The sequence below is a fragment of the Thermobia domestica genome, chromosome 7 (assembly GCF_964235325.1).
Source record: "Thermobia domestica chromosome 7, izTheDome1.hap1.1, whole genome shotgun sequence".
NCBI lineage: Eukaryota > Metazoa > Arthropoda > Insecta > Zygentoma > Lepismatidae > Thermobia > Thermobia domestica.
Window position 1 is genome coordinate 110291578 of NC_137460.1, and position 72089 is coordinate 110363666.

The 72089-nt window shown below is 36.1% G+C and overlaps 1 protein-coding gene across 1 annotated transcript; it reads right to left on the reverse strand.

Annotated features, from left to right (window-relative positions):
* Window positions 1-11370: 11370 nt before the first annotated feature.
* Window positions 11371-37081, reverse strand: LOC145688920 (heat shock 70 kDa protein cognate 4-like). Its single transcript, XM_081763087.1, has 3 exons — window positions 36871-37081; window positions 29752-30110; window positions 11371-13236 (listed from the first exon to the last, which is right to left on the reverse strand). Exons 1-3 carry the CDS (start codon window positions 37076-37078, stop codon window positions 11908-11910), a joined length of 1896 nt encoding a protein of 631 aa, XP_081619213.1. The 5' UTR covers window positions 37079-37081; the 3' UTR covers window positions 11371-11907.
* Between the last annotated feature and the right edge of the window lie 35008 nt (window positions 37082-72089).

Consider the following 72089-nt stretch of genomic DNA (forward strand, 5'->3'; position numbering starts at 1 on the left):
TAGGTAAAACCAGCTTAGAATGGAATATTTTCAATAAGATTTTCAGACATTGCAAAAGCATTATAGTATAATCGCTTGGTATCGTGTCGCTGTTCGGTACCATTTATTTATATAACTGTTTTCCGGGGTCTGTTTCGTAGTCTTGCCAATGAGTATGTTCCGAATACGTGGACTTACCTGGGTAAGGCGTTGAAGAACATCTCCTAAAAGGGATTATGAAATTATTCTAAATTGCCTGCCGGTCTCAATAATGAGATGGGTATTAGGCACCGAGAGGTTCGGATGTCTCGTCTCGAAAACCTCACGGACGATCAGACGGTCACTCAGACCACAACGCACACAAATATTATTCATACACACAACAAAAAACACACTGGATTAAACGACACTATGCGTATTTATTAAAATACAATTGAAAGAAAAAATAGTGGATTAGAAAAATAATCACAACACTCAACACTGCATATGTATGATTATTGCCGTTAATAAAATCACACTTTTCTTTCTCACTATACTTTAGCCCTTTGTCACTTTATATATTAGGATTGAAGATTAAGATAATGATTCCACTAGATATACTTTTCTCACACCACTAATGCACTTGGGGGATAAGCACTGGGGAAATGTGGCCGGGATAATCGCACGAAGTAATACAGTTGCTGCTCCAAACAATTCTCAAATGTCGACGTTTATCCTCAGTAAAAATAGGTAGTCTCCAAAGTGGAATGATAATGTTGGAGGGCGCGTTTATAACTTTGACGCACAAGGTATGTGAATCTGGGACTTACTGATTGGGGCTATCCACGATTAAGTCATTGACTGGTGGCTAATAACGTATACCCCCTAGCACAACAATATATTTGATGCTCGACACGACGTGCGTGGTTGCTGCCTCGAAACGTAGAGTAACACTCCTCGAACTCAGAGGTTCGAGATACGAGCTGCATTGGTCCACTGATCAATGTTGGCAGTTCATTCTCAAAAGCACTCAAGTTAAATCACTTGTATGTACATGCAAATAGAACATAAAAAAGAGTTGACGTTAATATTAGTCCACTGGCCAGGACGTACAAGACATTGCGATAACTTGACTGTGGGAACATTTAGATAACGAACTGGTAAAGCGATGTGGCTGGCGTCGTCCTAATGCTCAAGACACCTGATGTGCTCTGAATCGCAGTATTTCCATAAATAATTGGAGAAGACACTTAATTCAGTTCCAAATAACCATAGAACATGGTTTTTGCATATTAGTATGTCAGGAAGAAACACTGAGAAGCTCCGTTGCTCACTGAAATGTTCTCACCACAAAGCAACATAGGCAATAAATACTTCTTTGTTCAAATGCGTGAGAAAGAAGCAATTCCCACCGAAAAAAGAACTTATTTGCGTCGCAGAATAAAGTATAAATCGAAAAATTATTACTGTCTTTACAAAATTATTACTGTCTTTACAAAATTATTACTGTCTTTACAAAATTATTACTGTCCTTACAAAATATACAGACCGTCCACAAAAAATACTTCTATAACCTGGTGACGGTTATAATAGCGGGTATTCGACTTCCTTTTCTCCACGTGTGCAAGTTTCAATAAATAACCAGAAGATGAGGTGGTTTAATGGTAGAGGGATCACTTCTGGTTCATGGTTTCCTTGGTTCCATAAGTTCTCGCTAAGAGGGCTTTGTGGTGAACAGATATCCTGTGCATGGATTCTTCCGTGTTGTCTCACTTTCTTCATTTCACATTTTCGTTCATTACCATCACTATCTTTTTTCTTAGTCTAGAGGTAGTGTTGCCATGAGACGAGACGAGACGAGAAATAAGGTTTCTCATATACTCTCAATTTTTGTAGAAGTCTCGTCTCCTCTTGAAGGGTTTCTTCGCGTCCCGATAAACATCTCGTCACTTTTCGAAAATTTCTCTTTTCGTCTCGTCCCCAGAATGTATATACAGCAGACTCCCGACTATGCAGTAGACTGCCTAATGTGGCGGAAAGGTATAGGTCGTACAACAAAAGCGCCAGGTAGGCCACATTCCTATAATTACTCACTACTTGCCCCACCTATTTGTTTCATTAAAACACCTTTTATATCAAATCCAGCTTTTATTAAAATTTTCTGACCCATAGCAGAGAGGAATACTTGGTAAATATTTGTTATATATTGCACTGTACGTTGTTTTTAAAACAAATAGCGTCTACAGGAAAAAAAAAGAGGCCCAAGAACAAAAATGATACAAAAATAATAAAAATACACTTTTTAAAAGTAAAGTAATAATGTCTAACCTAATTGCAGTAAACACGGAATAATATAAACCAGAGGTTCGCAATTTTCTCACTGGCGTACTACCATAACTCGTACGTCTCACCCAGCAGCGGCTCGCGTACCACAGGTTAAGGAAACGCAATACACAGTGTATATATATAAAACTATAAAATAAACAAAAGGTTAACTTGATACATGGTTACACAAACGTGGAGAAGTAGACCAAAAAGAGCTAGAATTTAAAAGTTGTTTGTTTTAGAAAATATCCTTGATAGTTGAGTGTTTTTCCTTCGCATAGTTGCTTCTCGCTTTTTTCTTAACTATACTGAATAATTTCGACTCGAAAAGCCAAGAGTATACTGTACTTGACTTTTGGAAATAGCAAATGAAATGAAATTTTTGAGTTTTACGTCCCACGGTTATGCCGGTTAGGCTAAAGGAGACGGTGATTATGAGAAAGGAATGAAATGGTGGAATGAAGGAAGTGGGAGGAAACGGGAGAACCCCGAGGAAACTCACGCACACGGTGTTTGTCCACCACAAAGTTCACTTGGCGGGAGCAGGGTTTGAACCCGGGACCCCATGCACCAGAGGTGAACGCTCTACCACTGAGCCACCGCGGCCCCGTTTTGGAAATAGAGCAAACAATAGTTTTCATATATTAATTTAGTAAAAGGGCCAGTGACATGACTCATGTAGCGGAAAATGAAGTGATTATTTTTCTGGAGGTTTCCAAAGACAAAAAATTCTGACGGAATTCAGAAAGTTCCTGTGTTCGTGTCCCTAAATCACAATTTAAGGACACTACTGTAATACGTTCCAATTTTTAAGTCCTCCACCGGGAATTGAACGCGGGACCACGTGCACGAAATACATCCCACGTGAGTTATCAGAATCTCTTACCATCAATTCAGTCAGCCTTACCATCAATTTTCTATGTAACCTCCGAAATAATTTATAAATCTAATGAGTAATAAATGCATATTTAGTTTATAAAAGTAACCAAGAAAGTTCTGTCGCTTTTTGTGGAGATCTGTGTTCAATTGGCTCTCACACCGTGAGTTGAATGCGAATGGAGATAAGGCGAAGGTCAGTTGTTGGTGTGGGTATATCCAACATACTACCTAGTTGTAGCAGTTCAGTTTCACCGTGAATTTGCGTAAGGGCAAAGTGAACATGAAACTCCCACGAAGCCTCATAAAGGCTTGTATGATGCACTAGTTCAAACTGGGGCCAAACGCCGCTTCAGTGGAGCGGAAGATATACCAAGTCCTTGGTAAGAGTGTCGTTACTACGTGGACAGTGCAGCGTTGGTTTAACAAGTTTAAAGACGGCGACGAAACACTAGAAGACGCACCACGTGCCGGAAGACCAACACACGTATAAAATGAAGATCTTGAGGCAGAAATTGAAGTGAACAGTGGCCAGACATGTGACGAACTGAGACTATAATTCAGTGTTAGTGGAGAAACCATTCGACAGAACATCCTCTACTTGGGAAGCACTTGTGGGATTGGGTCCCACATAATTTGATTCCGGGCCAGAAGGGAATGCAATATCAATGCAATATCAATGCAGAATAGCAATGCAACTGTGTACTGTCAGCAGTTGAGCTGTGTTCAAGAAAAACTCAAAACTCTGAAGGCAGGACATCTGAATCGCAAAGCGATCCTCTTGTTACAGAACAACGCTAAGTCCCATGTGGCTAGGATGACCCGGGACACCATTCTACCCCTTGGATAAGAAATACTATTGCATCCACCATAATCCCCGGACACTGCACCGTCCGATTATCAGCTTTCCATTCCTTGGAGAATTACCTTAGAGGACGCCAGTTCAAATCCCTAGTAGAAGTTCAAAATGCACTCGATCCTCCTTCGCTTCACGGCCCACCAAATTCTACCGCGAAGGAATCCATGGCCTTCCAGAACGTTGTCAGAAGATCGTCGATGCTGATGGGTACTATTTTTGATGTTCCAGGTACGTCTTAGGTGACATACCGATGTTCGAAGGTGGTGGGTGAAAAAGTGACCGAACTTTCTTGGTTAAATTTATAGAATTAAAATGTGTATGCATAAAGGCAGAAAGAAAGTAAATCCTAACTGTCGACACAAACGTTGAAAAGTTTTGAGGACATGTGCTTAGATTGGTGACTGATAGTATTGACTATGAATTGTGATTTGGACTTGAAACTTAAAATTTCATGATTGTGAAATATGGGTATTTTTTTCAGGAAGTGCTCCATATCAGCTAGTTCAATATGCCACTTAGTAAATTAATAAAATACATTAATTTTTACATAATACAGTGATTTTGATGTTTTAAATTTAGAATTAAATATATTAACATTATATTAAGTACAACACGTAACTACAGAATATAGTTTGTTATTAAGACTTCAAACTCCAGTAAATATATGATTCTTTAAGAACAAAAATATGTACGTACAATAGTTACGATGCTGAAATTAAACACATATATTACCAAACGTATTTACTTTTTTGGAAAAGCAAGTCTTATTCCTCTAATTAGTCCGTATGAGATTTCCAAACATTAGAGGTGCACACAAGACAAGTCATAATTTTCGTGACTTTATTGGAGAAGAGACAGAGCTCTTCCAATAGAAAGCGATGCATTCTTCGAGACGAGACATCACTTTCAAAATATATTTTTGAGACGAGTCAGCTTAAACTCTTGTCCCATGTGCATCTTAACCAAACATCATTATGTCCCATGCAAGAACAATAATTTTAATAAACATGGGTTATAAAACGTTTCTGTTTTTCATAGCTATAATAAGCTGCTAAACGACAGAAAGGTTGAGGTGTTACAGATCTAAAATTACAGACCTAACTTAAGAAGTTGGGGTGAATTTAAAAACAACTTACAGTAAGCACTACATTAACAACTGAATATCGTCTGATATAGCAAAGAATTTTCGAGATAAGGCTGTTCAATTTCTATCAGTTACCCAGCTTATTCTTGCAGGTACTGCATTATTTGCAATGATTAATATTTAGACGCAACTCTTTCTAGTTCATGAAATACTTAAACTACTCACTGTTTTCTTTCACTTACAAATGTAGATTGACTATAAGATCCGTGCTAAGTGCCAAAATAAAATATTGAGTAAAAAGCCCAGATTTTACTTCAGAACTGGTGGTACATACCCACGCTAATTTTTTGGGGCGATTATTTGAAGGAGATTCTCCACAGTGAATACTAGATAGCTTCTTGTTCACTGAGCGTTGTTAGGCACATAGGCCACATTTTGACATTAAACCGAACTTTTTTATTTTTGGCACTTAGCACGGATTTTATTTTCAGTCTACAAATATTAATAAACAAAACTATTTGTATCTTTCCGCCTTCCAAATACCTGACTGATTTGTGTTATTTCAAGAGCCAGGCTTGCTCAGGGAAAGGCAGAGATAAAATTTTTAAAAATCCAGGGCTTGTAAAATAATGATCTAGGGTTTTCTGAACAACTGATGATTGTCATGATCAATAAATACATTTAGCACAAGTGTTTTTCATTAGTACGCAAGGACATCCTCTGATTTCAGTTCCACCTTAGGAATTAGGAGTCAACCATCATTACAAGTTCAACGTAAAAAAAAATCTTGATAGTTGAACTGGCATTGCGTGATACTGTATCATCGCGCATGCTTATATGCCACACTTCTGTTGTTTCACTGAATGTTATTGATTACAGTATTATTTTGTGGTTTCTATCTTATCGTTGCCTCACATTATAGTGTCTTACTTTTATATTGTTGTTACCTAGTATATAGTAGAATTCTACTTCTAGTAAAGTGCACTTCGGTAACAGTATATACATCAAGCAGCAAAGATGTATGTATGCTTTGTATGTTCTATTTATGGTCACCTAGAAGATGCAATAGACAATAGATTGCATATAGTAGTTCATAAGATACAGCACATATTTTCCGCAGTTACAGCAGCTTACAAATCTTATTCATGTTTCTTGGAACTTTTCCCTGCATTTGGTGAAGAAATCACGAAGAGAAAATGATGGTATTGTACTTCCGAAAACTACATAGGATGTGCATGAAGAAATGCTATACTCGATGTGGTCAATGGATTCCCCAGCCCGGTGCTTTTGTACCCAAGCAAATCATCTTCGAATGATCACAATTCTGCTAACAACCCATAAATAACAAACGTGCGGTGCTTTGGCAACACGTTGCTGTCATCACTAGTGAACTTAAACAACTTTGTTGAAATAACCCACTTTTGTGTCAACAGTACATGGGTCATACACTATGTGATCAAAAGTATCCGGACACCCCCAAAAATACGTTTTTCATATTAGGTGCATTGTGCTGCCACCTACTGCCAGGTACTCATTATCATCGACCTTAGTAGTCATTAGACATTTGAGAAAGCAGAATGGGGCGCTCCGGGTAACTCACGGATTTCGAACGTGGTCAGGTGATTGGGTGTCACTTGTGTCAGAAGTATGTACGCGAGATTTCTACACTCCTAAATAAATATCCCTAGGTCCACTGTGTCTGATGTGATAGTGAAGTGGAAACGTGAAGGGACACGTACAGCACAAAAGCGTACAGGCCGACCTCATCTGTTGACTGACAGAGACCGCCGGCAGTTGAAGAAGGTCGTAAAGTTTAATAGGCAGTCATCTATCCAGACCATCACACAGGAATTAATTCCAAACTGCATTAGGATCCACTCCAAGTACTATGACAGGCGTGAGATGAGAAAACTTGAATTTCATGGTCGAGAGAGTATTAGTATATAATACTAATATTAATCTTTATATAAGTATTAGATTAGTCCTTTACTATTTGTTTTATTAAAATGCAATTGTATTAGTAGTATTATTACTACTACTACTAGTCTTGTACTTTGAATCGGATTTTTTCTAGAAATATGTTCTCTGAACAGACTAATTATTTGATGGCTAACAGATGGCCCTTAGTCTCAATTGCTTCATGAGAGTTTCCTAAACTGTCTACAAAAAAAATTTCGTGTACTAAAATACAAGAATTTGTTGTATTTTAAATGCTTACTCTTTGTTCATTGCAAAACAAACTTTCAGCTATTTTACGCAATATTTACAATCGGCAATACATTCTCAATATGTTTCAGGAAATCTTTCCTTTTTTTTTGTACTTTTTCCTTGGCAAGTATATGATGATGGATGATAGTCCTATCAACACTTTCTTATGCATGCCCTGCCTGGCAACATGCTTCTAACAGTCATCTTCACACACTTGAAAGTGTGCAAACGAGAGCCGGTCGTATCATCACTGGTCACGATAGATATACACGCAACAGCCAAATTCTGGAAGATTTAGAGCTGCCTCCTGTTAAGGAAGTTCTACGGCATCTCCACCATAAGTTCTGGCATACTTTACCAAGACACATAAATCCAGCTATAGCTACCATTGGAACCAAATGCGCTCTACGGAACGTTCATCACACGCCACGCCTTTAATATCTTTCCTTAGATCGTAATGACTTCAACATCAGCTACTCTGCGACAGTTGCAGATGTAGTCTCACGACATAACAAAACAATAGTAATACCCAACAAGCCACATGCACATCTGTATATATTCTTTCTGCCATCTTACTCATGGAGTCAGGGGCTTCGGCCCGATACTCTTCACAAAAATTCAACATTACCGTGATCGTGACCGTGAGTATATGCATCTCTCGACATAGACTGATTTAGATTGATATATTGTGTACGTGTTCTGCCGGCATCTGGTGGGTAAAACTGTTAACTTGCATCGTGGTGGTGAACATATGAAGTTCGGTTTTGTTATGCTGTAGGACTGAATCAAATTGAAGTGTAAGAGAATGGCTTATTTAGGTGAGAAGGAGATTCAAGCTATTCTTGATGAAAGTGACTGTGCTTTAGACAGTGGTGAAGAGAGTTATGTCTCAGATGATGCAGAAGATATTGAATACCATAATGACGAAAGTGTTGAACACTGTGATAGTAGTGTGACGTCTGAAAAAAACCTCAACACATGAAGATTCTGTTATTGTTCACAACCGGAAAGACTGGACAGACAAAACAGGAACTGCATGGAGTAATGTGTCACCCAATCCTTCACAAACAAGAACCCACAACATTTTGAGAAAAAAAGCCGGGTCCAACATCGCGTGCCAAAATCAACACACCACGGGAAGCTTTCGAATTACTTTTTACGCCAGAAATGGTCGAAGAAATGAGAATGTGTACCAATCTTGAGGGTCGCCGTGTTGCAAACGAAAAACAGCGACAATGGAAGGAAGTAACGAATGAAGAATTGCTTGCATTTTTTGGATGGTTACTTTTAGCAGGTAAAGAAAAGAGTTGGGATGTGGCTGTTCGAGAGCTGTTTCTGGATTCTAGGTCAAATCCTATGTATTGTGCTACAATGGGTGTCCAAAGATTTGAAGATATTCGAAGAATGTTGAGATTTGATGACAAACGAACACGAGCTGCGCGTGAGGAGAGTGACAGACTAGCTGCCGCTTTGTGTGGGGAAAGTTCATTGCAAACTGCCGACAACTTTTCAATCCTAGTGAGTGCGTTACGGTGGACGAACAATTAGTCTCTTTTCGTGGCCGTTGTAAGTTCTTACAATACATGCCAAACAAACCAGGAAAATATGGTATTAAGATATTTTGGGTTTGTGATTCCGCAATGTCTTACGCTATAGATGGGATTATCTATACAGGACGTAATCCTGGAGAACAAAGACAAACGAAAGTTGGAACATCAATAGTGAAGAGTTTGTGTAATCAGTTTGCCAATTCTGGAATAAACATAACAATGGACAACTTACTTACAGATATTAAATTAGCACAGGAATTGCTGAATAAAGGACTAACAGTCGTTAGAACAATGCGTCACAACAAACCAAATATACCACCAATTTTGAAACCGAACAAAGATCGAGAAGTGCGGTATCTGTTTTCGCATTCAACAATAACATTACACTCACCAGCTACGTACCTAAGAAGAACAAGTGCCATTGTACTAAGCACAATGCACCATGATTCTGAGATCGATTCTTCCAATGATAAGCGTAAACCCGAAATAATTCTCTCCTATAATAAGACGAAATCAGGGGTCGATATTATGGACAAAATGGTCAATACTTACACTGTGAAACGACAAACTCGTCGATGGCCAATGGTTATTTGGTTCAATATGTTAGATGTTGGAGCTCTGAACGCCTATATTCTATTTACTGCACTATATCCAAATTACTACAAGAACGTGGCGTATCAGAGAAGATTATTTCTTACAGACTTGTGTGACGAACTTATCAAACCATCCATCATGATCAGAAAGAATACACCTACACTTCAAAAACATGTTTCGGTTGCTATGTAAAGGGTTGGAGTCATCTGTGATGGCAAGAAAGGACCTCAACCAATAACGGCAAGTAAGAAGAGGAAGAGGTGCCAGAAATGTCCCACAAACAAAGACAGAAAGTCTTCCAAAGTCTGCATGAAGTGCGAAAAGTGTGTGTGTGTTGAGCATTCAGTTACATTTGTTGTTTGTGAAAACTGCAACGGCAAGTAAGAAGAGGAAAATGTGCCATAAATGTCACAGGAAGACAGAAAGCATGGAGTGTGAAAAGTGTATGTGTGTAGTGAAGATTCAGTTTCATTTGTTGCTTGTGAAGAATGGAATGATCAGTAAGAAAAGACAGAGGTACCAGAAATGACCCATAAACAAAGACAGAAAATTTTCCAAAGTTTCCATAAAGTGTGAAAAATATGTGTGTAGTGAACATACAGATGTATTAGTTATTTGTGAAGACAGCAAATATTGAAAAGAGGGACCTTCAATGTAAATACTTTAAATCTTTTTTTCAGAAAAGATATTTTACGTATTGTAAATTGATGGACACAAGAATTTTGTGCTGATAACTGAATTATTCAGCAATATTTGTTTCTTTCTCGGTAACTTTACGCAATACTTACTAGTGTATACTGAAAACAATATATTTTCATGTTGTATTGTATATTAGTAAAAAATAAATCAAAAACAAAATTTATTATAAATAAAGAATTCAATCAAAAGAAACACTGAATTAATGAGAAAATATGAATAAATTGTTTTAAGCATACCAAATACACATATAAAATTGAAATTGAGTATGGGTCAAAAAAGACCCATGTTATGGAAACTACGATGCAATTTATGTCATGCGTTTAAGGGTTAAACTACCAAGGTAGTATATTCGACTTGATGTACATTCCTGAATTACGTTAGTTCAAATATTCTAAAATGCGTTTTCAATTTTTAAAGGATCTCACAAATTATATACCTTATATGATTATTGCAAAATCAGGACTTAATAGGAAGAAAGCACTTAAGTGTCAGGACCATACACACTTTTTTCATCTACAACACACTCATGTTTTAAGACAATGGTGAATAAAAATCAAGTAATGTTTAAAACTTTGCAGCAAGCTATCAGCCACCAGCCCTTCAGTACTTAACCTTGCATTTCCACAATTTATCTTAAAATCACTTGTTCACTCTTAACCAAGTCTGCATGACAGTAATGTTAAAAAAATCGGCAAAATTTTCACAATGACTAACTTATATTTTTAAATTATCTCTTCTGTTAATGCCACTTCCTATAAATCTGATTAAGTACGATCGAAGTGCTTCTCGAGAGCTGTATTTCTCACATTATATATTTGCACTATTTCTAAGCAGAAATAAACTAAAACACATTTTTTCTTAATTCAATATAGAAATTCCGTATTATTACGTGTTTCTACCGTTTGTGTTAATCCAAATAAAATAAAGTGAGAATCGAAACACAGCCAACATGTATTGTTGTGTAAATAAATGCATCTTCTTTCAAATATGAAGAAAAATCACATTAGAATGATAGAACTGTTGAGATTACTTTCTTGATCGCAACCCACTAAACCCAGTTATTTTTTTATTTTTTTGTTGTTTAGCATTTGATGTGAATCCACGTAACAAACCACACTGTTTTTAATTCAGTGACTCATTACAATTATTAACACACACCACCAGAAGTGATTATGAGAAGATAAGGAAAAACATGTCTTCACATTTAAAGCCCCAACTATTAAACAAGTCCTTCCTGCTGCAATACGCCATACACTTGCAGGCATCATACATAAGATAGCATCTTCAGCGGCCCAGAAACACGACCAAATATGGGTTGAATAGTTCAATTTTGTCTCAGCTCAGTAAAAGAGCTGTTTAACATTGAGTACACAAAAGTCTTTCTTATGAGTTAAATTTAGGAAATATTTTAGCCTAAATTCTACTGGGAAATTACATTTTTTGTGTTTATTGCATCATCAGCGTAGGAAGTATTCCAAAGAGTTCTGTTTTATTCAAAGGGAACTGAACTAACGTCTTACTAGTACTGGTGTAGCTACTCAATATTGTGAAAACAGATTTCAGTTTTGATCAGTGCGCTTATTACTTGTACTTTAACTTTCTGCAATCATTACTCTTGTCCCATTTGCACATTACGTTAATTACAGTATGAGTAAATTTATCGTTTATAGTAGCTTTACAATTTCATTTTTATCTAGTTTTTCTTTTCTCTTGTCATCTTCATGATTATATTTTCCACTTAACTTGCGAAACAACTAGTCAATATCTTCGACTTCTCTATAGCCGTCAGACCTCATAGTACGATGTCCATACTCGTATACTCTCTTCATAATAGGATTGCAAATGTTCTTTAGCTCTTTCAATTTCTGATCATAATCGATCTTAGTAGCAAACTGATCAACATCAATCCAACGAAGAACGTCGGCACATTCATTCGTAATAGTTCTTCTATCTGTGGCCGAAATGTGATACCTGATTGATTCATCTTCAAGAGTAGTTTTCATGTTGTAACAGTAGGACTCCAGAGAATTTCTTGCTTCAACCTTCTCTCTACGTCTCGCATCCTCTACTCTGAACTTCTCTGCATCTTCGATCAAACGTAAAATTTCTTCATCGCTCAGACGACCCTTGTCATTCGTCAAAATAATATGACCTTCTTTGCCTGTTGACTTTTCAACTGCTCTTACATTCAGAATTCCGTTTATATCAATACTAAAAGTGACTTCTATTTTAGGCACTCGTCGTGGTGCTGGAGGGATATCAGAAAGTTCGAACGTGCCCAGTAAATTGTTGTCCTGTACCATAGAACGTTCACCTTCGTACACTTTAATCTCTACTGTAGACTGATTATCAGTAAACGTGCTGAGGTATTGGGTTTCCTTTGTGGGTATTGGAGTGTTACGCTTGATAAATACTGTCATGAGGCCACCAGAAGTTTCCATGCCTAGCGAGAGAGGTATAATATCAAGTAAAACCATATCCTTAATTTCGACTGATTTGTCACCACCGCAAATGGCTGCTTGTATAGCCGCTCCGTATGCAACGGCTTCATCGGGATTAATTGATTTATTAAGTTCTTTTCCATTAAAAAACTGCTTCAACGTTTCTTGAACTTTTACAATGCGAGTAGACCCACCCACAAGAATTATTTCATTAATTTCTGTTTTATCCATCTTAGCGTCGGCCAGAGCTTTCTTGACAGGTTCCAAAATTTTAGGGATAAAATCAGCTATAATATCTTCAAATCGAGCTACTGACAGCGAGCTGCTGAAATCTATGCCTTCAAACAAAGAATCAACATGAATATTGGCAAGTTTGCTGTTGGATAGGTTACGTTTAGCACTTTCACAAGCTAAACGAAGCCTCCACATCGACTTTTTGTTTTGACTGATATCTTTATTATGCTTTCTCTTGAACTCATCCACAAATATTTTGACCAATCTATTATCCACGTCCTCCCCGCCAAGATGTGTATTTCCAGCAGTTGCCTTTACTTGGAAAGCACCATCTTTTATTATGAGAATGGATACATCCAATGTTCCTCCCCCGAAGTCGAAAACGATAATTTTACTTTCATTTTTTAGCTGAAACGGAACGAAAATGCAAAGGGATCAGTTTTATCATATTGTATACATATATACACAAGGTGATGGTATATTTATATAGATGGTCTGTCTGAAAAATACCCGGACTTGATCTGTTATAGGGGTCCAGGTGGGGTGTTTAAATTACTTAATCATGTAATATGATGTCTTGCTTGTAATCTCATTTGTCTTCAACTATTTTTAACATACTTTTGTTTACGTCCTTGTACTTTCAGTCGTTCAACTGTGAGAACTGAGAAACATGGAGTAACGCATAACCCAAAATTACTGGCCCGGTTGATGAAAACTTCGTCAGAAGCACTTTGTAAGCTCGATAAAGTTGTTGGAGAGAACACTATGTAATGCATAATTGGTTTTGAGTGCCACAACAGTTTCAAAGAGAAGTAGAGGAAGATGACCTTAGGAGCGGTAGGTCTTCAGTAAGTAGATTGACGTTAACATGGAATGGGTAAGGCAGGTGTTGTATAGTGACCATCGGCTGACTGTTCGAATATGAAAGAACTATATTTCGAAGATTGTCACAAAAGATTTGGACATGCTGAAAATCTGCGCAAATATGGTGCAAAGGATGTTAAATGATCAGAAGAAGTGCCGAATACAGGTATGTCAGAACATCATCATATGTCTTCAGACAGAATATGACTTGCTTTGTCGAGTCATCACTGATGATAAGACATGAGTATCTTAGACGAATCAGAATCCAATAACAAGACATGTGAAAGTATCATCATCTAGGGCGAAGAAAGCAAAATTATACTGTCATGCTGATCACGTTCTTGGATATTGTGTCATTATTCACAATGAGTTCTTGCCACATGACTAGAGATCAATGTGGACGTCTTGTGGCGTTTGGTTCGCACAGTGACAAGAAGAGACCGGAAAAATTGCAAAACAAATCGTGTCTGCTTGATGACAACCAAGCACTTTCAGTATCCAGCATTTCTTGGCCAAGAAGAACATCACTGTCCTCAAGCAACTTCCTATTCACCAGATCTTTTTACCTGTAATTTTTTGGTTCCTCAAGCGGAAGAGATAATCAACACAACCAATTTTAAAGAAATGGAGGCTAACAAGAAGGCCGAAATGATGGGATTTCGGAACATATCAGTAGAATCCTCCCACAAATGCATAGTGGAGTGTCAAAGACAGATGTAAAAGTGCGTTAGAGTAGTGCTCCGCAACGTTTTGTACAGAATAAATTGTCCTTGACTCAACACAGCACATCATTTTCTAAAGAACATATACATGTAAAATCATGGTCTTGAATAATCAGTACTACGACAGAGAATGAAATATTATACAAGCATGTGAAACACAACAACTGGGATAAAATGAAAGATAAAATTCCACAATTAATTTCTCACAGTAGTGAATGTTCCCGTTACATCTTTCATCTTGCCTAGCATAGAAATTGAGGAACTCTGTGTTAGAGTACAGTGAGAATACTTTGAAAGAGACACCATTTATTTCCTAGTTTAATATAAAAACAGTATCACCAGTCCGGTTATTTTTCAGAAAGATTTCGTACACATTGTGATCAGTGATGTCGACATAGATAATAAATATGATAAATAAAAGAACAAATATGGACCTCTTATCTTAATATACATTTGTTTCAAAGGAATACATGAATTAGACAGAAGTATTACCCAAGATTAAAGGTAGTACTAATAAAAATACATGTAAAAATTCGCGGCATGTGATAAAAGTTAAACAAACATGGTCTTGAATGAAAACGAGAATATTCCAGAACGTTTCAGATAGACGAAATGGAAATTTTGATTTCGTGAAAACTATACATATGCGAAGTGATGAAAGGGCAGTGAAGTGTACACTACGGAACCCCTGATTGAAAAATTAGAAAACACAAGCTTCAGCTTCTGACTGTATTCCAGTCAAACAATTAAAAGTGGAGGAATAAATTAATTAGCGCAATTATCTTACTGATCTTTCTGATATAGAGGGAAAATGCTAGCGAATGGGAAGAACGAACACTAGCGTTCCTGTTTAACAAAAATTACTATAATACCGCTACTAGTTACTTACTGAAAGATCTAACATTTTTGTAGCGCTGCTAATCTCCCAAATATATTAATTAATTGGAGATGTTTTGAGTGTCTTCAAACGTAACAGATCTAAATTGGTTCAAATATTCTATATGATCCAAATAGGAAAAAAATGGTTACAAAATGTACTGTTCACGAAGCACGCATAGATTTTACAGAACACATATTATTCAGTTAAAATAAATAGGATTAATGACTATATTTTAGAAGAATTCGAAATTCTCAGGAGGATCGTAAGATTGACGAACGACTTTGTACATGTAATAATGTTTGTTACGAGAAGAAAGCTCTCAGATTTTCTTTTAAAAAAAGAGAGAGTATTTGTAAGCAAACCGATACCTTAGAAAACTGGATCTTTCTGATGATGTTTAAGAAACTTGCTATTTAAGTAAATGTATATAAACAACATGAAGTTTCGATAGCCGATGCACGTTACGGAGATGATGCAAAGAATATGAGTAAATATTTAGAAGACATGGTAAGAATTAAGAAAAAACTCAGCAAGCCAATATAAACAAGACTAACCGTCTGAAATGCTTCTTTCTGCAAAACTTATCTTCGTTTCAATATACAATAAATTAAAAATGAAGGCTCATAAAAGAAGAAAATAGAAGCTTCGTAAACAAAATATGCAGTAGAACTTAACCTGTACAAATTCATAAGCAAATGATCAAATTGAGAAAGTTGAAACGTATAAGTGGTGGCTCAGTATCACATGAAGATGTATAAACTCAGGAGAGCACGTAAGTTGCATGGATGTACAGATCACTTGGGGATCTTTTGTGGACAAGATTTTTCAGTAGACTAAGAAGAACGTCGGAGTGGAAGGTAAAGTTCCGGGAAGTATTGGGTTGGTGAGGTTGGCATGTCTGTCTGAGAAAAAAAAACTACTACAGTATAGCAGGTTATTCAAATTGGTATCCGGCCGTTAAAGCCACACATTTGCCAACGTTCAACCAGCGATTACATTCCATGAAGAAAGAAGTATGCAATTTGCGATGTCAAGAAATCTTGAACCGAATGTTGCGCCGGCTGATCGTCAGGGAAGTTCTTATCGGCCAAAAAGTGTTTTGTATGCCATCAGAGGAGGCAGTTGGTGGGAGAGATGTCTGGAGAACACGCATGCGAAAGGTTTTTATACTGCAACTCATGGACGGTCTGCACCGTCCTCTGAGCGATATGTGGACGTTTAGTGTCATTAACATGAGGACATCATGTTTGTTTACCATTACTGGATGGTTGAGAACAAGTTTTCAATGCATTTGAAGGTTTTCAGCACTATAATTATTCTTAGTTATTATTTCGCCTCGACGAAGAAAGACTTGATAAATCATTCACCTTAAACCCAGGGGTAAAAGTGTGGGGAAAAGCGGGGGCGTCCTCCAAAAAATATGTACGGCGTAACCCAATTCCTAAAAATATACAATGGGCAAAAATAGGCAGGGGGACGTCAGGCCACTACTTACCGTTCCCTCACCTTTTCAGACCCACTTTTACCTCTGCTTCACCATACAAGCAACAACTTTCTGCCGGTGGAGAAGTGGCTTTGGAAACCATCCTGTGTATTGATTACGATCCAACAATTGTCTGACCGATTATGATTGCAGTTGTGCATTCATTATTCAACATAAATGATCCAATGCAGGAAGTCTTTACGATTGTTTCTACTCTCAGAAAATTTGAAAACTCCAAAGATCTTTGCTGATCAATGTCAATTCATGCGGCAGTTCAACTTTTTCACCTTATCAATTGTGGGAAGAAGCCCAATGCCAAAGGTATGGTGTACAGTATACGCCATCACTGCAATTGTACGAACATATTTTTCGAGGGTTTACTTCAATCACATTCCTGGGGAGCTGATCAGAACATGTTGGTCGGTGGCCGAGGACTCATTTTTCAATGTTATATCAGTAACACCAAATTTCACAAACTAACGGCATATGTGTTCATTACTCCTAGCCCAAATGAAGTCTTGATATTTTGCACAGTTAGATACACAGAGTGTCCCACTTTGAACTCAGAGTAAGGAAAATAACTTAGAACTCTGCACTTTCACATAACAACAATACTACTTTCTTCCGACTAACTAAGCACCACATCCTGTTGTATTAATGTTAACGTAGTTTGTGACGTTATATGCATAGCCTCGGTCCATTTGTTGGTTGTGTTACTGAAGGTAGCTTCTCCAAGACGTAAAACCGTACATTAAATTACCCTAGTTTAATAATAACTAGATTGGCACAAGATAGGAACTAACAGCAAGCTTTTGCTTATCGACAGCAATGAATCTTTGATTTGAGCTATCTCTAGTGATGCTGAGATTAGTGTTCATTCATTAAAGCTTATATGTTGATTAATATGTTAAAATTCAGTTAGGATCAGTTTGATGGGCCGTTAGAGAAGTTCTTTAAATACGTAAATCCCGATCATGAAACTAGTGGACTTAATTAGACTTTAAAAGCCTTATGCAGAGTCGTTGTGAAGCGTGATTAGTGCCACACTCAAGAGATCGACTAACTTACATTTCCTGCAGAAGTCAGGCCTTTAGTATGACGCTAATCATACGTCAAAACGACTCTGCATAAAGCCCTAAAAGTTTATGTAAACATTTCATACATTAATTAAAAAAGCATATGAAAAAACAAAAAATATCACTTCACTTTGTTTAAACAGATTATCATATCCATATCACTACATTTGTCAAATCCTTATAATATAGAAAACTGAGAAATTACTTGGTGTGGTACATTGAATACAGGTTTACCTCAAAGTATGAGCTTATTTGTTACAATTTGTGTGAATGTAGGGAAATTTATTTTAAGAAACGGATAGATGATTAAAAGGAAATAGTACACTGAGAAAAAAAATTGTAGGTGGCATACTTAAAAAGATAGGTTACATGCGTAATTCCTGTAGTTTTTGGACTTAACGTACAGTAGACGTATAACTGAAAACGCATGTTTTATAATACTTTCTGTATAAGTGTTCCATCCATACGTACTTTTCGTATGAAACAATGTAGGCGGTCAGGATCTCACATACAAATGGACGTATATAACATATAGCTGACGAAGGTAACAAAAGTATATGCATGTGATATACGGAAAACTGTTAGATGTCAGACATCCTGCAACGGCATGATGTAACATCTAAGGGCAGTGCTTATGTAGCATATGGATAACGTATGATCCGTACTGATTTCTATAGTGAGCAAGAGGATACCGTAAATTTGTACAATATACCGCTGTCCGGAGAACGGATTTTTCTCTGTGTAATTTGTAATTTTAAAAGGAAGTTTAGATATGTAATGGTTTGAAAGTGAATAATAATTCACTGTGACGAAACATTTTGAACACACTTGAATAAAGGAATTATGTCATAGATGGTTGATAGAAATTGACTACGTGAATGAGAAATGAAATTTACAATTCAGTTTATGATAATTTACACAGTTTTTGTAACTGAAATAGTTTTATATTATGTAGTATTATTTGCGAAGATAGAAAACTGTGTTGCAATCTGTGACTGGTTTGACAAATTTGCCAATGTTAGTATGGAATAAAGTTCTTACTTGAGTTTCAGACATAGACCCAAATTTTGCGAGAACATTTATGGAACAGTGTAGACATAATTTGGAACGAGTAATATAGAAAATGTTGAGAAAAGGAGTGGGCTGCGATGACACATGCAGAATTTGTGTAAAGTTGATAGGGAATGAAGCCCTTGCTAACTCTATTAATTTTTGTACTATTGCTAAATCTAGTATGAAATGAAGTAATTGTAGTTACGTTGTCTCCTTGAGCGCAAAATTTGCAAACAGAGATATCGAGTGAAGACCTTAGTAGTTGTATTAACGGTTGCATAAATTTGCTAAGTCTACTATGAAATAAAGCCCTTGCTAGTTGCGGATTATAGATTGCAGAAAATTGGAAAGGCTAGTACAGAATGAAGCTTTTGGTAGTTGTGTTGCATTGCTGATCGCGAAATTTGCACAGACTTGTACGTACCTGACTAGGAATATATACAAATATGTGTATTGTTGTGTATGAAATTATTGGGGTCCGTTTGAAATTGTTCCAAAAGTATTTAGTAATTTTTTTTTTTTTAATTCAAAACTTGAATATCCAGGAATATTGTAGGTGATATACTACTAGATACTAGTGATGAGCAGATGCAAGACCAAGACCAAGACCCGGGTGGTCTTGGTCTTGGTCTTGGTCTTGCACATCCAGTCTTGGTCTTGGTCTTGCATTGGAACCTTTGGTCTTGGTTCTGGTCTTGGTCTTGCACACCCAGTCTTGGTCTTGCTGCAAGAGTCTTGCAAGTCTTGCTTTTAAGAAACCTTATGCTTTTCATACATAAACTTTACTCTGGATAAATTCTACAATGCGACAATAGTAACGGAAATACAATGTATGTTTCTAAATGAAATATAGTTTACCTTCGTGTAAGTATGAAGATAGTATACAACCTAGGTGATAACCTTAATTATTTTTAATGGGTCCGCACCCCTCACTACTTATAAGGTAAATTACAACGTTTCGTAATCTTTTTATACTTTTTAACAGATTCAATACTGTACTACTTCCCAAATTGGGGATACGCATGAAAGAAAATCAAGACGGCACCGATTACTGAAATACCATAAATTGCTAAATTATTTTTACACTCTAAAAGCGTCAGATATATATTTTTTTATTCTCAACTAAGATGAGCTAATCCTTATATTGAACACACTTCCAATTAAATATTGAGATTTTGTTTTACTGATTCCAATATATATTTTATGGAACAGAAACATGGACATTACGCAAAAGCGATGAAAAAAAATATTTTAGGCTTTCGATAAAAGGAGAGCATTAGCTGGGTTGAACGGAAAACAAATGAGAAAGTGTTAGAAATAGTAGCAGTATGGAAGAAAAGAAGAATTTTAGATGTAATTAAGAGGAGGAAAAGGAACTGGTTGGGACATTGACTGAGGATTATTGAGGGACATGCTAGAGAATATGGTAGAAGGAAAGAGAGGGAGGGGGCAAAGGAGACTGTAGTTGAAGGAAGCTATTAAAACAGAAAATTGCTACGTCAAGACAAAGAGACTAGATGAGGACCACCGTATATCGAAGCTTCTGAGTTGCAATAAGTGACCTGCCAATAATGGCAGAATAGCTATGATGATGATATGTTAGCAATGTTGGCCAAAAAAGAGAAAGAAAAATTAAGATAATAACGATAATAAATAAACCTCTTAATATTTTAGTATAACTTGAATAAAAAGTAAAAACGACTCAACTGTCTATGCCTTTTGTGTAAACTCAACTTATACAAGAGCTCCTTCGTGGCTAAACGGTTAGCGTACGCGCCTTTGGCGTGGGAGAACAGGGTTCGATTCCTGGCGATTCGAGCTCATTTGGTTCGGATTTCACGTTAGTCAGTAGGCCTCGCTGCTGAAAAGGGCGTTAAACTCAAAATCACCTCACCTCACCCCAACTTATACAAACACTTTCGACCTATATTAGAAATACCGTACTAAAAACAGCATCAAACTCCAAGTTATTTGAAATAACAGTACAAAATTACTCTCACTTGTGAATATGGATTGTTTATTATTTAATGTTATATCGCTGAATCCTCGTGGGTCATATACCTTAGGAAGCTAAAAGTTATATTGATAAACAATTATTCAACGTATAAGCACCCGCTCATGAAATCAAACTTACGGTCTCATACACAAGTTTTTGTCAATGTCATGAAAATGTTATTCCGATATTAATTTTTTGAGCACACATTAAAAATTTCTAACGGATGCTTGATCCTTGGGGCGAAGGCCATACCTATGTAGTCGGCACCTATGGTGTACGGAATTACCGATGTGCAATACTACATTTCTCCTTAGTTTTAGAAGAATGCCACTAATATGTTTTGAAATGATGTAATATCTAGTTTTACGTGCCACGATTATGTATCGAGGCTAAGAGAGATGGTGATGATGAGAAATGAATGAAATAGTGGATTGAAGAAAGTAGGAGGAAACGTGAAAACCCCGCGTAAACCTACGCAAACGGTCAATACCCCCCCCCCAAAAAAGCTCACATGGTGCAAGCTGGGATTGAACCAGGGACCCCAGTGCCAAAGATGAACGCTCTACCACTGAACCGGTACTTGAGCAAGACTCTTGCGCAAGAGTCTTGGTCTTGGTCTTGCAGGTATGGTCTTGGTCTTGGTCTTGGTCTTGCACCCCATGGTCTTGGTCTTGGTCTTGCATCGGGATTCCTGGTCTTGGTCTTGATCTTGCATGCAAGACTTTTGCAAAATCTGCAAGACCAAGACTCTTGCGCTCATCACTATTAGATACGTCTAAGAGGGACCAATTATCTTTTGTATACGTACTTGCATGAGGTGAAGGCAAAAATAAATGTTACAAGTTTTTACTTCCAGGTAGCAGTAGTGTCAGTGTAGTTTTTATACATAGCGGTGTGGAGTTGATATCACTTGTTATAGTGTTCGAACGTACTAGGTATTTTTAGTGTACTCCTGTACGTGCATTAGAAAAATGATCATTGCCTTTCATTTGATACTGAAAGAAGACAATGCTAAAGGGAAAACCCTATACTGAAAGAAGAGTATACAATATACGAAGATAGTATCGAAGCATTTGTGGATTTTAAGAAAAAAGTAAGTATATATTTTCTATTTCTTAAAATATTTATGCATATTATGAAGTCTTATTTACAAATTTAGTATCAGGTTTCTCAAAATCGTTTCTTACTTTTATTATAGATGCAGTTATTAGGATCACCACCAGACAAGGTGAACAAAATCAATGGATACTTGCAGGGACTCATTAAGGGATGCAGTAGATATTTTCAGACCTGGTATGAAATTCTGAAACTACAACAGGAAGGAGAACGTGTTAGTGATCGTTATAACGAGTAATTAAAAATTTTATGGCAATTTTACCAGGGGAATGAACCGATGACCTTAGATTATAATTTGTAAACTGCAGACATTTTGGATTGTTTTGCTAATGGTTTTCATAGGCATCGACATTAGTATGAGTTGGCTCGCACACGTTTAGTACATTTTACGAATTGCAGGGAAGTAAAGTGGGATATAATAAATCATAATGAATTGACTGAATTCTAGTCGTATGTCTAGCGATTTGTTTTGAATAATTGTGAAGTATCATGTGTAGATATCTCCTCTGAAGAAAACCATAATTTCAGTAGTAATAATACGTACATCAGTATTGATGTCTATATTAAATGAAACAAAATTAATACAGTCATGTGGTGACTTACACATGTAAGTTAGAAACCATGTATACAAAAAAAAAAAAAAAAAAAAAGATTGTCCATATAAATTAATGCCCATCCAGGCCCGTATCCAGGGGAGTCTAGGGGGGCCGTTCCCCCCTAAATTTTTACTGGCCCCTCCTAAAATTTTCACGGTAGGCTTACAAGTGAACTATAATATGGTGATGAACTATAATGTGGTTGGATTGCCCCCCTCCAAACTTCGACCGGGCCCCCCTAAATTTTGGGGCTGGCTACGGGTCTGTGCCCATCCACATATTTTAAAAATAAATAAAGAAATGCTTATTCTATTCATACTTCTTTTTAAAATAATATTATTTTTATTTACAAAATTTTTCAACATTCTCGGAAGTTCGATGCCCATTAGCCAGGATAGCTTCACAGAATTCCGTAGACCAACATGGAACTCGTCATCGTGGACCGTCGTCTACGCATCCTTAAATGTAAACACAAGCAGTATCGATAGTAATTATATTCGAATAGTTCTACAGCATCACACATGCGGTAATCTTAGAAGAATGATTCGTTGTTTCCGAAATCATTGGAAATCAGCACGCTTGTTGTTGAAGTTTGAAAAATGAGATAGATTAAAAACAGACACCGCCAGTTATCAGAAATAAAATGACCACTACCACAAATACCTATATGCACGCTCTACGTATGTCAAGGAACTCGTAAGAAAAATACTTTATAATAGGTCTTGTAGAAAACTGAATAGAGTACGGCATTCTACTCCTTTCAAGTAATTCCGTTGCTTAACTTAACTACGTCGGCTGTAAATTCGAATGTAGCTCTACAGCCGTGGTACGAATTCGGATTTCCGACAATCAACCTGGGTTGATTCTGGTTGGTTGTAAAGCTAAGGTAGAGCGCCTACCGGTCTGAATGAGGAACATATGACAACTGTTGAGTCAGCGATGTAAGAAAGTTCGCACTTCAATTGCTTGCAAGTAGTGTTGTCAACGGATAGAGCGGCTCGGCTCACGGCTTAGTCACCACCGAACCGAACCTAGAAATTAGCCGTGCCAACAGCGCACTCAACCGAGCCTGCTCGAGCCCCCGGCTCAGTTGAGTGGAACCGAGCCGAGCCGGTTGATCACCCAACTGAGACGGTTCGAGCCGATGGCTAACCTGAGCTGAGCCTAATAGAACCGATGACTCATTCCAACAGAGCCGGCTGGAGCCATTGGCACACCTGAGCTGAGCCAAACAGAGCTGATGGCTCACCCCAACCGAGCCGGCTCAGTTAGTGGCTCACATTAGCCGAGCCGAACCAAGTCGATGGCTCATCACAACCGAGGCTGCTCGAACCGATGGCTCACCAGAACCGAGCCGAACCGAGCTGGTGGCTTACGTATGCCAAGCCGAAACGAGCCGATTGCTCACCTGAGCCGAGCTGAACCAAGTCGCTGGCTCATCTCACTCGAGCCGATGGCTTACCTGAGCCGAGCCGAACCGAGCAAATGGCTCACCCCAATGGAGCCGGCTCGTTACACTAGTTGATAGTTGTTACTAATATAACTCATACTCGGCGTTCGGAACTAGCGCGCTATTTGTAGCAAAGCTACAATAGCTAACTACAATTTTTTTAGCTTTAGCTGTAGCAGCGCTACAATTCTAAACCTGTAGCTTGTAACTGTAGCAGAGCTACATATTTTTTATAGTTTCTAGCGAAATTTGCACTACAGCTACAAATAAATCTTTTCCAGGACGCAAAAAAAATTGTAACTCCAACATTTCCTCTCAATTCTTAGTAATTTTTTTTATATGATGATGGGAAGAATTAGTGATGAGCAAATGCAAGAACGACACCAATACTCGGGTGGTCTTGGTCTTGGTCTTGGTCTTGTACACCAGGTCTTGGTCTTGGTCTTGGTCTTGGTCTTGTACACCAGGTCTTGGTCTTGGTCTTGGTCTTGCATGCAAGAGTCTTGCAAGTCTTGCTTTTAAGGAAGCTTATGATTTTCATAGGTAATTTTTTTCTCTGGATATAAGGGATAACATTTTTCCTGTTAAGTGCCAAAAATAGAAAAGTTCGGTCTAATGTAAAATGTTGCTATGTGCCTAACACTAGGCCTATTCAGTGAAAAATTGGTTACCTAGTATTCACTGTGGAAGTAGTTCAAATAATCCCCAGAATGTGACGCATGCCTATATGTCACATCAGTTCTAAAGTAACATCTGAGCTGTTTACTCAATATTTTCGTTTTGACACTTAGCACGGATTTAATACTCAGTCTACAACTGTCTATGTCTTTTGTGTAAACTTAATTTATATTACTTTTTACCTCTATTAGAAATACAAAATAACGGTATCAAACTCCAAGTTATATTGAAATAACCGTACAAAATCACTCTCGCTTGTGAATATGGATTATTCACTGTTGTATAACGGTACATCATTCAATCTTCGATGTGCCGCAAAGTGGTCGAAATAACAAAAAAGCTGGACAAAACTCCCAAAATGAACTCTATCACTGGAACGAACGTCTATAATCTTGTAGTAGGGGAATGTTCACTCTATATAGAACACATCTGATTTTCATCCTGGCATCACTCGTTCGTGTGGAAATACCTGTCGAAAGTGGATATGGCCGTCCTTGTAAAAATGCTTTTTGTGTATGGTAGTATGACGGACCTGTTACTCTGAAGTATGTTGATACTTATGAAATGCTAAATATTGGTATTGTTGATCAGAACAATAGCAATCCTTTAAGGCCAATGGCAGGCCTCTGAGGTACTTCGTATGCGCACTGAGGGCATTTTTACAACACTATAACTTTATTCAAAATCAATGCTTTGCTGTATATTTGTAGATTTTCAACATTTTCCTAACAAGTCCAAGGTTTCATTTTCATTTTAATAATTTTTGTGGTCTCCCCATTAATGATTTTTGCTAGAACTAGTTGCTACTACCTGCTACCTGACAAACGTAGCGAGCTACAATGAGTCTGGGATCGCGCTCAATGGCCACAGAGACTGACTGCTAGTCCCGTTGTGTCGTGTCATCTTGTCACCAAGACATGTCTTCGCGTACATGATAAATCGCTGAAGAATTTACTATACCCGTAGCTCCTCTCCCAAAAGAGATGCTAAATGAGGAAGCTTAGACGTCTTGAGAAATACTTCCGCAGCTATCGCGAGAAATGATACAGGAAAACTTTTTTTTTTTGGTCATCGTCTGACCCGGTAATTTTATCGCTGAGACCCAGAATGCCCCAAATCATAACAATATGCCGAACGAAATTTTATAACTTTTAAATATCCATTGCCAATCTCATGTATGGGCACCAGAGACTTTTGAAAGTGATTAATTTTACAATCGAATTTTGTGATTTTTATTGTAGTTGATTGGACAACTCTCACTGTTTTGTTTTCAGATACGCAAGTTGCGAAAATAGTTTCGTTTCTGTAAACATTTCTTACACGGACTGATTTTTTGTTAAATTCATTATTCGTGTCGTTACGGTCCAACAATACGTTTATTTAGTTTAAATCTGATCTTTATTCTGCAATTTTAATAAGAATGACATTACCACAGGCTCTAAATTACTTTTTTTTTTCATAACGACCCAAGATGGTAATTGTAAATCTTATTTTATAAATGTGGACTTTTTTCGCTACCTATATAAGCAACCAGCAACACTGACCATAAATGGTAAATTATTATTCTCATTACAGCAGAATAATCGAAAATAGCCTAATGCGCCTTCAAAAACTACCATATCGATAAAACCACGCTCTCAATACGCTCCCAAATAGTTTCACAGCATTTTCTGGTCATTCCGAACACTGTGTGCCGTATAAAGGCATACAGGAGGCTAAAAGTTATATTAATAAACAATTATTCAACGTATAAGCATCTGGCCACGAAATCAAGCTTGCGATCACATGAACAAAGTTTTGTCAATGTCATGTAAATGTTATTTTGATATTAATTTTATGAGCACACATTAAAAATTTCCAACGGATGCTTGAGCCTCGTAGCCAATGCCATATCCATGTTGTCGGCACCTATGGTGTACGGAATTACCAATGTTCAATACTACATTTCTCTTTAGTTTCGAAAGAAAAACACCACTAATATGTTTTGAAATGAAATGAAATATCTAGTTTAACGTCCCACGTTATGCATCGAGACTAAGGAAGACGGTGTTGATGAGAAATGAATAAAATGGTGGAATGCAGAAAGTAGGAGGAAACAGGAAAACCCCGAGAAAATCCATTCACACAGGGTTTGCCCACCAAAAAGCTCACATGGCGCAAACTGGGATTTAACCAGGGACCCCAATAACCACACGTGACTGCTCTACTACCGAGCCGGTACTTGTGCAAGACTCTTGCGCAAGAGTCTTGGTCTTGATCTTGGTTTTGGCTTGGTCTTGCACCCCTTGGTCTTGGTCTTGGTCTTGCATCAGGATTCCTGATCTTGGTCTTGGTCTTGGTCTTGCATGCAAGATTCTTGCAAGATTCTTGCATGCAAGACTCTTGCGCTCATCACTAGGAAGAATATATGATTGTTTTCTTATTTCTGTCTTCAATTGTTTTCCAACATTGGATTGTACATCTTTAGCGTGATAAGGAAATACGCGTTACATGTATGTTAGGCAAATGTAAGTTTATTGTATTTTGTTGAGAGAGGAATATTACAAAATATAATTCTGAAAAAAAAAATGCGTGTTAACAAGGGGTGAAAAGGATAGTAACTCTTAAAATGGACCTACGTGTGTCATTCTAGCAGCGAAAGCATATACACCGTACTATATATATATATATATATATATATATATATATATATATATATATATATATATATATATTAGGGAGGCAATTTATATACTTTAAAAGGAGAAAAGTGAACGCTGAAATGCAAATTTACAGACGAAACTTTTATGTAATATTTTAACCAAACTTTAAGTTCAGTTACGCATGAAGATGGCATAACATATATTATGATACATGATGCTAAGTAAACTATTTGTGACAAAAGCTTAAGTAGTGAATAGCTGTAGAGAGTAACTGTTATTTTAAAAGTAGCCGTAGCTCAGCTCTTTTTTGGAAAACTAACTAATAGCTGTAGCGAGCTACAATTTCATTGTGTAGCTGTAGCTGTAGTGCAGCTATTTTTAAAAGGTAGCGAAAAGGTATTTTTTCGGATCACTGCTCATACTAAAGTAATGTTGACAAATGGCGAATATACAATATACTTACCTTCTACGTGTGCGTACTCGGGTCATAACCAAAGGAGGGGAAGAAAACCATAGCTCTACTCACCTGAACCAATGAAAACTACTAAACACTGCTTAAATCCATTAACTCTTCAAGATAAACATACAAGAAGTTTATCGAGTTGGAAATTTACACCTGACTTTACAAGAACTTTGATTCGTAACAGTCCTCCTCACAGCCGAACCAAGGGTTTCTTTAAGGAGATGATAGACACAAGAAGACCCACTAAGCCGGACATACAGTAAGCGACATTCGATTTAATCTCTAGCGACCAAACGCGATCCATTTGAATGTGTTGAAAATGAAATGTACCGACTCTAACGGAGCAATTGGTTTAAATGTTTCGGCTTACGGCTTGTTCACCACAGAGCCGAGATTAGAAAGGCCGCTCATATATCATGTCTACCGAGCGATGACTCAACTCACTCGACCCGATAGCTCACCTGAGCGGAGCCGAACCGAGGCAATGGCTCATTCCATTCGAGCCGGCTCGAGCTGTTGGCTCAATTGAACCGAGTCGGTTGACATCACTACTTGCAACAGGAAACTGTGTTTAGTATAGCGAGAATGGAAAGCATGACCGCGATGCTAGGCATGTCACACCTGTAGAGTAAGAATAAATTTTCTGTCCGTGAGTGGTTAGTGACGAAGTATATAAATTCCACAAGATCACTGTTGACAAGGGCGCCGATTTCGCTGTAAATTTGGGGGGCATTCAGATGCAGAAGGTATATATATGAATATTTTAAGACAAATTGCACTCAAGTTGTGCCAAATATTGTATATTCATAAATACAATAGGGGGCCTACATGAGCTTTGAGGAGCCCGGCCACCCTTGGTCCCTCAGGATCGGCGCCCTTGACTCAATTGATACAATTTGTGCTCATTGAAGAAGCGCTATATTGCGAAAGATCAATGTTTAAGAAGAACCTTGTCTTATGGACGATTACTGTCCCCACACTATCCATTAGCCGTCTTCCAACACATCAGATTATGTGAAATTGAAGATAACCTACAAACATGGCGATTTCAGTTTCTTTGAAACAGGAGAGGGTGTCAAGTCAACGATATGTATCCTGACGTAGTTTCTTGGTAACGTTGTATGGTAAGTGACGATATGGTAGCTTCAGATCAATGCTACTAACAACATGCAGTGTTTTGGGAAATGAGCTGGACGAGAAAGGGACTGGGGATTTTGGTTCTACAGTCTTAGCTTCTGTAAACACTGTTTGAGTAGAAACGTCAGTTGTCCAGATTGAAACGAATTTCCGAGAATAAGCCACTGCGGTTGCAAACAAGCAAAGAGTGAAGGTAGGAATGGTTTCTTCGATTCAACGTTTCACATCGGCAAGGACATCTCAGAAACCGAGTTATTGGATTAACTTTTCTCTTTAAAATAGTGGGTCGCTCTTACAATTCAAACAGTGTTAATGTTATTACATATTTTTGTACAATCTGTGTTCGAAACTACTGTACTATTTTTTAATGTCGAAAGGTGAATAAACATGACATTATATTTGAAATATTCAAGATATGATATCTTGAGACGTTGAAGTGTTACAAGTCGAACCAAATAGGTGAATATTTGAGCTCTAGTAATGGGCATCATTGATCTACTACAAAATTAAGCAGTAATGCTGTAAAGCTAATATTTTTTTTTAGATGTTTTCGGGTTGCCGGAACAGACCAGGTGTGAGAGGCGAGACTCAGGTCTGAGTGACCTGGACAAAAGTCATGACCCGGTGACACCTGACTCGTGCCTTCAGTGGTAGGTGCTATTCAAATAAAAGCAACGAAGAGGGGATTCATTCAATTGTTGAAAATGAATTGAAAATCATTTTCCGTATAAATATACATGTAACAGTTCTTAGTACATAAACTATACCTTTTTATCAAATCCGTATGCAATAGCTGCTGCAGTTGGTTCATTTATAATCTGCAGAATCTCAAGACCACATAATTTCCCAGTCAGCTTAGTTGCAGATCTCTGTGCATCGTTAAAATAGGCAGGGACAGTAACTACTGCTCTGTGAACGCTTCTACCAAGATAGGCTTCTGCTGTCTCCTTCATCTTCCCAAGAACCATTGCACTGATCTCTGCAGGGTAAAATGTTTTTGTTTGATTCATATACTTTACTTCAATATTAGTTCCCTCGCCGTACGGTATAACTTTAAACGGCCAATGTTGTATGTCTTCCTGGACAGAAGGATCTGTATATCTTCTTCCGATAAGGCGCTTAGCATCTAGAAGTAGAAACGTAACAATAAAAGTAATACTCTAAGACAAAATGTAAAACAATAACAACAAGTACGGTACATCGCAATTCATCACTTGAAATTTTTGCAAAGTTGGTTTCAAGGTACTGGTGGAAGTCTTTCTTACCTCCCTACTCTCTAACTCCAAACTTATATTCCTACAAAAGTTTACCACACGAATTATTTTCAAATTAACTAATAGTAGAAAAAACAGTGAGCCACATTGCCCATTTTCCCTTTTTAAGTTGTAAATTACGGTGTCGTTTTCGTCAGGAAGGGGAGTAAACATGTAGGTTTAAAATTAAATACCTCCATACGTTTCTTTAAAAAAAATTGCCCATTATTAATTGCTTCGAAAATAACAGAACGAAACTGATATGAAACACTCTCTTAAGATTTACTTCCTTCTGCCTTAAATATAAAAATAATATTCTTATCCTACTGTGAAATTCACTGCACGAAAATATGTATTAAAGTAAATATTTGCATAATCTATCGGACGGTGTCCATAAAAGTACAACTTTGCAGTAGTTAAAACTACACCAAAATATATATTTGAATTAATTTTCTTATCTTTACAAGAACGCAGCCACAGCCAATGTCTTTTACTCAGCTTATCAAGTTTTAATAAACATATTCATTTAACAAAGTAGGTAATTAGTGACTGTGACGCTAACATCTTACAAATGACAAAATTGTAGTAAAACATTTGTCTACATAATACATTATGTTTACTTATTCTTTCCCTTTGAACCAATTAGTAGAGAAAAATGACCAAAGCTGGCATAGATAGGGTAAACTGACACAATCTTTAATCTAGACTGTTAGGTGGTAAACCATCTTATAAAGTGTTTTACTATGTGAAGTAGGTGGAGTTGAAATAGTTGAAACTAGTTCCTATACGCTATTGTTTTGTGACTAGTGGTGTATATTTTTGCTTACTGTTAAAGTTTCTGTTTATCTATCTTCAAGAGAACAGTAGTGTAACTAATGAGAGGTAAGTTACCGATTTCACTACTCCACGTATAATTTAAAGCTTCATGGGCTGAAATCAATTTGGCGTTTTTGTTAATTACGATTCTTTGACGTGAAAACGTGTCCGGAATATAAGGTTAGGGAATGTTGTAAACCAACATACCTGTCTTTATTGGTCTGTAAACCAACATACCTATACTTCGCTATGATATATCCCATTGTAGAGTGGAACTGAAATGTCGGGTGATGTTTATGGCAATACTTGTCGAGTAAAGTCTGTGAAAGATTCTATTCGCAACACAGCTGCGGAAAGGAGTTGTTTCAGTGCATACCTTGTGAAATATGGGCACATGCTGACTGTGATAGTGAAGAAAAAGGTCTTTACATTAGAGATTATTGCCAGTACATGGTAAACCAGTGTAATCAAGCTACACAACTTATTTGAATCTTTCCTACATTCCGTGACGTTAACTTACAACTAAGGTTTATTTGTGGTTCTCAAATTAACTATGTAGACTAATATTGCTAGTTACTTCCATTATTCAACTACGTAATAGGTCAACTACTGACAGAAACTTGGAACAGATTATAGACAAATAATAGGGTACCTCGTCATATGTTTATTGGGACTTATTTTCAGTGCTTTACCTTATTATTGTCATATTACCCAATACGTAACTCAGATATGTCCGTTTTGAGGTCTGCTTTCTAGATGTATAATGCCACCAAACATGTAAACAAATAGGTCCCTGAATATCAATATGCACTATATTTTATAAATTAGTTTAACAGAATAAAGACACTAGTTTATAAAGATGCAGATGTATTTATTCTTCCCATTTAGTTTCAGTTTAGGGCCAAAAGTAAAATGGTATGTCGGTATTGGTATTTTTACCCTATGATCATGAAAATAATTATTTGACGCACTGGCAACTGAGGGTCCACCTTACTGCTTCCACCTTATTATCTCCATGACATCCATCAGTTTTCTAATTTATTTTTGTAAATGTATGTATAATATACTAATTTTGATTGGTAAATTAAGAAAGAAAAGTCACTCCGCACAAATAAGCCATGGAGGCTCAAGTTTTGTGTGTGGAAGCGAAAGCTTCACACTTTCTGATTTCGACTTTCGGAGTTAATATAGATAACCCCAAGCTCCGGCTTAGATGTTTTCTCCAAATTGCCCCAGAGTAATGAAGCTGGGTGAATCTCAGAGGCGCATTGGAACGAGGGTGAAATGAGAAAATCAGTCCACATTAGGAATTGGACCCAAGACGCCCAGTTATCAGTTAAGCACTATTCCGACTCGGCTATCATGAGTCTAATTTTGAAATCAAGCCCACATTTTACCAACAAAATGTTAGATAGTGAACTAAAGCTACAAAGCTGTTGTGTTACAAGGCAAGCCTTCCGATTTTTGAGCTGTATAACAAAAACCTTGAAAAAAATTTCTAAATCATTCCAGCATTGTCTAATTTTACGTTTCATATCATTGTCTGAGTGCTAAATTAAGAAAAAAATCGAAAAAGCTTCAATTAATATCAAAATTGGGAGTTACTATCAGGTATACTTAAGTTTTTAACTTCCACTCGCTATAAAGCGTTTGTTCGAATAATTATTTACATTAATTCTGAGTTTACTCAACACAAAAACGTGAGATCTCTTACGTCTTCAGACTATTAATTATATCGTATAGCCACCACTAACCTGGGGTTACCAGCAGCGAAAGGCTATTTATTGATGGGAAAAGACTTTCATGATGTTCACCATTAGTTTCTTGATTTTTAGCCCAAAGTTCTCTACACTTTCATTTAAGTAACTCTTGAAATTACATGACAATAGAGAGTCAATACCTAAAATTTTGTCTACTCTTCGCGCATTGAACCTGGAATTACTTTTTTCAACAGAAAGCGTTTTACGAAACGTTATACGAAACAAATTAATAAATTTTGCAGTCCTCTTTTTCCTTCTTTAAAAAAATCTTTGCCCGTCATGTTTAGGCGATTGAAATAAATTGAAAGTGAAATCAAAATGTTTACGAACTTGTACAAAGTATACAACGAAAGATTTTGATATCTGTGTCCGTCAATCCATCGTCCTTGAGTTCTGAATTCTGAATGGCAAATGTTGCAATAATTACACTCATATCTTGAATGTGTATTCTAAGAGTTCGCCTAGATATGCCTTTTCCTATTGCTCTTGACTTTATTATACATGTACATACAATATTAATAGTAGTAATTGAAAGTAACAAATTATATGTAACTACGGTACCGGTAACGGTTACTTTTATCATACATTTTTCGTTGTAATCGATATATTTTCAAACCTATAATGTTTCCTCATAATTTAATAGGATTATTTTTTAGAGTAATCGTTATACTCAACTAATCGTAACTTGACTGGTGCTTCTGTTTCTTTCATGCAAATGTCAAGGCTATATGCCATTGATTTTTTCCACCTGACTTATGTGTGTAGGAAGCTATATTGAACGGCTGGCGAAAGTATATATGGATCTACCTTTCCTTCCACATATTTGAGAAAATATTTGGTTCAGGAATGAGAGTGCACAATCATCGTGTGGCATCAAACATGAGTGAAACTGTGTGTTGAACAATTCGTTCGCCCAAATTAAGAAAATAGCGGTTCTCAACGTGTCGTGACAAATTGGTGTGTAACGCAGTCCCCTACAATGTGTCACGAAAGTTTAGAATTTAAGAGTCATGAAAAATTTAAAAATAGTTAGTTAAAATCAACTTTGAGAGAGACTAGTCGATGTCTCCAGCGGCAGCAATAATGCTCGGTACTACGTAGTCATTACATTATAAAAACTTTTAGGGTTACACTATTATAATTTACATATTATTATTATTATTATTATTATTATTATTATTATTATTATTATTATTATTATTATTATTATTATTAATAATAATAATAATAATAATAATAATAATAATGATAATAATAATAAAAATATCGAACAAGTGTGTCGCGATGTCCTGCATGTTCATTAAAGTGCCGTCAGTCGAAAAAGGTTGAGAAACACTGCTGCAAATAATATAATAATACTACTGTGTTTATTTACTTCTAAAACCTTGGTTGTCCCATTCTGTTACAGATGAATCACATAACATAGAAAATGATTATTTCAGTTCAACAAATACGATTGGCTAAAACCATCCATTTTGTAACCAATCACACATTACCATAGAATGCTCCTAGTTATTAGGCTTCCAAATTATGCTACGCATAAGTGTCGGAAGTCTTATCGAACGTCTTTGTCCGTCCGTCCGTCCGTACCTCGACAAGCAAAAACTGTAAAGAGATATCGAAATGCGGATATTTGCAATCGACTTAGAGTCCCAAGACTATTTCTATCTCCTCCGTTAACTCAATATTCAAACCGGAAGTGGTTAATTTTTTAATCGAAGTGAAGTTATAAAAGCCCAACTTTACTCAAGTGGTAAATTTGTTTGAAAATTTATTTCAAACGATGCAGCCGTTGTTCTTTGTGAAACTTTAAACCTCCTTCTCTATCAGGATATGTACAGTTCAACCGAAGTTTAATTATAAGAACCCACTAAATGCCGTAAGAATCGGTGGACCACCGATGGGCAACTAGCGACATCTCGCCGAAAATTGGCGGCCCCGCAGGACAATCTGCGGTGGCCTCACTTCCGTTTTGAAAATTATACCACCGGCGACTCACCAGCGCAGCGGCACAGACGCGACGAAACTCCAATGAACCACAAAATTACTCCCCCAAAATACTATGTTAAATAGCCTATATGCATAATTTGTTTACATTAAGGTGAATCTGAAAAGCACTAAAAGAAAAGTACCACGTAATGGGCGCGAACCACCAACCTTATGATTAGCAGGCGCATATTCTTCCTTGTTGGCGATGAAGAAAACCTTGCTAGTAGAGGGGTAAATCGTTGAGGTCTTTTTAATTTGGACAATCAGAGTACTCCTTTAGCTGTGTGTATTCCACCATAACCGTTTAGGACCAGATAAAATGCGTTCGCCATGTAATTTTACACCAAAATAATGCGCGTCTATTTAATTTTTTTTCATAGTTCTCCCATATTCATTTTCTAGTGATCGAAGAGAGAGTTGCCATCTACATTTATACAATTGTACGAACTCATCTCAAGATTTTTCACTTCATTATGTAGAGGCAGGGATTACTATTGACCCTCAGATTTTACTTTAGGAACAATTCGTCAGGAAAAAAATATAATATATAATAATGCTCGCATGCACATAATACTTTGTGTTGGTCCCTTCGCAATTCTCCTCGACGAATCGAATGAGCGCGGACCAAAATGAAATACTCGCTTCTTTTCAGTGGTAAGTTCAACACCCCGACTCTAGATATCTGTTTCGAATCGACGAAACTCTGCTGCCAGTGGCACAAAAGCAGTAACCCTTCCACGCTTCGATTTATGAACGATCGACTTTTACCGGTAAGTAGACCACTAGATGTTGGCGACGTTTACGGCATGGGGCAGATCAACTCAAGTGCTAACTATTCTAAAACTTTATTTTAAACGATTCAAGCGTTTCTTTATTTTTCCATTTTATGAATAGAAAATGGGAAATTAAAATCTTATAGAAATTGTCTCCATTCTTCCCTTAGGAACAGAATATTGAAAAGCGCTCGAACATGTCCAATGATTTTTAATGAGGAGTTTATAATACCGAATTTCATTTCCCTAACTCGAGGAGCTCTTGAGGTATTTTATTTTTACCATAAATTCTGAATCACCATTCACAACATGCATTTTGAAAATTGTAAATAGACTATGGTATTTTCCCCAGTCATCTGAAAGTACGCCAAAGGCAATAGTATGGATATTTATAGTACATAAACATACAAACAAACATTCAGGTTTACAGTGCATATAAGATATCCATATTATCCTATCTGGAGCTTACCTTGTTTGTAGAATTACACTCCACCTCTGCGAAGTTATTTTAGTTTTAATTTTCAAATGGACAAAATCCAAAACGATAAATGTGAAATTATCCAGAGGTGCAACATGCATAGACTGCTAGGATCCCAAAAGGTCCAAGTCTAAAAACACTGGACTAATGCCTTCATTCACTTCCACACATTGATTAATCGTGCTAATCGTGGACAAAAATAGCCTCAATGTTGACGTCTCCATTAAACCTTAACCAATCAATTAATCAACTTCTATACATGGGTACTTTTTTTTAAAAAAGAAGTGATTTGTTGTTTACAAAAAATTAAGTCAATTAACTACATAGTAGTTATGGTTTTGGTTGCCGAAACAACAGAAACATGAATTGTTCATGAAATGCCGAATTTCAAATTTGTCTCCTGGAATCCAAACGACCCATTTGAAAGTAAATACATGATTGCGTATATTTTAATTTGAAATTATTAAAAACACTAGATCCTATTCAAATACAACTAATTAGGAATAGATAAAACACACAGTAAAGTATTGGTGCAACCATTTACTTCCTAATATAAGGTTCTGAATGTATATTATCTGCTAGTGGTCTGTAGTATTATTTATCACACATTGATATTGAGTTCTTCAACTGCTCCGTGGGTATATGGTGAGCACATACGCCTTCGACGTTGGAGTGAAATGTTCGATTTATGGTGAGAACTCGTGTAGTTTGGATGCCACGTTAGTCTGTAGGCCTACGTCTTATATTGTTTCGATGCTGAAAAGGGACAGCAAATTCCAAACTAACCGATATTGAAATCCAGAGAAAATATACTTACCAAACACAGTGTTTTCTGGATTCATTGCTGCTTGGTTCTTAGCAGCTTCTCCTATTAAACGTTCAGTGTCTGTGAATGCTACATAGCTCGGTGTTGTTCTGTTCCCGTGGTCGTTTGCAATAATTTCCACTTTTCCATTCTCAAATATACCAACACAGGAATATGTTGTTCCAAGATCAACGCCTATCACAGGCCCATATTCCGCCATAATGTCACCTAACAAATGAAGAACAAAATAGATAAGCGAAAATGTATGGCCACTGTTTAAGCAGTCATGGTTATCGTGGCTATAGAACAGAATATCTATTACTACTGTAAAAATAGTGATAATAGATATTATGCCATCACTGGCAGGTAGTGTTGTTAAGAGACGAGGAATACGAAAATCTCGTCTGTTTTCGAGACGAGTCAAGAATTTTCTTGGGTCTCGTGCGCAACACTGGCTCACCCAAGTCTTAGATCTCAAGCATCGTTTTAGTATTACATGATTGATAGTATAAAAAAGCATTATAGACTTATAAAATTATTATACGAAAACAACGAAGAACATTTATCAACGTTTAAAGGCGAGCAAGTCATTATACAATATACTCCCTTAATAAATATGGCTTAAATATTGTTATATTACACCCTTTGTAGACCTCCCGTGACCTGGAAGGATACTGATCATAAATTCTAGATAAAATTAAGGGAAAAATCAAAGCATACATTTTTTACATATATTTACAAAACGAAACGAAAAACATTCTGGAGAATGGAGACAAAATGAAAAAGTATTCTTCGAAAACTGAGACAAGATGAGATTAGAAAGATTTATTTCTCGTCTCGTCTCATGGCCAACACAGCTGGCAGATCATTTTTGTAATTTTGAAAGCTTTTATGCTAGTCATCTTTCAGAATGACGTATAATAACTCATCTAAAGTATTAATAACTCAACATACATTACATACAAACATACAGAATATATTATTATATTTCTAGTATGGTACTTTCTTGAAACATAGCTCTTTATAGCACGTAGAACAAGTCCGAACGAAGTATTCATATGGGAACAAAAAACTGTTTATGAGGTTCCATTTACTTGATTGTGTTTATATAGGTATATTGTACATGATTTTAGGAAAAAACTAAGAAAAAAAAAAGATTAAACTCAGACACTGGCATGCAACAGTATTGTAATAAATTGGCAATTAGGCAAATGAGAGTAGAAAACTGATTTAATTTAAGTTGTTTTTAATTACTGTTACGTGTTAACGTGGTTTAAAATTTAATTTTAAATATTTTTCTTTCACATTCTGCTACATTATACACATTCCATTGTTGTAAGTATTAAACAAGTTTAATAAACATATACACACGAACCACATTTGGGGAGCCAGGAGATCGTTTCAGGAAGACGGGCACCCAATTGAATAACTCAGGGTCAATGACCTAGGTTACGTAGAACAACCGCTCTTCATTTTTGTATGGGTATCTTGACCCACCACCTAAATTTTGAGAGGGGTACATAGGACCACCCCTTTAATTTTGAAAATTGATAAAACTAAAAATTTGGTATAACTAAGTTTGAGAAGTTCATCTCATTACCTTCTATGGATAAAAAACTGTCAAAAATTCAAAATTGCGAGGTTTTTGACCTGTTTTATCCTCTTTGATGAGGCTTTATTACCATACATGGTTACATTGTTAGTATAGAAGCCCATTTCCTTTTATAGGACATGGTTATATTGATGCTTCCGTCTTAAATGTTGGGAGGGGTACATATAAATTTTTAAAATTTTCAAAAAATAAATTGTGGAGAACGTTTTCCAGGACCCAAATATATATTTCTGTAAATTTGGTTGGTCCAGCTAGTTCCATTCTATGGGTTTAAGAAATGCCGAAAATATACATATTCTCACGTGGTTACTACGTGGTCGGTTATTGACCAAATTTATCTCACTTGATGAGCCTTTATAACGTTTTACGGTTATACAGTTGTGTATAGAGGTTTATTCTTTTTCATACACTGGTACACTGATGTTTCCATATTAAATTGTGGAGGTAGTACATAGGTCCACCCTTACATTTGAGGATTGTCAAAAATGAAATGTTGGTAAAATGTTCTGTAGGACGCAAATACATACCTTTGTAAATTTCGTTGGTTCACACCGTATCACTTTTTGATTTTTGTTTTAGATATTTACCTAAGTAACACGGCAGGAAATTTGAATTATCATGAGGCTGTATTTTGAATATAATGCCCAAAATTTTACTAAATTGAGACTTTGTCACGTTATATGATTATATAGTTCAGTAGAGGTTATGTACGACGGATGATCAGAAAGTAAGTTTACAAAGCCTGCAGTGAAACGTGTATATATTATTTTATACAACCAATAAAGCCAACAGATAGTACATATATTAGGTTATTTTTCGACATAGTCTACATATCGGTTAAAGCACTTGTCACATGGTGGGATAAGTTTGAAAATTCCCCCCTGATAATAAAACCTGTCCATGTGTTCATCCACGTTGTGATGAAGTGTTTCATCTCCTCGTCTGAAGCGCAGCGACGGTTTCTTACAAGTAAACCTTGCGTTTGGGTGAATCGAGTTGCTGACTGAGACACATATGAGAAAGTATTACTAAATGTGGTCAGTATTTCAGTGAAGTTGTAGGTGCGAAGCTCCAGGGGCTTAGGAGATACAGCTACCAGAACATCACATGGAAGTACAGAATAGTCTTCATACAGTTGGAGGTAAAAGCCCTGTAAGACCTCTTGTAACGATAAAAGGTGAATAACAAATATATGGGTACATATTAGGACTAGGGGAAAGTCATATAGTAAGGGTATACCTGACGGCGGCCATCTTGAAATCCGCCATTTTGAATTAAGGTTAAGTTTTTAAAATAGGAATAGGGTCATGTGATACATGATTTAAGGCGCAAATTTAATCAGAAGAACAATGGTGACGTTAAATTGATTTATGCGCAATTGGTAAAAAGTTACAGGGAAATTAAATATTGTTGCAGCATATGTATTAGTCCTTTACCCCACCTTGTAAATTTTGTGTTAATGATAATAATTAAATAAAAAGCAGGTGGATAAATATTAGGTCAATGATAAGAGTTGCCTTGATGGCAGTCAAGTAGAGATATGCGTGTATATTGACCCGAACTCGTAAACAACTCACAGCTGTACTGTATATATTGAACGGAAACGTTATAGAGGAGGGAGGGGGCAACACACCCGGTAATATAATGTAATTTGAGGTGAAAAACAACCCCAGGTGGACTAAATTCAATGGGATGATTGAATTGAAGAGGAGATGAGGTAAGTGGTGGGGTATTGAAAATTGAGAAAAAAAAAAACACAGGTGATGTGGTAAGAGAGGGTGAGAACCTTCATACTTTGTGTGATTGATAATTGATGTGTAGTCAAGTATGATGTGTTTTGGCTCTAAGAGACTTCCAATGATATTGTTATTTATTAAAGCATAGAAACATGTAATGAGGCATGAAAAGAGAACTCGTGTTCACAAGACCCAAGAGAGTATATATATATATATATATATATATATATGTGTGTGTGTGTGTGTGTGTGTGTGTGTGTGTGTTGAAAAATCATGAGAAAAAAAAACAGACTACCACTGCATCCTGTTTACGTGAATCAGAAGAGAAATGTGAATGAACTATTATGTGTATCCGTTCTAAGAATGAGAATCCCTCTATTATGTTGAAAAGTCCTATTGATTCTGTATATATATATATATATATATATATAATATATATATATATATATATATGTGTGTGTGTGTGTGTGTGTGTTGAAAAATGATGAGAAAAAAACAGACTACCCCACTGTTTACCTGAATCAGAAGGCAAATGTGAATGAATGAATGCTAAATTTTTTCTACTTTTAGAAGAGATAATTCTTTTTCTCTTTTCTGCTATCTTAATATGTTGTTGTTATTTTAAAAGTTTAGTAAGTTGACCATGGGAACCGACTTGTTATACCAGCTGTGGATCACCCCCGCCCACAGTGCTTTAACTTGAAAAAAAAAGTATGAGGAAAGAGAGGTGAGGGAACCTCCGTGTTTAAAAACGTGATGTAGATTATATATGTATCTTATTATCTGATTAGGTGTGTGTGTGTATGTGTTACGTAGTTGGTGCTTGTTCTGTGATTAAAGTTATTTCTTCTACAATTAAAAGGTTAGACTTTTTATACGTTTTATTGATATGATTTGTGAACATAGCGTGGGGAGGCGTTTTCCCTTAATATACGTTTTGTATTAGCGCGATTGGAATTTGATTGAGTGAGAGACCCGGCTTGGATTTTAGGTGGGATGGTTTGGATTTCACGATAATGAGTAGGTCAGCAATGATTTAGCTTTAATGATTGTTAGAATAATAAACTTAACGTGATTTGAGTTAAATTTTTAACAGCGGTGGAAATACTAGTAAATATAGTGGTCGTGTATGTAATTGTGAATGAAGTTTGAACGTGTAGCCCTTATACAAGTTATGCGAGAGAAGATGGGAGAACCCCGAGGAAGATCACGCACATGTTGATTGTCCACCACAAAGGCTACACGGCGCGAACTGGGATCGAACCTGGGACCCCATCCAGTAGAGTTTCATGAAATGTTGAGTTTTACGTCCCATGTTTATGCTGGGTAGGCTAAATGAGAGACGTTGCTCTCATGAAATGGTGGAATAAAGAAAGTGGGAGGAAGTTTACGTATATCTTGATTGGTGGGGGGGTCGGAATCGAATCCTGGACCTGAAACAGTAAAACTAGAATGAAATCTTGAGTTTTACGTCCAAAGATTATGCTGGCTAGGGTAAAGGAGAGACGTTGCTCTCATGAAATGGCGGAATGAAGAAAGTGGGAGGAAACGTGATAACACTGAGGAAGTTTATGTATATCTTGATTGGTGGGGGGTCGGGATCGAATCCTGGACCTGAAACAGTAAAACTAGAATGAAATCTTGAGTTTTACGTCCCACGATTATGCTGGCTAGGCTAAATGAGAGACGCTGCTCTCGTGAAATGAAAAAAGGGGAGAACATCATAATGAGCAATAGAAATGAACGGTTTACCACTGAGCATGCCTGCCTTATCAATAATTTATTGATGTTCCATGTGTATGTATGTATATTTGTATGTGTGAGAGAGGGATGGGAAAAAAAGCGTGAATGTGCATACTTGCTATCCATGCTTGAACTGTTCTTTAATGAACGCTGAATGGGATGTAATTTAAGACAATCCAAAGGACTTGAGAACAGTAGCGTATACGAAATATGATTATACGGGTGGATTATTGAGAATAAATTGAGATTGTAAGTGAATATGTAAATGCTTTTGAGTGATTATTTTTTAACAATTTAGCATTACTTTAAAGATATGTGTACCATTTGAAGGGTAAAAATTAGGTTTTGAGTATGAGATATGCTTATGTAAAGCTATTGGAAAGCACATAGAAATTATAGAAATTTTAAAATGCTCATACATACCTAACACAAAACGCCGTTCTCTTCCATGTTTGAAGCAATACGAAAACTGTATACGAACAACTAAAATATGGCGGGAAAAAACACGGGAAATGACAAAATATTTTTGTCGGTAAACGTATGACGCATTGCCGCTTCTACAAATAACAGTAGATCGAAAAGTTTTGGTGTTAACCGCACAAAAGCATGTATAGTACTGACAATTAAGGCTATATAGATGGCGCTGATGGTAAAAAAGTAAGATGTCTCCCTATAATAACTTTAAATGATCATAAATCGTTAACTAATTATCATAGGACAAAACGGACTACAAAAATCGATTTGTCAGGCCAAAATCTATATAGAAAGACACCCGACACGATAAACTTGAACAAATTTTATTTTTTTCGAATTCTTACAAGGGAAGGGTTGAGACTGAGTTTTGTGGCATTACGTTTTCACGGGTCGTAGAAACAAAAGAAAGGTATTTTCTTGAAGGATAGGACCTAATGAACACTACAATATCAGTTAGAACAATGTAACTTTAAAATAACTTTAAATATTCATAAATCGTAAACTAATGATCGTACGCCAAAATGGACTACAGAAATGGAATCGTCAGGCCAAAATCTATATAGAAAGACACCCTACATGATAAACTTGAACATTTTTTATTTTTTCGAATTTATACAAGGCATGATCAAAAAGTACATTTTTTATATTTGGCTTTTTACGGCAAACTATTGATCGTAGAAAGTAAAGAAAGGTATTTTCTTGAAGGTTAGGACCTACCGAACACTACTATATAGGTTAGAACATTGTAAATTGAAAATAAAAATTTAATGAATTTGCATAAACAATATGGCGTCGATTTTTTGAAACTTTGGAAATATGCTTATTAGAGGTTATATTTTTATATCAATAGATAAAACAAATGATATTACTAAAATAAATACCATTTTCGCGCCTTTTTATCGCTACCGGTGCGCGCCGCGTGGTATTTGCGCCCGGAAAAATGTTTCGCGATGCGGGACGCGTAAAATATTGCCGCCCGGAAACTGCGCGGGGTATCACCGCTTATAAAAACAAACAACACTCGGTAACTTGCTATGGTACATGTACATACACGCACAGTCTTATACACACTAATGTCAATGTTATATGTACAGATGTTAAAAAAGAAACAAACATTGCGGATGGATTTTAATGTGTTTTCCATGCATTAATGATATGCGGTATATGTAATAAGGTTTATAATATAATATTATCTTATTATAAAACACCAATAATTGGAAATTTGAACAAGTTTACACGAAGATTTCCGAAGTTTTACGAACATTGCCGAACATAAACATAAGCGTTTATACACAATTCCTATACATATTGGTAATTCTACCACACGAATGGTTCCGAACATTGTGGAACTTAACAGAACATAAACATAAGAGTTTATCAAGTAATTTTGTACACGTTTGGTAAATGTAACTTTAAACATTAGTAAAGGTATACGTATAATTTGCATTAATTGTAATTTTATAACGAAATTAATTATATTATTTACACTAAGTATAACACTACTACCTGTATAGGATGTAACACGGTTTGTGGCGTGAAATATAATCTCGTACCCAAAGGCATTTAGTTTTGTAATCTCGTACGCAAAACCATTTAGTTTTATAGTCTCGTACGCAGGTGCTTTAACATATTTTAAATTTGTAACAGTAATATTACATAACGTGATGTAATTTGTAATTGTAGCATTATTTTTTATTAATTTGCTTGCTATGCAAACTCCTTATTTATTTATTTAACCTTTCGTATCTTTTATTCTATCGTTTCCTTTGGAATTTTCGTTGGATCGCTTGCTAAGCAAGCTCCTTATTTATTTAACCTCTCCTAATTAATTACTCGAACATTTTATGTGAGCATACCAAAGATGATCCGAAAATATTAATTATTTATATTCTCCTAATAAATTACTCGCAAGAGCAAATATCATTTGTGAACTTGTGTTACTGGTTTAAAAATTCCTTTCTTAGTAAGGCTAGGAATTTCTTTTGTTTATTTTTTTTGTGCGTTGTGACCAGTATGGTATATATAACGCATGGATGAAGAAACGTTGTCAAATGTTTGTTGGTAACCATACCTTCAACACAATATTTACTTACTGAATAAATTTATAGAAACATATATTTAAAGAAATACTAAAATATTATATTTAGAAAAGAGTATTAATATTAACTGTATTGTTGCAGTTGTACATATATAAAGAAGATTTTAAGAATAGCAGAGAGCGCAAGAGACAGCATAGAAATCGCTAAAGGGAAAAAAGAAGAACTGTTGTGAGACTTTCAGCAGAGTTAGCAGATTAAATTAGAAGAAAATTGTAAGTCCATTTTTATTATACATACTTGATTATTTAAGATTGAATTTGTTGTTTTTGAAAGAAATATTGAATGTTAATGAAACTTATACTTTTTAACTTTTATATATATATGCGAGTATTTGAATAAAGCAATACAATTATTTAAACTTATTACATTTGTGTATAACGATTTTAGCGATCACATGTATTTATTATTTTCAGATCATATTTTTAAATATTTTTCGGTTTACACTCATTAAGTGTTTTTATTAAAAATTTTAATATTTTCACAGTATAGCAGTTTTGATGATTTTTTCATGATGAAAATTCTATTGTATATGCTGTATGTATTTGTTTGTTTATAAATACTGAAAATTATTTTACATGTATTTTCAGATGGAATTCCTCGGCACATCGTTGGTAAACGAGTTCAATGAAGTTATTGAAATTTACTTGGCGGCAGTGATTGAAGGCCTGAACACGAAGGAACGCGTGTTGGAAGACCTGGTGGAGAATTATGGACAAACAACGCCAGAGACTACGCGGCAGCGAAAGGTATGATAACTTGCTATCTGCTCTTTTTAATTTTTACCATGATAATCAAGCACTTATATTGCAATACACGATGTCTAGCGCTGACATCGTTGAATTGTTCGCACACGGATTTTTCCGTGAACAAGTCATGTACCAATGGGCACATGACAAATTCGTACATTTTAATTATTTTAATTGCGCCCAAGGTGATAGGATAAATGCCGTAGAGGTAGCCGAATTTTGCAATTTTGGATCGCGTTTTATTTTGGTTAATAATAATAATGTGATGCCATCTGTTAATGAGAATTCCGTAACCTCGGTCCACCAAGAAAATGTAACCTTGGAAAATACACTTCAAGAAGAAAATTTCAATTTAATCGATGATATTATTAATGAACATTTAGATAGTGAAGCAGATGGTACGCATATGATTCAAAATTCCGCAGTTATAGTTAATCGAGACGAATTTGGAACATCTGATTATATGGAGACCTTATTGAATGAACTATGTGAAAATGGTCAAAATCCTGTGGGTGTTGTAACTGAAGAAGAAATACAATCATCAAGTGTACAATGTTCACGGGATATTCGGGGTTACGGGATGCGGTCTCCACAACCTAGCACATCCGGCTACGTTCCTATGGTTGATCGTAATGGTCAAAGAGATGTTCATAATACAGGGGAAGGTAACTTCGAAGTTGCAGACAAAAGCAGAAAGAGTTTCACTAAGTTTAACTTAGTGGGACATGAAATTGCGGTAAGGCCAAGGGGAAATGAAGAAATCAGAAATCCTGCGGCCTATATTGAAAACTTAATGAACTTTGTATTAAATAATGTTCTTAATAATGCAAGACCTAATGATTTTGTTGGAATGTACATTGATTCTTCGAATAGTAAGAATAACAAAGCAGTGTATGTTCCATGGAGACGCCGCAAAGATATTTCTGCTAAGTCCGTTTTATCTTCCATTACTAGAGTTTTAAATAGTAATGAAGACTTTCTTTTAGGTGATAATGTCCTATTTCGTTTCCATATAGTAAATTCGATGTTTGGTGCTGGAAGAAGTCGAAGTAACAATTCCTCACTAAACAAATATTTACCCTTGAATGAATTTTTGGTACAACATTTGGTAGATCTTCCGGGAAGCGATACTGACAAACTTTGTTTACCTAAAAGTATCGCTTGGGGCATAGATAAATATACGGACTCTGTCTCTAATTTATCCCGTTTAACAGATCCAAACCGTCATGAATTAAAGAGTAGAGCTATTGCCCTCTGTACACGTGCAGGTGTTAGCTTTAAAGGAAAAAATGGAATGGATTTTAATGATGTTGAACTATTTCAAAATCATTTGAGTCCAAATTATCAAATTATTATATATGAAAAAGTTCCCGAAACAAAGCGTGAATTTAGAGTACGTTACCCAGAAACAGGAGTACAACGACCAGATTTAAAGGAAGCAAAACCAATTTATATCTATTATGATAAGAGGGGCAGTATTGGACATTTTCGTCCTATTAGAACGATTACTTCATTTCTAAGAAAGAGGAAGTATTGTTTAAATTGTTTAATGCCTTTTAATGGTCCAAATCGATCACATAAGTGTGAGTTAATGTGTTCATCTTGCGAACATGTGCATAAAGTGGACATTAGCATGTATAAAATGAAATGTAATGCATGCAACAGATATTTTACTAGGGGTGAATATTTTGACAATCACTTGAAAGGTAATAAAATTGGCAAGAGTGTGTGCGAATATGTTAAGGTCTGCACCAAGTGTAATGCAATCTATGATTTAAGAAGTCGGAAATCGGATCATGCATGTGGTGAATACTTTTGCAGTACTTGTCGTGAACATGTACAGGAAGGTCACTCATGTTATGTGAAGAAACTGAAACCTACTCATATCAAGAGGTTTCTTTATATTGTTTATGATGTAGAGACCATGCTGAAACCTGAAAATGAACGTGGCGAACGGGAACATGTTGTATGCTTAGTGTGTCTTAGACACGTATGCCATGATTGTATAAACAAAGGCATTGATGAGCCATGCAGTACATGTGGCGATAAAAACGGTAACCGCTCGTTTTCTTTAAAAACCATAGACGAGTTTATTTCACACATATTACTAGATAGACCCAAATTTGATAAGGTTTGTGTAATTGCACATAATGCTTCACGCTTTGACAGCATTTTCTGTTTGAGATCTCTATTGAGTCTCAGCATATTATTCCAAAAACCTTAATTCAGGGTCAGAAGATTTTTACTATTTCTATTGATAAGAAAATCATTTTCAGGGATTCTTATCTTTTCCTCGGGGTTAAGTTGGCAAGACTGCCGAAGACATTAGGCCTTTCTGAAAATTTAAAGAAGGGAGATTTCCCATACCTGTTTAACACAGTAGAAAATCAAAATTATGTAGCACCCTATCCGAGAATAGAATACTATGACCCTGAATCGCGAAGTACTGAAGAAAGACAACGGTTGGAGGGATGGCACCAAGAATGGGTGCATCTGGGAGAGCAATTTAATTTGCAAAAGGATATGCTGGAGTATTGTGAAAACGATGTGAGAATTCTCACAGAAGGTGTTATCAAATTTAGTAATATTATAGAAGAGAAAACGGGTGGTTTACAATGTTTTCTTGTTTCGTCAACAATTGCAAATTTAGCCATGCAAACATATCGAACATCATATCTTCCAGAAGAAAGTATCTCTATTATACCACCTTTGGGGTTCCACCATAAAACAAAAACAAGCGAAAAAGCAATGAAATGGCTAAAATATATGGAGCACCAGATGGGTATAGAAATTCAGCATGCTGGACGAAATGGTGAACAATCTTTTGGAAGGTATAATGTTGATGGTTACCATGCAGAGCTCAATGCTGTCTTTGAATTTATGGGCTGTTACTGGCATGCTTGTAAGACCTGTTTCCCGAATAATCGTAACGCGATAATAGATAACGCGCATGGTCCGTACAACACATTTGAAAAAAGGTATGAACACACGGAAATCTGTCGAAAATATTTCACAGAAATTCTCAAAATGAATTTGTATGAGATATGGGAGTACTCTTGGGATGATAAAGTACGCACAGATGTAGACTTGCAAGGGTTCCTTAAAGAACATTGCAGTACTACCACCGACTTTCTTATTCCTAAGAGTTGCTACAACGGCGGACGAACAGAAGTTATCCATTCTTCCATGGGTAATGGCAAGGAAACCTCTTCCGGTGGGACCGCCTAAGGTACATAAGGGGCCGGTTTTCCCAGATGTGGGAAAAATTCATGGGATTGTAAAATGTACCGTATTGGCTCCAAAACAACTCTTTTTTCCCGTTTTGCCGTACGTAGCGCAAGGCCGTTTACTTTTCGGGCTTTGCAGGCTATGTATGGAAGAAGAACAAACTATTGATAATTGCACACATAGCGATTCTGAACGTGCATTAACTGGAACTTTTTGTACACCAGAGCTTCACCGTGCTCTTGCAAACGGTTATAAGATCGTCAAAATTTATGAAATTTGGGAATTCGAACTAATGGGTTCTGAAGATCGGATATCACCTAGTTTATTCCGGGACTATGTGAATACGTTTCTTCAAATGAAGCAGGAAGCCTCAGGCTATCCTGTTTGGTGTAAAACTGAAGAAGACAAGCAAAAATACATTGACGATTATTATGCTCACGAAGGCATAAAATTAAATAAAGATAATATTAGGTCGAACCCTGGACTTAGACAATGCGCGAAGTTGTACCTCAATTCCTTATACGGAAAATGGGGGCAGCGCACAGATATGACGCAGTGTGTGATTGTTGATAGTGGGACAGAGTTTCATAGGTACCTTACTACACCGCGGTATGAGCTTCATAGTGTTATTCCAATTGGTGAAGATCATCTCATTCTCACATATAAAGACCTGGAAACTGAGAATGTACCTCTGGAATTTTCCAACGTCATACTTGCTGGTTTTATTACCTCATGGGCCAGGCTACAATTATTTGATTTACTTGTGACTGTAGGACCTAATGACGTAATTTATTGTGATACAGACAGTATTATGTTTACGTGTAAAAAAGATAGTGAACCTCCGTTGAAGCTTGGAAACTATTTGGGTGATCTGACTAATGAAATAGAACAAGGGTGGGAGTTTGTGACGTTTATAGGGTTAGGGCCAAAAAATTATAGTATGAGGCTTAAAAATGCCTCAGGGGAATTTCGTTATTTTCACAAAATTCGGGGAATTTCACTAAATGATAGGACCTCTCAAAGAATAAACTTTGAGAGTTGCTATGGATTAGTAACAGGAGAAATTAATTCAACCATCATAGATAATCCAAATAGTATCGTGCGAAAACATGGTTTCAAAATCTTTTCACGTAATGAGACGAAAACACACCAAGAGGTAAACAAAAAACGAAAACGAATTGACGATATACAAAATAACGGACCGATACCAAAAACTCGAAGTTTACCTCATGGTTTTGTAGAATAATTTTAGCTTGGCTTATAAGTGATTGATTTTATTTATTTTAACAGAACATTAGTAGACTATCACTATTTATTTATTTAATTCATCGTTTGCTGTGCAAACCCATAAATTCTAGACCAAAGTATACTCATAACCACAGCTAAGCTGTGATTCTAGTCATTTCAAGTTTTAATATTTATTTTTTATCTTATTCTTAATTTATTTTTAATTTATTTTGTTAATTGTGTGAGTGAGTGTGTGAATGATTGTATATATAAAGTATGGTATCTGTTGTGTGCATTCATTTTAATACAAGATGTTAAAGTTTCAACATCCATCAACCATTTTAATTGCTGGTCCTTCACGTGCAGGTAAAATATGTTTTGTAAATCGTTTATTAAATGAACGCGGTCAAATGTTTACTATGAAATTTAATGAAATTGTATGGTGTTACGGTGCAGTCATTCCAAATTTGGATGCAAGTGCACAAATTCGATACGTAGAAGGAATTCCAGACATGAATAATTTTGAAATACAAGAAAATTCATTATTAATATTAGATGACTTAACCCTCGGATGCATGTGTGTGGTCATTTTGACCCCAACATGCTTTTATTTCCTAGTATTACAAGGAAATCTCACTGAAAAATCCTGATGTTCTGTGACATCTACGCAGGATGCTTCAACTACAAAAGAATGTAAACACATTTGTTTTGCAAGTTATTATTATTTATTTTTTTACCATTTTTTATCATTACCCATCTATTACATATGTGGGGTCAATTTGACCCCAGTTTCAAAATAGTTTAGAAACGTTCAAAATAAAAAGTTTGGCCTGGATATAATGTTCAGCTATACCCAAAGTAGAGAAAATCTTTTAAAATCAGTATTCCCCGGTGGATAAGTGGTTACTCTCACCGCCTTGTAATCAAGGGGTCCCGGGTTCGATTCCCGGTGGGGACACATGTGATTCGGATCCCACGTTAAACTGTAGGTCCCGTCCTTAGGACGTCATCATCATCCCATGGAAGGCAATGAAAAACCACCATGGGCTCATCTTGCCCAGGGACCTTCGGGTCAAAGACCTGCCTTAGGGCAGAACAACAATCATCATCATTCGAATTATCGAGGGATGATGATGAATCTTTTTGTAAAACTGGATATTTTTTATAAGTTTTGATTTCGAGATCTTATTTTCTCTGGGAATAAACTTATGCTCTTGTAAAATTTCCATAAATTCGCATATTGCTGCAAGTATAGTAAAAATTTGTCGCGAATAAAAGGTTGTTTTATCTTATTTGAAAATATTTTTTTCCACTGTAACCTGACAACACTGCAATCAGTTGTTGTTGACAGACCGCGTGTATAGTCGGACGACATTTCTACAGTGCTCCGCTCTCATGTTTGTTTGTGTTGCAGAAACAATTGCACACCGTGTGTGAAAGAACGCCGCATTTTAGGTTTGAACAAGTGCATGCTTATTGCTTTTACGTGATTTTATAAAATCCTGTTTATTAGACTGAAAGTGCCATAGACAGTAATGACAAAAAGAGGATTGTCTCTAAATGAAATAAACGAACTGCTTACGGAGGAGGATGATAATGGTGTTGCCAGCAACTTGGACAGTTTTGACGAAGATGATGGAATTTCAGAGGAGGAAAACATTCCGAGGGAAGACAGTGATTTTGAAATGGATAATGGTGGTGATGATGATGAAGAAGAAGAAGAAGATGCAAGGGATGAGCAAGCGTCTTTCGGTATGATTTCGAAGAATGGAATTGAGTGGAAAAGCAAACCACCCGGTGTTCACCAGACTGCTAGGCACAACATCGTAAGGAATGTACAAGGTCTCCCGCGGGGCTTTGTCTTGACGTCACTCAAAGATGCCTTTGATTTGTTCATTTCCCGTAACATTTTGGAGGAAATTGTGCAGTGCACGAATTTAGAAGGAAGAAGAGTGGCAGTGAAATCAGTGAAAAAGTGGACTGACCTAACATTAAAAGAGCTTCAGGCTTTTATTGGCATCCTTCTTATCGCAGGTACTGAGAGAAGTTGGGATGTTCCTATTCGCGAACTTTTTCTCAGCAAATTCGCTAATCCGAAATACAAAGCAACTTTTGGCGTGAATCGTTTCGAAGATATCAGAAGACTGCTCCGGTTCGATGACAAGCGAACCCGCGCTTTGCGTCTGGAAACTGATCACATGGCTGCATTTCGATATATCTGGACACTTTTCATAGAAAATTGTCGAAAAGTTATGGTTCCCGGAGTTTTCCTCACGATTGATGAACAGTTAGTGCCTTTCCGTGGGAGATGCAAGTTTGTGCAGTATATGCCAAGTAAACCAGGTAAATACGGCATTAAGATCTTCTGGTTGTGTGATGCTGAGAACTTTTACGCAAAAGACGGTTTAGTGTACTTGGGACGACAGCCAGGGGAACCAGTTCAAACTAACCTCGCCAGCAACGTCGTGAAGACATTGTGCTACACGCTGCGGAACTCCGGCAGTAATATCACAACTGATCAGTTTTTCACAAGTTATGATTTTGCTAAGGAACTGTTGGTACAAAATGTAACTATTGTTGGTACAATAAAGAAAAACAGACGTGAAATTCCACCTGCGCTGGTCAATGTTAAGTCAAGACAGCCTAGCACATCACAATTCGTCTTCAATAAAGATGTTACCCTAGTAAGCTACGTACCGAAAAAGAATAAGAACGTCATTCTACTCAGCACCATGCATCATGACACAGGCGTGGATGAGGAAGATTCCAAGAAGAAGCCAGAAATCATAAAATTTTACAACCAAACAAAGAGTGGAGTTGACGCCATGGACAAATTGGTTCAAACATACACCTGTAGGAGACAGACGCGTCGCTGGCCAATGGCCCTCTTTTATAATGTAATCAACGTAGGCGCTCTCAATGCATACACATGCTACTTATCACAACATCCGGATTATCATTCAGGGATCAGTCACAAGCCCCGTGTCTTTCTAACTGAGTTGGCGAACGAACTGATTCTTCCTCACATCAGGCTGAGGTGCCACAGTTTGAACCTAAAGAAACCAGTGATTGATGCGATGAAACTCTGCGGTGTAGAGAGGGAAACAAAGGCATTGGCTCCTACATCTTCGAACAAGAGAGTAAGATGTCAGATCTGTACAAGGGAAGAGAACAGGAAGACATCACAGCGTTGCAGCAGATGTGAGAAGTATGTGTGCAAATTTCACAGTAGTGTGTTAGTAGTGTGTTCTGAATGTCAGTGATGTGTATTGATGTGACAAAGCCAAAACATGGGTACTTTCTTCATATTTAGTGTTGTTTTCCTTGCTCAAGAAATCTTTTGTTTCAAGTAAGATTATGGTGCTGAATTGCAGCTCGGATAAGTGTAAGTGAACTGTTACTCATATTAATATGAAGAAGAGTGAACTATTTTTAACTATTCGGAAAGCGAGGAAGAGGAAAACAGTTAAAATATCTGAACAATATTTGTAATTGGTTTATTCCTTATATTAATGAATAAAACGCGATAACCTGAACTATATACCTTGCCTAATGTAACCTAATCTAAACAAACTTAACATACCTCCGCATTACCTAACTTAACCAAACCTAACGTAATCTAATTAACCTAACATGCATACTATGTTATATTATTATCAACCAAATATTGCGTGGGGTCAAATTGACCCCACATATGTAAAAGTGTAGAAAAAAAGCGACATGCATCCGAGGGTTAATGTCTGAAACCAATGGTGATGTTGCAAACTTATTTACAAAATATGCACATCATAAAAAATTAACAGTTATATTTATTGTTCAAAATTTATTTCCAAAAGGAAAACATGCTCGTGATATAAGTTTAAATGCACATTATATTATAGTATTTAAAAATCCTCGTGATAAATTACAAATACAATATTTAGCTAGACAAATTATGCCACGATATAGTAAACAAGTTGTGAATGTGTTCGAAGATGTAACACGTGAACCTCACACTTATTTGTTATTTGTTAACTCAAAAAACAAATGATGCATTACGATTACGTACAAATATTTTTCCTAATGAAACATTGCATGTATATGCAAATGTAAAAGACAGTAATTCAGTCGTTTACGTTTAGTTTAGTTCAAGATGTTGAAGGTGAAACAACACATTGATACTCTCCGCGCTTTGTGCAAATGCAAAAGCGCAAAGCGAAAACAAATTATACGACATGCATCTAGTGATTTAATACGTACTATTTCACAAGTTGCTAAAAACACAATAAAAGGAAATATTCCATTGAATTCGCGTCAGAAGCAACGTTTACGTAGACATAAAAAGATCTTGCGTGCTTTATCTGCACAACGTACAGCACTTAATAAGAAAAAGAAAATTTTATTACAAAAAGGTGGTGCGTTTTTACCATTAATCTTAGGACCATTACTTGGTGCAGTAGCAAGTAGTTTGTTTGGAAGATAACTATGTCAGAATTTCGTAAAATGATATTAGTTCCTGAAAATGCCATGCAGCCAATGCATGCAAATATGAAATCAATAGATTCACATCAATCACGTTTAGATGAAGAAATGAATAATATTTTACAACGTCGTAATCTTAGTGTTGATGAAAAATGGAAATTGTATCAACAGGCATTACAACAGTATTTAAATTATACTTCATCTGTTTCACAAAATCCTATCACATTACCTATTATTGAAAAAGATACTGGTGAAACATCATCAGCTGAAGAAAAAAATAATTCTATTTTACCCATTGTATCGGACATTTTACATTCAGTACCAAAAACACAACGAAGGAAAACAGATCTATTATTAAAACAGTTAACAAGTTCTGATAAAATTCGTTGGGATCAAACGGGAACAGTAGATATTCAAGGAAAAATAATACCGGGATCTAATATTATCGATTTAGTAAATGATGTTGTTCGTACACGTAAATATTCTAGAAATCCCATAGATATTCATGAATTTAAAAGTTTATTAGATTATATTAATGTACCACGGGAATTTATTTCCACACCTATAGTGAAATCACATAGCAAAGTTAAAAAATCAAAAAGTCCAACAATCGTAGCAAATATATTTAAAAATTGGAAAGATTATAAAATGTAAAACATGGTAAAATTGTCAAAATTATATTATGATTATACGAATCCTGCTTCTTTATCAAGTATTAAAACACTACAAAGAAAAACAAATTTATCGAAAAAGAAAATTAAAGATTGGTTAGCATCTCAAGATGCGTATACATTACATGCACCAGCACGTAAAGTGTTTGAACGTAAACAATATTATGTTAGTGCACCAAATGAAACATTACAAATGGATTTAGCAGATATGCAAAATATAGCAAAGTATAACAAAAATATAAGTATATATTATGTTGTATAGATATTTTTTCTCGGTACGCGTATTGTGTTCCCTTAAAAACAAAAACAGGTCCTGAAATGGCAAAAGCAATCAGAAAAATTTTAAAAAATTTTAAACTTCCTGTGTTTAATGTACAAACTGATTTAGGTACAGAATTTTATAATCGTTATGTAAAACGAATATTTAAAGAATATGAAATTAATCATTATAGTGTACAATCAGAAATTAAATGTGCATTAGCAGAACGATTTATAAGAACACTAAAAGAAAAATTGTATCGTTATTTTACTGCTAAGAATACATATCGTTATATAGATGTGTTAGAGCAAATTGTAAAAAATTATAATCATACGTATCATAGTAGTATTAAAATGGCACCTGCAGATGTAAATCATTCTAATGTTGATCAAGTTTGGAATACATTGTACGGTGATAAAATGAATAAAAAGAAAATAACATGTAAATTTCACCCGGGTGATTATGTACGTGTTAGTAAATATAAACATAAGTTAGAAAAGGGATATTTACCAAAATGGTCTCAAGAAATTTTTATCGTTGATAAATGTATTCCGACAAATCCTATTACATATAAATTAAAAGATTGGAATGATGAAGAAATTAAAGGTATATTTTATACACAAGAATTACAAAAAATAAATGTGAATTCAAACAAGACATATTTAATCGAAAAAGTGTTAAAACGAAAGAAAGGTATGATGTATGTAAAATGGTTAGGATATCCGTCAAGTATGAATTCATGGATTAAAACAATTTCTGTTCAGTCTTCAAAATGAGTTCAATGATAAAACATGATTTCTATGTTACTCTTCCTTCAAATGCTAGTACTGAAATTTTTAGTAATAATACAACTTCTTCATTTATAGTAAAGCTAGCACAACCTATTCACTTAAGTGAGGGAGAATGGTATGTTGCATTAACACAGCTTAATGTACCTTTTAGTTTTTATAATGTTCGTCAAAAGGAAAAAATTGAAATAGAAGCCGTCATTAATGATGAAGTTCAAATTGCAAACATTAATATTACACCAGGATACTATACTTCTATTACATCCATTTTACATATGATTCCTGAACACTTGCGCTTGTTAAAATATTATAAAAATAAAAATCAGGTTGGAATTAAACATTCTTTAAAATTAAAAGATTTTTTTGTCATTCGAATGACACAGGGATTACATTTACTTGGATATATAAATGAAAATACAACTGCGTTTACAGACATTGTTTTTCTAAAACCTGCTAATGTAGAAGTGCCACAAATATCACGTGCAAACTTTTTATGCAATTTAGATTACAATATACCAAACATTCTTAATGTTTGTGTTGATATTGTAAAGCAATAAGAAGATATTGGACCATTACTTCGTAAAGTTAGTGCATATAATATTGAGCATGGAAATGTAAAATGTTTTCTATTTCACACACCACAATACGCTAAAGTTGTAAAATCTTATTTTAACACAATTGAAGTAAACTTAAAAGATGAGCACGGTTTAAAATTGCCATTTGAATTTGGAACTTCAAACTTGACACTTCACTTTAAACGAAAATGATTTCTGAAAGTATAGATGGTAGTTTTTACATTACACTTGTATCAAACGCTAGTACTGATGTATATCCTACAAATAGTCCATCACATTTTATAAATCAACTAAAAAATAATATTCAGTTATCAGAAACCGATTGGTATGTAGGATTAAGTGAATTGCATGTTCCTTTAGCATGTTATAATGTTAACGATGGGGAAAATGTCATATGGTATAAAATAAAAAATGAAGAAGCACAAAAAAGTAAAATTGTCAGTGGATATTACCACTCCGCACATCATATCGTTGATGAATTAAATAAAATAACAAAAGACATAAAATTTTCTGTATCAAATATTGTACAAGTAGATTGTACTAATCGTGTTGAAGGAGCATTATTATCATCAACATTAGCATTACAATTAGGACTTCGTAAACATAAAGATCTTGTTTTCTATAGACGTGGAATTAAACAACCGTATGTTGATATTGGTTACCCACATCAAATATTTATTTACACTGATATCATACAATATCAGTTTTTAGGTGATACAAAAGCCCCTTTATTACGCATTGCAACAATATCAGATGTTAAATATGGTAAAGTGGAAACAATAACATTTCAAGATATTCATTATCTTCCACTTGCAAAGTTTTCATTTAACAGTATTGAAATACTATTAAAAGATCATGCAGGACGAAATTTGCCATTTCGTTCTGGGACACTAAATGTTACACTTCATTTTAAGCGCTCTCCTAATAAAAATTAATTAATTAATTAATTTTATTCAGAATGAAATTTAGAAGACATTACGGACATGGTATCCCATACTTTTCAGGACCTGTATATCAACGGGGACATGGTATAGGTAGTTTCTTCCAAGGATTATTTCGTTTTGCATTACCATTTCTTAAACAGGGTGCAAAAACTTTAGGTCGACAGGCATTACAAACGGGAATACAAGTAGCGGGTGATGTATTAGAAGATAAACCATTTAAAGAATCTGTTTGTGCACGTGTAAAAGAAGCTGGTGACACATTAAAGACAAAAGCTGTTAACAAAGTTGGTCAGTTATTAACTGGAAGTGGCAAGAGACGGCCACGCAAGCGTAAAGCTCCGGCAATCGTTCGTTTTGGGCCTCCAACTAAACGTAAGCGTACTAACAAAAGCAAAAGCAAAAGAAAAAGAAAAAGAAAAAGAAAAATAAGTCGTGTTACAGATATATTTTCATAATGGCACTCTTAATTCAAGCAGTGTGGAATGCTGTACCAACGATTTCGATTTATTTAGTACTCCAATGACGCAAACTGCAATTGAATCTTGCTTTAATGCTGAATACCGTCCAATTTCAACATTAAGTTCTGATGGACCTATTGAATTTTTTATTCCCGGTGAAACAGGAGAATTTATTCATACTGCATATTTTTATCTTTACGTACGTTGTAAAATTACAAAACCTGATGACACAGCATTAGCTGACACCGATGTTGTAGCACCGACAAATAATTGACTACATTCATTATTTAGTCAAATTGACATTTCATTAAATGATAAATTAATTACTTCTTCATCAGGATTTTATCCTTATCGTGCATACCTTGAAACATTATTAAATTATTCCCGTGATGCTTCTGATACACATTTGAAATTAGGTATGTGGTATAAAGATACCGCTAAACAATTTGATACCATTGGTAATGCTAATGTAGGTTTTCAACAACGTGCTAATTATATTAAAAATAGTAAATCGTTTGAAATGTATGGGCGTCTGTATACAGATATTGCTGGATTACCAAGAGCACTTGTAAATAAAGTAGGTCTTCGTATAAAATTACATCGCAGTAAAGATGCTTTTTGTTTAATGTCACCTGTAAATACTTCTTATAAAGTAAAACTTGAAGATGTTACTCTACATATACGTCGCATTGATGTTGCACCTCATTTGGCAATGGAAATCAATACTAATATGAATCATGAAACAACAAAATATCCCCTTACAAGAGTTCAAACAAGATCGTATACTATTCCTGCAAACGTTAATTCATACAATCTTGATAATATTTTTCTGGGTAACGTACCTAAAGGTCTCGTTATCGGATTTGTTTCCAATTCGGCATTTAATGGAAAATCTGAACTAAATCCATTTCATTTTCAACATTTTAACGTTAACAAACTGCCACTACAGGTCGGATCGAAATCTTTTCCTCCCAGTCCCCTCACCCCCAATTTTAAAAATGATTTGTACCTTCTAAGTTACCATTCTCTGTTTTCCGGTACTGGTTTATATTATAAAGATGATGCACATACTATTACTCCTGAAGAATATCCACACGGCTATACTCTTTATGCATTTATTCTATCACCTACAGCAACATTAGATGATTGTACGTGGGACCTTGTGCGTGATGCACCTGTAAATGTTAAAGTTTCCTTTTCTGAAAATTTAACTGAACCTATAACATGTATTGTATACGCCCAGTTTGATTCTTTAATTCAAATTGATAAAGATAGAAATATATATATACTGATAATACTTTTTAAAAGTATCATTTTAATAAAAGAAGTATAGGAGGTCACTTCTAAGCATATGAATTACATGTGCCCTTCTGGTACAAAGTGTGTTAAACATTGTATATTGTAATATTTTTGCTTGATTATTCAAAGAGTTGCAAGGTATCATACTATGAAGTTTCTCAAAAGTATTTTTTATGCGTTAGCACCATTTATCGTTATTGGAAAAGTTATAAAAAAATCTGTCAATAATATTATGAGAATGCTATTTCGTTTTATGAGAATATTCCATATACCCCACTAGGTTTTCCAACATATACGCGTATAAAGTGATGTAAAGTGAAGTGATGTGAATTTAAAAACAAAAGTTATGTACACGGATGATTTAATAAAAGTGTTACTTTGTGATAAACTTACCGGTGCAAATGTGCATGGCATATATCCTATTGATAGAATACCAAAAACTGTACAACCACCGGCTGGACTTATTATAAATTTAAGCAATTCATCTTCTGGTGGCACGCATTGGGTGTGTGTATTCATTGATGAAAATCAAAGAGGATACTATTTCGATAGCCTAGCTTTACCATTTCCAAAAGAAATAAAAACTTTTTTAAATAAAAATTGTAAAATATATTTTACAAATACTTCCGCATATCAAGATGATAATTCAATCTTGTGTGGACAATTTGTGTTGTACTTTCTGCATCATATTGTACGAAAGAAAAGCTTTCAAGAATGTTTAAATTTATTCAGAAAAATAATCTTAAACAAAATGATAAAATTGTATTCAATCATGTAACCAATATAATGAAAAAAGAAAAACAAGTAGAATAGTTTAATAAATTTTTTATTTACAATTTAAAATCTTGTATTTTTATTTACAAGAACATATCATTTCCTTTTTACAACTTTGCAAATGCATTAGTTAATGTTATAGTACGTTGAAACTTCCACCAATAACATAATTGTTGTGCATTACGAAATGCACATCCTGATTTTTTGTCAAGTTTAATATTTTGTTCATGAAAAGTACAATAATCATTAAATACGTTTGCATGCAATGTGTTTAATGGTGGACACTGTTTACTTTCCAAATCAATAACATTAGCTAGTGCGAAAATATTTTTAATCCAAAGTGTTTTTTCTGCACCTTTACAATAAAAGGTTGCATCTTGTTTACAAAGTTGATATATAAGGTTACGTATGTGTGATACAGTATAACCGCATTTATCATTCCAAGTTAATCCATGTAAGTTTAATGTTAACCATTCAATTTGTTTTTGACAACCTAACGGAAGTACATTGTATTCTACTGGCGATTTTATTAAACAATGTAAATTTACTGTATCATCACACGCAGTTAAACAAAATTCACATATAATAAATTCATGATTTGAAATCTTAAAACCTTATATGTCAATAATGTATTCATTAACACATGGTGAAATTTTATGTTTACGTTCTAAGAAAAACGGTATAATTTGTCCAACAAATTCAGTGTTCTTTAAACAATCACGCGCTTTGCGTATAAAGTTTATACTTGAAATTTCACTATGGTGTTCTTCAAACACTTCAAATAAATCAATAAGAGTTATATCGTTGGATAAATATTCTACAGCAAAAGTTCCTATATCATGAAGAAATAAACATTCATGTTCAAGATGCAGCAAGCATTGTTCACAATAAATATTGTTTAAACGTAAGTATAAACTTATAGTTTTTAAAACACAAACTTCACTAATATGTTCTTCACTACATAATACACATACACTAATATCGGAAAACATTTTGCACAGTATGTTTTCTTAACATACTTCACTATACGCATTCGATCTGTCTTTTTCAAGTAAAATACGTAAAAGATCTTCTCTTGCATTCACATCAATTGTTAGTTCCCCATATGTAATATTAAAATAGTCTCTTGTTAATGGTCCAATAGTGTCTGTTTCTCCATAAATGTCAAACAATTCGTCCTGTACACGTGGAGTCGTCAGCACATACCAAACACGTAATCGTAAAATATCGTCATCACAATAAAAACATTCATGAGTCCAATGAAATGTATCATTCCAATAACATGCATAGCATATCAAATAATCATTTGGATTCCATTTCACAATACTGTCTCTAATACAGTTCACATCCACGTAGTTAACACAACATTCACACTTCCACCCTAATTCTGGTGAAGCAGGTGAAGGTGGCGGCGTACCCACATTTGATACCAGGCCTTCGTCTGATTCCGCCTCAGAATCCACGTTATCCTCCGAAAACTCGTACACTTCGTCATCGGGTAAATCATTTGTCTCTTCACTATCAGATGATAAACATGGGTAAACTTCTACATTATCATTTTCATATCTTTCTAATTGTGTTTCGTTAAATGATGAATCGGGAGAATTTGCATAGTCCTCTATTTTTACTTTCTTTTTACAAAAGGTATCATTCTCATCGTCTAACTTACGCTTTTCAACATTGTCGTCGACAAACTGATGGTTCTCCATCGCTAACAAAACTATACATATAATTTTAGAAATCAAATTTTTAAATAAAAAATCAAATGACGTCACGCGCTCGCGTCCGCACACGCGGGTGTTTTCCGATCGCGCACGCCTCCGCGCACCTTCCCGCGCCCGCCCCGCGCCGCGCCGCGTTTCCGCCGCCACGCACCATTTGTTCTAACATTTTTTCTTATAATTATTATTATTTTTCATAAACATCCCAGCTGGAAAACCGTCGTATACATATTATCTTCCCACGCTATCAACATCTGGTACTATTCTTTCTTTCTTGTTTACAATTCATCTTTCGCAACAAACCTTTTCCCACAGTACCCTCCAAAATCTTTTAAACACAAACAAGTGTATAGCATTGTATGCTTCATTTCTCTTTTATCCTTCTCATCAATTATTCTTTTTTAAAAACATACAGCTGCATAGCGTTGTATATACAATTTCTCTTTTATCCTCTATTATCCTTTTTGTTTTCTCTTGTATTCTTTAAACATATAGCTGCATAGCGTTGTATGCTTCATTTCTCTTTTACCCTCTATTATTCTTTTGTTTTGTTTTGTATTCTTTAAACATATAGCTGTATAACATTGTATGCTTCATTTCTCTTTTATCCTTTTGTTTACATCCCGTGAAAGAATTCTATACACCTTCTCATCACCCCCCACCTCCAAACCATATGTTTTTCTATCGTCTCATATTGTATCCCCTCCCCCTACTACCACCATTCTCTTTTGTTCTCTTTTGTTTACGCCCTCAAAACATCCGGTCAATACATACAGGACAGCTGTGAGTTGTTTACGAGTTCAGGTCAATATACACGCATATCTCTACTCAGTCATGTTCAAATCCGCCTTTTGAATAAGACAAAAGTTTTAAACAAAACGCATAACAGTGACACCTTATTAATAGGAAATTTTACCATAAATTCAACGGTATAACCATTTTTGCTTTATCATTAACCAGCACAAAATTAAATGGGAATAGAGTAACGCAATAGATGACTGTGAGCAGAGCATTTGTGCAAGCCATGCACTCTTTTCTGAACTACATATTGATTGCACTAATTAAGGACTTTTATGGAAGAAAGACCCAAGTTCAATTATGACTCAAATCCACTTTGGTCATTTTTCCTTAAATTAGCAACTTGTTTATGCGATAACAAATGCTGGTTAATGATAAAGCAAAAATGGTTATACCGTTGAATTTATGGTAAAATTTGCTATTAATGTGTCAATGTTATGCGTTTTGTTTAAAACTTTTGTCTGATTCAAAATGGCGGATTTGAACATGGCCGCCATCAAGGCAACTCTTATCATTGACCTAATATTTATCCACCTGCTTTTTATTTAATTATTATCATTAACACAAAATTTACAAGGTGGGGTAAAGGACTAATACATATGCTGCAACAATATTTAATTTCCCTGTAACTTTTTACCAATTGCTGGTAAATCAAAATTAAAGTCACCATTGTTCTTCTGATTAAATTTGCGTCTTAAATCATGTATCATATGACCCTATTCCTATTTTAAAAACTTAACCTTAATTCAAAATGGCGGATTTCAAGATCGCCGCCGTCAGGTATACCCTTACTATATGACTTCCCCCTTGTCCTAATATGTACCCATATATTTGTTATTCACCTTTTATCGTTACAAGAGGTCTTACAGGGCTTTTACCTGCAACTGTATGAAGACTATTCTGTACTTCCATGTGATGTTCTGGTAGCTGTATCTCCTAAACCCCTGGAGCTTCGCACCTACAACTTCACTGAAATACTGACCACATTTAGTACTACTTTCTCATATGTGTCTCAGTCAGCAACTCGATTCACCCAAACGTAAGGTTTACTTGTTAGGTGCTCCTTCAAGTAAGGGAACAGGTAAAAGTTACTTAGAGCGAGGTGCAGGCGGTAGAAAGAGTGGTCGATAATGCCCCAGCGAAACTACTTCCGTGGGTCGGCCTCTGCGCTCCTCATCTGTCACATTTTCTCTACCAGCTGCAAACTTTCTACACCATTCTGCGACATGCTGACAAGACATTACCGTCTCTCCATAACCCTCTACCAGCTGCCGGTGAGTTTCAGCCGGGATTACATGTTTCGCCCACAGAAATCAAATAACTGAGCAGCTTTCTTCGCGAGACCAGTTTTTCAAACAAGTCCCCATTTGTGTTTACCTACAAGTAGCGCGGATGGCTGAAACTCTACACAGTTGCTAACTCCATGTATTAAAATTGCCGCGCATTCCCCAATTCTCTGTAACAGACGAAGCTCCAGAAATATTGGCCTTGTAACCTTAGTTTTTGATCCTCCCTCGTAGTTGAGTTAAAATTAACATGTAAATGTCTTCTGGAACTTAAATACATACCTTCATAAGTTTTATGGTCCTTCTTTTCTTTCTTGAAAAAATACTAAAAATATATTTAATTAATGTGTTTTATCACGTAGACCTATCTACGACATGGATAAATATTTCCGTAAATTTTGATAGTTCGCGTTGATTCCTTACATGGATAATGATGTTGACAAAAATGCAAACTTAAGAGGGCTTTGAACTCATCTAAGATGACAATTATATTGTATGATCACATGGAAGAGTCCGGACCGTAATTTTTCCTTGGTGCATTCCATCTTCAAAATTGACAGAGATTCACCCTCAAATTTGGAAATGATAAAAAAAAAATAATAAATGTTTCAGAGACTCCTGTAAATTTGAATGGTTCAGCTTGTCAATAAAGCAGTGATATATTTTTATAATCCGAGTTATGTGCTCTGACGTCACATCACATATTTGTCTTCAATGTAAAGCTTATAAATTTGTGACTTAAAACCTGATACGTAACCATTAAAACCAGTTGATATACAATAACAGCAATTTTAAACTAGAGCTTATGGATGTACCTAATAGTCTGCGATCATAGATGTAATCGAACAGTTGAAGACTGGATAAAGTTTGATGCTAATCGTGAAACTTTTTCTCATCACAATATTTGTGTTTGTCAATGTTTGTTTTGCTAGTTGAGGTTTTAAGCTGAAAGTGTTTGAACTGTCTCATAATTAATTATAAAACTGCTTGATATACAGCAACAACAATCATAATTTGAACTTTACTTACAACTCATAGTCTAAGGTCATTGGTGACAAGTTATTCTTGGGACAATCTGATTGATTGATCGCTTTCAAACATCTGTTTATTTTTTTGTGTAAAGAGCTTTAGTTTAAAAGTTCTTGAACACACTGAAAAAAGAAAATTACAATTCTAATAAAAAGAACCGTTCTAAAGACTCAGAGAAGTTTATGTAAAAAGAATCTGAAAACACTGCTGTACATGAAGGGAGAAAACAAGAAAGGAAACAAGGAAAGAAAAAAAAGAAAGGAAACTTCCTTGTCTTTCTTTTCTAAGAAAAAGAGAGCCTGTTTTTGGAAAAGGAAAAAGTTAAGTAAAGGGAAAACAGGGAGAAAAGAGAATAGACAAAAGTAGGAAGAAAATATGGAAAAAGAAAAGATATTTTTTTCCCATTTCAATATGTATTTCTTTGTTTATTTTCTTCTCTCTTTCCCCAGCACTCTCTCTCAAAAGGGAAGAAGGATGAAGCAAACGATACGAAAATGAAGTAAAGGGAGAGAAAAGGGAAACGGGAGATTAAAAGAGTGACAAAGGAAATTATGTTTGTCTTCGCTCATTTTCTATCTACCTTCTTTCATTTCCTCCTCCTTTCCCCAACCACTTCACTTCTTGTTTTTCTCTCTTTTTCTTCTTTTTCTATATTCTTTGTTTCTTTTCTTCTTTTTTAAAAAAGGAATGAAAAATAACTAAAATGGAAAGAAGGAGAATAAAAGGACTTTACTTTCTCTTTTTTCAAATTGTATAAAAAGAAGACTTCCCTTAATTTTTCTTTTCTTTTCTTCCTTGATCATTCTCTTTCTACTATCTTTCACTCTTCGATTCATTTTCATTTTCTTTCTTTCGTTTGTTATTTCATGTCTCTACTAGCTGAATCTGCGCTCTCTACACAGCGCATCATTCGCATATCAGCATAAATATCCTTCTCATTCCTCACATCTGTACATGTCCCTTTACAGACACAAGTGAAAAAGTCTTGAAAAAAAATCGGCAAGGCGTATCATAAAGGGGACCTCAATATTTCGCACCGTTTGCAAGATTTGAGCCTACTTCCGGTTGGAGTTTCTAATTCATGCATGACGAGTGTTTTCTTTCTTCTTGCATGCAGTATGTAATAAGCAAATACATTACATACGCAATTAATTATAATGTCAGTTATATATGGTGTTCATTGGGCAAATCATTCCAAAAATAAAGATTCATCTTACTAGTTAAACTGGAGAAATGGTTATCGTTCCTTTTTCATTATTATTTGGCCATGAAATAAACGCCTGAGACATATGCAACCCATATATACAACAGCGTGGTGTTGGAATGTATAACGCGTAGGATATGGCGCTTTAGTTTTTTTTTTTAAAGTTCAACGCTTCCATGCGTACCCTAAAAAATGTAATAAAGAAATAACGGCCATGTTTTTAAAATATTCAATTAGAACTGGAAAATCTACGCAAAATTTCCAATCGATCAGTGAAAACGTGATCTTTATAGAGCCTGTAGTTTCCGAGATCTCATTGTCGAAAGGATTGGCCACAAACATAAAAATTTCCACAACATATAATTTAAAAGAACTCGGAAGATGGAAGCACAATTCATGTGCATTTATTTTGGAAAAGACCTATTAAAATACAAAGGCATTGAACACCAATTTTATATCATAAACTTTATGAAAAAGATCTAGTTAACTGATTTATTTAAAGTATCTATCTATTAAAATGCTACGATACCAATTACGAGCGTTTTTTTTTTTTTAGCTAGCCGGGGCTAGCCACCCGCTCGAGGGTTACGCCCTCCATGGGGAAAGGGAAGTAAAGTAAAGGGACAGGTGGAAAGGAATGGGAGATGGGCTAAGGGATATTCAATAATGTTATATAACTTTATTTCTAAATAAATAAATAAATATATATATATATATATATATATATATATATATTAGGACATTACGATCTTTACGATCGTAATCATATGTAGAGGAGAGGAAATTGTACAATGAATTATATACATTAGTGAAAGTACTGTAGATAGGTTGCATGACAATGAGGGGATGAGTGAGATAGTGATGAGATGAGGTGCAGTTAGACGACACAACACATAGGATAGTGTTAATGGACAGATGCCGATTATTCTTCTCGCTTGGGGGCTGCTCCAAGCATTAATGATGGACGGTGGGAAGCCCTGTTAGTGACAGAGGAGTTACTGTGCAGAAGATGAGGGTATGATATACGATGGAGGGTGATCGAGAAGAAATGTTCTGGTGAGTGGAAGATCTGGATGATTTGGTGGTAAGAAATAATGATACATCGTGAAGAGAAGGGAGAGGGGGGAATGAGTGATGGGGTGAGCGATATCAAAATTGGTGTGAGCATTGATGGTATCTACGAGGAGTGGATGATGAGAAGAGAGACGTTGCTGGAAGTATCGGAGGCGGAGTTTCTCTAAATGGAACCAAATGTGGGGAAAAGTCATGCGATCATAGAGCTCTGCAGTAGGACTGGGAAGTTTGATTCTGTAGGCAATTCTCAGTGCGTGACGTTCGAGGACTTTAAGTTTTCGATAATATGAGAGGGGTGCCGAGACCCAAGCAGGATGTCCATAGGTAAGCACCGGCCGAAGAAAGACTTTATAAGTGTTTAACAGTAACTCGGCAGAGAGACCCCAAGTGGTGCCAGTAAGACGTTTTAAGAGATTGAGTCTATTGTATGCCTTCTTGGTGACGTCCTGGAGATGAGCTTTCCATGTGAGGTGCCTATCTAAGATGAGTCCTAAGTATTTAACGGTGTTAGAGATGGTAAGACGGGTGTCGTGAACTGTGATCTGAAGTAAGTTTGGATTACGGTGAATTTTGGAGCGTTTCTTAGGAGGAAGAAAGACTATAGTTTGTGTTTTAGCGGCATTGATCTTTAGTCGCCATTTATCGCACCAGAGAACAAACGCGTATATTGCTGGTTGTAAGGCTTTGTTGAGTTGGTGTATAGTGCTGCCAGTTGCCAGAAATGCTGTATCATCAGCGTATTGAAAGATGTGAACATGTTGAGGGAAGGGAGGCATGTCGGCTACATAAAGTAGATATAATAATGGTGATAGTGAGGAGCCTTGAGGTACACCTGAGTGCAGAAAGATGGGATAAGAGGACTGTTGGTTTATGTAAACATAAGCAAGGCGGCCGAACAAGAAATTATAAATAAAACGGATATATGCGATGGGAAGGCGAAAGTTGAGCAGTTTGGAAAGCAGACCCTGATGCCACACTTTATCAAATGCCTTCTCTAAATCAAAGAGTACCAGACAAGATGGCTTAGCGGTGTTATACTGATTATGGATATAGTTGAGGAGACGCAGAAGCTGATCGTTGATGCTGAACGTTGGGCGAAAGCCTGCTTGATGGTGTGGTAAGAGATGGTAATGAGAAAGATGAACATGAAGGCGTTTGACAAGGATTTTCTCGAGGATTTTTGTAAAGACTGGAGTGAGTTGTATCGGCCGGTAGGATGAAACGTTATCAGGAGGTTTATTGGGTTTAAGAAACATGAGAACTTTGGATGTTTTCCAGTGAGCGGGTACAAAGCCGGTGCGGAGAATAAAGGTGTAAATGAGGGCGAGAAGAGTGAGCAGAAGTGGTGGACTTTCTTTAACATGTCGATAGGAAATGTTGTCAATTCCAGGAGCGGTATTGCGTTTATGATTGATGACATGAGTGATTTCTGTGACAGTGATGGGGGCAGTGAGTGCTTTATGAGTGGGTAGGTTGTGTGTCTCGTTGGGTTGAAGATGTGGTGAATTGAAGTTGAAATGGTCTACAGGATGATGATGAAAATGCCGGGCGGATGGTAGAGGTGTGAAGATCTCCTGTAAGTAGGAAGCAAAAGCGTTAGCCTTTTCGCGGTCTGTGTGTAATGCCTGATCGAGACTTAGAATAGGATATGAGGTTTTAGTAAATTTACCAGCTAAGGCGTTGAAACGTTTCCAATATTGCGAATGGTGCGATGTGGTAGAAAGGGTATTGCAGGTTTTAATCCACTGTCGTAATTTGTATGCTCGAAGGTAATTACATACTGTGCGATGCAGGGCTCTATGATGCTGAAGAGCTTCACGGTTGCCAGTGCGAATGTATTCCTTATAAAACTGACGGGAACGTTTAATCAGAGGAAGGTAGTGAGGAGGGAGTTTAGGAAGATGAGGTGAATATGTGGTATGAGGGATGAACTGCTCGGATGCAAGTTGTATATGAGTGGTGATAGAGGCGAGAGTGGAGTATAATTCATCTTCAGTAGAAGGGGGAGTGATTGCGGAAAGGGCATTGGTTAAGTAGGTTCGGTAGTTGCACCAGTCCGCTTTATCATAGCGAGGGATTAGGCGTGGAGGCGGCGAGTCTGAGATAGGAGGAGAGGAAATTTTTAGAGTGAGTTTAATGGGCACATGGTCACTACCGAGAGGATCGAGGATGTCGATGATGATGCGGTGGGAAAGTGATGAAGATGTGATAGCTATGTCAGGAGTAGTGTTAGATACGGGACGAGTTGGTTTTGGAAGTGGATGGATGATGCCTGTAGTAGAAGTAGTAATGAAATTGTGAAAAGCTGTCTTATCTCTGTCTGAGCGGCTATGTATGTTAATATCAGCTAAGATCAGATAATGTCGGAAATGATTAGAAATATATTGAAAGAATGCGAGAGGAATTTGATGACCTGGTCGAACATAGATAGTTGCAACTGTGACACATAAGGATTTGTAATAAAGAGTTATGATTAGATGTTCAGGAATGTTGGCAAGAGAGGGAGAATGGATACGGTACGGTATGTAAGAGGAAAATCCTATTGCTACGCCGCCATTGGCTCGTCTTGCAGGAAGGTTGTTATCGTGTCGAATTAGTTGGTAGCCAGGAAGTTTGCAACGGAGTTTCGGAGTGAGAAGGGTTTCATTAAGAAGGAATGTGTTAACCTGTTCCTCGTGTAGGAGTTGTTCAAAGATGAGTTTATGAGTTAAGAGTGAGCGGATGTTAAGAAATAGGAATACAAGTGCCATAGTTAAAGCCATGAGCAAGACGAAGTTAAACAGTTGTTGCAAGTGGAGATGCATGAAAGTGTACGTACGGGCCATTGTAGGTTGCGTGAAAATCGAGGTGAAAGATGTTGCGAGCTGCGTGCTGTACGTATTGTAACATTAATGGGCGTGCAAAAGGATTAACGTTTTGAAGAGTGAGGGTGACAAAGGCTAATAATTGATGAATGGAAACAGAATGATCGGGCTCTGATGATGTCTCGATGGTTTGATTTTGAGCATCATGAGTTCGCAGCGGTACCACAAGTTCTGGCTTGTCTTCTTCTGGAGCAGGTCGAGATTTACACTTGTAGCTGTACGTCGGATGTGTGCGTTCATGACAGGTGTTGCAAGTTGGAGCTTGTTGCAAATTCGGACAGCTTTTCGTAGGATGAGGTCCAGTACAATATCCACATTTGAGGTGATTGGTGCAGCGGTGAGTAGGATGCACGTTGTATTCCTGACAGCGTTCACATCTGAGAGGAAGTGGTCGCAGTGAGTGGGATGGTTCAACTCTATGCTTCTTCTTGAAAATGAAGACACCATTATCCAGAAGGTCGTTGATAGTATCCTGGGAGTTGGTCAGAATTCGAACCATGTAGGTAGGTCCCTGATTGTTGCGAATCCGGATGCATTTTTTAAAGGTGTAGCCTTCTTCTCGGAGTTCAGCCTCTATTTCGTCATCGGTGATGGACGGGTCGACTCCTCGTACCACGACGGACATGGTGGGTGGCTGACGTGGTGGCGGTGGTTGTTTGTAACGGCTGTTGGTGAGAGAAGTTAAGGTTGCAGTTTTCCCGAAGATTTCAAAACTGTGCTTGTCTCTGATGGTTTTTGCGAAGTTAGCCAGTTTTGATTTGATGATGAATCCATTTCGTGTTTCCACTATCTGTGAAATCTCGGAGCGTGGACGATACTTCAGAAGTTGCTGGAGCAAGAGCTTTGAATTCCTGTACTTTGGATCATAGTTTTGCAGTAGGAAGCTGTAGATAGGCTGCAGACGAGGAAAATCGTCGTCGATGATAAGCCGTTCGGAATCAGCGTCGGAGCTTCATATGCTATGTGCGTCGGTATGTTTCTTCTTCGATGGTGGTGAACTAGTTGATGGTGCTAGGTTGTGCCCGTGGATTGGAGAACGAGAACGCTCGGGACTTGGGCCGGTGGACGTCTTATCACGATTTCTCCGCTTCTCGATCATCTTCAGAGTTGGTGGAGGAGGTTGTCCAGTATCCATGAAGCGATGAAGATAACCGATCTGAAGCAAGACCCACGAGTATAGGATGAAGATGAAAGAAAAAAAATGATAATGAGGTTCAAAATATGCACTACTTGTGCACTTCAGCTAGCTTCCACTTGGGAGAATCCCTCTATCTCTTGCAGCCTCTCGCCCGCAACTGTGTTCGGATCACCGTGCGTCCACACGTATGCGATAAACACAGCCTGGACTTGGCAACAATGCCTCACTACAAGAGCTGTACTACGCCAGCTGGGAAATTACGAGCGACCGAGCTCCAACTTATAACTTTAGCTTTCATATCTTTCATTTGCGGTTACTTGTGATATCACGTTTATAACAAAGACAAATATTTTTAAAATGGTATACTTAAAATAAATTACTTAAAAAGATATTTTTCATAAAGTTTATCTTTTTAAATTCTCTTCAAAGCCTTTGCATTTTAATAAGTCTTCTCCGAAATAAATGCAAGTGAATTGTGCTGCCATCTTTCGAGTTCTTTTAAACTATGTTTATATGTTTGTGGCCAATCCTTTCGACAATGAGATTTCGGAAACTACAGGATCTAGAAAGATTACATTTTCACTGATCGATTGGAAATTTTGCGTAGATTGTCCAGTTCTAATTGAATATTTAAAAAAATGGTCATTATTTCTTTATTGCATTTTTTTAGAGTACACTGGAAGCATTGAAATTAAAAAAAAAACTAAAGCATCATATATTATTATTTATACATTCCAACACCACAATGTTATACATTGGGGTTGTATATGTCTCAGGCGTTTATTCCATGGCCAAATAATAGTGAAAAAGGAAGGATAACCATTTCTAGAGTCTAAGATAAATCTTTATTTTTTGAGTGTTTTGCCCAATGAACACCATACATAACTGACATTATAATTAATTGTATATGTAATGTATTTGCTTATTACATGCAAGAATTAAGAAAATACTGGTCATACATGAATTAGAAACTCCAACCGGAAGTAGGCTCAAATCTTGCAAACGGTGCGAGATATTGAGAAA

What these genes read in the sequence shown, in the direction of transcription:
- LOC145688920 (XM_081763087.1), bottom strand. Translation starts at nt 37,078, where the DNA reads ATGGCGGAATATGGGCCTGTGATAGGCGTTGATCTTGGAACAACATAT. An exon ending in TCCAGAAAACACTGTGTTTG is followed by an intron (nt 30,111 to 36,870) that starts GTAAGTATATTT and finishes TTCTACTTCTAG; the next exon opens with ATGCTAAGCGCCTTATCGGA. An exon ending in CATACGGATTTGATAAAAAG is followed by an intron (nt 13,237 to 29,751) that starts GTATAGTTTATG and finishes GTTCCGTTTCAG; the next exon opens with CTAAAAAATGAAAGTAAAAT.